This window comes from Chiloscyllium plagiosum, unplaced genomic scaffold (genome assembly GCF_037043375.1).
Source record: "Chiloscyllium plagiosum isolate Xiang-an unplaced genomic scaffold, Cpla_swu_hap1 HiC_scaffold_23, whole genome shotgun sequence".
In the NCBI taxonomy this organism is placed as follows: Eukaryota; Metazoa; Chordata; class Chondrichthyes; order Orectolobiformes; family Hemiscylliidae; genus Chiloscyllium; species Chiloscyllium plagiosum.
The window spans coordinates 49,005,508-49,077,596 of NW_028270161.1; the positions used below are offsets into that span (position 1 = coordinate 49,005,508).

Here is a 72,089-nt window from a genome sequence, read left to right on the forward strand (position 1 = left end):
ATGCAGAAGGAACTCTGCAAGCTGAAGAGCAAATTCTATTTGTGTCTTGAGCTGAAGGAGGAACAGTGATATGTCAGTGTTTATTGACATGAAGACTTTCTGAACAGATGTTAAGTGTTGCGTTAGATACATATTAGATGTACCTATTAGTAATTGAAAGGGACCTTGTCCTGATTTAGTTCATGGTTTGTTATGCTGTAAATTAATTACGCAGTTTTGGCTTCTTCTGATATAGTTAGCAATGAACACGCATTTCTAGTCAAGTGCCATTTCTTAGAATGCCTAACACAAAACAATTGCAGAAGATACTCCCAAGTCACAACTCCATCATTATTACTGAATAAAAGAATATGACTGTATGACCATTGTTGATAACATACTGAAAGACTATTATTTTAAAGAATCTTGAAGGACTCACTGCAAACAGGTCCCTCCCATAAGAAACACACGCCATCAAAAGTCTTCTGCATAGCCATGTTTTTACATTTCAGGGGGAAGGCAGGTGACTAATGATCACAATGCCTAGACATAAACAGAAACTGACTGTAATGGTAATTGATCTGACTGTTCACCCAGAACTGTAATTAGCACTGAGCGTTAAATGGAGTGTGTCTTTTGTGTTCAGAGTATTCTATCTTAGCTCCAGTCATTTTAAAAGAACTAATAACAATACACATGAATGTCACAATTAATAAAGACTTGACCTTTGAAACTGAGTAAGTTCAACAACACCAGACCGCTCCTGTAAATTCCACATGCCAACAATACATCAGTATTAGTTTTGAAGTAGATTGCATTTATTGTTAATTTTCTCCATCATTTCCAAATGTGTAAGCAATTTCTAAATTAAACATTTCAACATTAAGGAATATACCACTTAACAATAGGTAAATGTCAGTTGCAAATGAAATATTTTTGTATTAAACTACATAAATCTACACGATACAAAAATATTCTTTTATTTACCTAAATATTTCATTTGTGAAATTCAAAGACAAATTTGCATTAGTATGTCAATTCTCTGGGTCAAAATAAATAGGAAACAACAATAGCACATTTTCATCTAAAATGATGCCAGTTTCTTCTGGGGAGAAGTGGTACTTCAAAACAAAGTTAGAAGTTACAAGTGATAACAAAGTCTTGACAAGCATAGTTTTAGAGAAAAATAATAAATCAGACATCTGTTCCCTAACACATTTTATTGCCTCACAAATTGGTAATGCCAGCACCATCCCCTTTCAATTTGTTTTCATAGTACTATCTCCTTGGGATAGGAGATGGTGGGCCAATCCAGAACACTGTCATAGAATTTCAGAGATTTTTCATGTTCCATTAGCTTTTCCAGAAGAACTCCTTTAACACATTGGTCGTCTTCCTGTTGAAGGTCTTTGTATCTGCACAACAAGCCAGAAGATGTCACTTATAGGCTTTAATAACGTGTTCTTGTGCCACTTAGCGTTATAGAAGAATCATGCTTTAGAAACAGCGTTGAAAGTGTTGGCGCTGTAACTGAGTTATAGCCAATGCATGTTTTAAAAGGTTGTGCTTTAGAAACAGCGTCTGTAATTCGACATTCGCGTTACAGCGAACTTGTGTTGACGAAATGCGTATTATAACAGAACAACCTTTTCTGTGATAACCCAAATGGGAACATAGATTTTACTCTCAATATAAAATACCTGTGAGAGATTCGCCATAATCCCAGAATATTCAGAAGCATGAACGCAGCCAGAAGGAAAAAGAATGTGTCCAAATTCCCAACGTTCAGATTATTTGGAAACCAATTGCCTGTTGAGGATACACAAAAGGGAAACAGCAAAAGTAATGAACTGACTTAATGGATCTAGCCCCAATCCGAATGATTCACACTTATACCTATGTATCACACATTCCAGGAATATCATCATTAAAGCTCTGCTTGATAAAACCTGCCTGACTCTAGTTATTTTTCTGCATAATTTTGAATCAGAAGACATCTCCAGCCAAGAACAGTTGAAACAATTAACGAAAAAAATGTACGATCTGGTAGAAACCTTTTAATAATGAAAATACCATTGGCAAAACAGTTCCTTTATCCAATTATTCATATTAAGCAAATGCTGCGTAGAATGTGGGGAATGAATCAATGTCTAAACAAATGTTCTTTTTAATGAATGTTCCCATTAACAAGATGCTCATTAACTCAATGCATGGTACTTAAACTGACATTGCCTCCGAAAAATGGAATTGCCCATTTAAAAAATAGAATTTTTAAAAAAGTATATATGCATATTCATCTTTTAACTCAGTATTTTGGCTGATTTGAATTGCTTTTTTGTTGAAACTGTTGCATTAATAACGATATTTCTTTAAACGCAGCTGTTGGGGTGAGGAACGAGGTAAGATTTGAATGAATGCTTTTATTGCCAGACTGGTTAGCACTGTTAGATCACACGGAATAGAGGGAGAACTAGCTATATGGATACAGAACTGGCTTGACAGTAGAAGACAAGGTGATGGTGGAGGGTTGCTTTTCAGGTTGGAGGCCTGTGACCACAAGCCACAGGAATCAGTGCTGGGACTGACTTTCATCACTTACATATATGATTAGGTGTGAACATAGGAGATATGGTTAAATAGAAACAGAGAAGATAGGAGTTGGAGGAGGCCATTTGGCTCTTCAAGCCTGCTCCGTCATTCATCATGATCATAGCTGTTCATTCACCTCCCTCCCCTTCCTGGACCTCTCCATCTCCATTAATGACGACTGGCTTGACACTGACATTTTTTACAAACCCACCGACTCCCACAGCTACCTGGATTACACCTCTTCCCACCCTACCTCCTGCAAAAATGCCATCGCGTATTCCCAATTCCTCTGTCTCCGCCGTATCTGCTCCCAGAAGGACCAGTTCCACCATAGAACACACCAGATGGCCTCCTTCTTTAGAGATCACAATTTCCCTTTTCACGTGGTTGAAGATGCCCTCCAACGCATCTCATCCACATCCCGCACCTCCGCCCTCAACCCCCACCCCTCCAACTGTAACAAGCACAGAACCCCCCCCCCCCCGGTGCTCACCTTCCACCCTACCAACCTTCGCATAAACCATATCATCCGCCAACATTTCCGCCACCTCAAAAAGACCCCACCACCAGGGATATATTTCCCTCCCCACCCCTTTCCGCCTTCCGCAAAGACAGTTCCCTCCGTGACTACCTGGTCAGGCCCACGCCCCCCCTACAACCCACCCTCCCATCCTGGCACCTTCCCCTGCCACCGCAGGAACTGCAAAACCTGCGCCAACACCTCCTCCCTCACCTCCATCCAAGGCCGTAAAGGAGCCTTCCACATCCATCAAAGTTTTACCTGCACATCCACCAATATCATTTATTGTATCCGTTGCTCCCGATGCGGTCTCCTTTACATTGGGGAGACTGGAAGCTTCCTAGCAGAGCGCTTTAGGGAACATCACCAGTACACCCGCACCAATCATCCCACCACCCCATGGCCCAACATTTCAACTCCCCCTCCCACTCTGCCGAGGACATGCAGGTCCTGGGCCTCCTCCATCACTGCTCCCTCACCACCCGACCGCCTGGAGGAAGAACGCCTCATCTTCCGCCTCAGAATACTTTAACCCCAGGGCATCAATGTGGACTTCACCAGTTTCCTCATTTCCCCTCCCCCCACCTTACCTCAGTTCCAACCTTCCAGCTCAGCACTGATCTCATGACTTGTCCTACCTGCCAATCTCCCTTCCCACCTATCTGCTTCCTGCTTCCATTCCTGATGAAGGGCTTTTGCCCAAAGCGTTGATTTTCCTGCTCCTCGAATGCTGCCTGACCTGCTGTGCTTTTCCAGCACCACTCTGATCTAAACCCCCATTCAACTCAATAGCCTAATCCAGTTTTCTCCCCATAACCTTTGATCTCATTCGCCTCAAGTGCTATAACTAGCCACCTCTTGAATACATTCAATGTTTTGGCATCATCTACTTCCAGTGGTAATGAATTTCTGAGGCTCACCATTCTTTGGTTGAAGAAATATCTCCTCAGCTCTAACCTAAATGGTCCACCTTGAATCCTCAGACCGTGACCCCTGGTTCTGGTCATACAGGCCATTGGGAACATCCTCCCTGCGTCTACACTATCTAGTCCTGTTAAAATTTTATAAGTTTTTATGAGATTCCCCTCATTCGTCTGAACTCCAGTAAAAACAATCCTAACCCAGTCAATCTCTCCTCATACGTCAGTCCCACCATCCCCTGGTGGGAGTCAACCTGGTAAACCTTTGCTGCATTCCTTCGAGAGCAAGAGCATCCTTCCTCACAAAAAGAGACCAAAACTGCACATAATATACCAGGTGTGGCCTCACCAAGGCCTTGTATAACTGCAACAACTCATCCCTGCACCTTTACTCGAAAGTGAAGGGATGAAGATCAACAGACCATTAGTAAATTTGCAGATGATACCAAAATTGGAGTTGCAGTGGACAGCAAAGAAAGTTACCTCAGAGTACAATGGAATCTTGATCAGGTGGGCAAATGGGCTGAGAAGTGGCAGATGGAGTTTAATTCAGATAACTGTGAGGTGCTGCATTTTGGGAAAGCAAATCCTAGCAGGACTTATACACTTAATGGTAAGGTCTTAGGGAGAGTTGCTGAACAAAGAGACGTAGGAGTGCAGGTTCATAGCTCCTTGAAAGTGGAGTCACAGGTAGATAGGATAGTGAAGAAAGCATTTGGTATGCTTTCCTTTATTGGTTAGAGTATTGAGTACTTGAGTTGGGAAGTTATGTTACTGCTGTACAGGGCATTGGTTAGGCTACTTTTGGAATTCTGAGTGCAATTCTGGCCTCCCTGCTATAGGAAGGATGTAGTGAAAGTTGAAATGGTTCAGAAAAGATTTACAAGGATGTTGCCTGGCTGGAGATTTGAGCTATAGGGAGAGGCGGAATAGGCTGGGATTGATTTCCCTAGAGCATCAGAAGCTGAGGGGTGACCTGAAAGAGGTTTATAAAATCATGAGGGACATGGATAGGATAAATAGACAAGATATTTCCCTGGGGTGAGGGAGTTCAAACCTAGAGTGCATAGGTTTAAGTTGAGAGGGGAAAAATTTAAAAGGGACCTAAAGGGCAACTTTTTCACACTGAGGGTGGTTCATGTATGGAATGAGCTGCCAGAGGAAGTAGTGGAGGCTGGTACAATCACAACATTTAAAAGGCATCTGAATGGGTATATGAATAGGAAGGGTTTGGAGGGTATGGGCCAAATGCTGGCAAATGGTACGAGAGTAGGTTAGAACATCTGGTCGGCAAGAATAAGTCAAATCGAAGGGTCTGTTTCCGTGCTGTACATCTCTATGACTCGATGACTCCAACAATTTCCTCACCACAGATGAACTAGGCTCACTCTCCAACCACCCCCACACTGAGCTCACTCTCCAACCGCCCCCCACCCCGCACTGGGCTCACTCTCCATCCCCCCCTGCACTGGGCTCACTCTCCATCCCCCCCTGCACTGGGCTCATTCTCCATTGCCCCTGCACTGGGCTCACTCTCCGTCCCCCCCTGCACTGGGCTCACTCTCCATCCCCCCCCCCCCCCCCCCGCACTGCGCTCACTCTCCATCCCCCCCTTGCACTGCGCTCACTCTCCATCCCGCCCCCCCCACCCCCGCACTGGGCTCATTCCCCCTGCACTAGGCTTACTCCCCTTCCCCACTATACTGGGCTTACTCTCCATCCCCCTTGCACTGGGTTCATTCTCCATCGCCCCTGCATTGGGCTCACTCTCCACCCCCCCTATACTGGGCTCACTCTCCATCCCCCTTGCACTGGACTCACTCTCCAACCCCCTCCCCTACACTGGGCTCACTCTCCATCCCGTCTCTGCACTGAGCTCACTCTCCATCGCCCCCCCTGCACTGAGCTCACTCTCCATCCCCCCCCCTCCCTGCACTGAGCTCACTCTCCGTCCCCCCCTGCACTGAGCTCACTCTCCGTCCCCCCCTGCACTGGGCTCACTCTCCATCCACCCCGCCCCCCCCCCCCCCCGACTGGGCTCACTCTCTATTCCCCCTGCACTAGGCTCACTCTCCATTTTCCCTGCACTGGGCTCACTCTCCATTCCCCCCCCCTGCACTGAGCTCACTCTCCATCCCCCCCCCTGCACTGGGCTCACTCACCATCCCCCCTTCACTGGGCTCACTCTCCATCCACCCCGCCCCCCCCCCCCCCGACTGGGCTCACTCTCTATTCCCCCTGCACTAGGCTCACTCTCCATTTTCCCTGCACTGGGCTCACTCTCCATTCCCCCCCCCCCCCCCCCCCCCCCTGCACTGGGCTCACTCTCCATCCCCCCTTCACTGGGCTCAGTCTCCATCCCCCCTTCACTGGGCTCAGTCTCCATCCCCCCTTCACTGGGCTCACTCTCCATCCCCCCTGCACTGGGCTCACTCTCCATTCCCCCTGCACTGGGCTCACTCTCCATCCCCCCTCAGTACTGGGCTCACTCTCCATCCCCCCCGAGATTATTCCTGCCGCCTCTATTAAGACCAGAAAACTTATAAATGATCCTGAATAAAGTATTCATTATCAATATCTAAATTTATAGAGTATGTCAAATAGTGTAGAAAAGAAACAGATAGAATGAGCTGCATTCTTACTGCAGTGTTAGCTTGTCTCTGTGGCACCAAACTGTCTCTGAGTCTGGAGGCTGTGCTTTTAACTTGAATTTAGGATTTGACAATATCATTCGTATTGATGGTTCAGTGCTATAGTAACAAACTGCTGTCTGTTGCTGTTAATTTGATCTGACTGTCGTGAAAGCTCAAATCACATTTTCTTTCTGAAAAGCAGGGAATGCTCCTGGTCCCCTAGGCAATGTTCATCTGCTAACCACTGAAACCTCTTTATTTCTCACTGTCTGTGAAACCTTAGCAGTCAGGTCAAAACATTTGCTACATAACTGCTACTACACTTTCGTAAAACTTATTCACGGGCCATGAGGCTCATTGAGTTGACCTGAGTATGTGAAAAGTGCTGAATTAATGCAAGTTGTTTCTTACTCTTTTGTCATTGTTTTTTCACATTTAAGTTTTGCAAGTAAAATGTGAAAGTTGATAGCTCTGCATTTCCACAGTGGTTATCTTAAACTGGTTAATTTAGAAATAGAGGGATCTATGATTAAAGGTACTTTGCCAGCCATCTATTCAATAACCATGTGAGAAGCAATTCTCAGTTTATTTTTCACAGGAAAACAGCACTTTTTCTAATGGTGGTTTCTCATAATATATATTCCTGGGATACGTGGTCAGTGAAGCCTGTTTGTGCAGTTGCATCATCTATGTGAAAGAGAGTAAAATATTTTGAGCAATTCTGGTGGAGCATGTGGAGGCTTTGGAGAAGGTGAAAAAATGATCTTCTGGGATGTTACCTGGATTGGAGTGTATTAGCTATAAGGAAAGGTTGGACCAACTTGGACTGTTTGTGCTGGGGCATGGGAGGCTGAGGGGCAACCTAACATATATATATTATAAAATATATATATAAAAATTATGAGGGGCATGGATAGGATGAATAGATTTTTTTCCCCAGGGTGGAAATGTCAAACATGGGAGCATAGGTTTAAGATGAGATGGGGCTGATGGGAGAGATCTTTAAAGATGTGCAAAGCAAGTTTTTTTTACACAGAGAGTGGTAGATACCTGGAATGCACTGCTAGGGGAGTTGGTAGAAGCAGATACGGTAGTAACATTTAAGGAGCATTTAGAGACACAAACAGGCAGGGAAGAGATGGCTACGCACTATATGCAGGCAGATGGGATTAGTTTGGAAAAGCATCATGGTCGACACAACATAGTGGGTCGAAGGGCCTATTCCTGTGCTATACTGTTCTGTGTTCATGTCCGACAGAAGTCTCTACTGAGAATAGAAAGTATTTATTAAGAACTATTGACAACGAACAGAAACCTTTTACTTCAGAGAAAGGCCTCTGAAGTTCATCGATATGACCTCTACAGCTGACCAAATGTCTCTTGATATGTTCGTAATAAAATCATATTCCCGCTCATGTTCAGTCATTTGTTATGTGATAAGCAAAACCTACTTGTGCTGGATTATGTTTTATTTAACAGCAATCAGTAATTTTCTGTTTAAACACAGCCTTTAAGCAAATGGCTCTCACCTCCAGATACTTGGTAGACAGTTTGAATAATCATTGCTCCCACAAAGCAGCCTGAACCATTGAAGAGAGTCATGAACTGCATTGCGATGCCTTGAACGCTCTTTGGAGACAGTCTGAATGTAATCAGCATGCCTGCAAACAAAGGTAGGCGTAAAACTCAACTACCTAAAGTAACTGACTAACTTTCAAAGAGCTTTCAGTGCTTGGTATACTGATTCATTTGCACTGCAGCTTGCTTGAATTAAGCATTCATTTTATATTTCAAACAATTCATTTCTACATCTATTTAAGCAATAACCAAACTAAAACAAAAGATATCTCTATACACATTAAAATTATGAATGGGATTTGCACACAGTATACTTTTTAAGACAGTTTCCTGAAGATGAATTTTAGTGAATTCTACTTTATAAGTTGTTTAGCTGTCACATTACAATTTCCTGGTGGGGCAGACAGCTTAAGAAATTGCTTTAAGTACACCCATTGAGATCTGTAGCAAATATATTATGAAGAGGATAGCATAGCTGGAATGTAAATTAATATACTGTATATTTCCATTTATAAACACCGTATGTTTGAAATACATATCATTCTTCCTGGTGAGCACATTAACAGCAAACACTGCCTTTAGATAATATTTTAATGGCACCCTCTCCTGTTGCAAAACCTCCACATTTACTATTGCAGTCCAGCATCTGGTTTGATCTTGGTTCATTCAGTATGCAGTAAGGATATACTGGCCCTGGAGCGTGTTCAGAGGAGGTTCACAAAAATGGTCCCAGGAATGAAAAGTTTAACATGTGAGGAACGTTTGAGGACTCTGGGTTTATAGTCGATGGAGTTTAGAAGGCTGAGGGGGGATCTAATTGAAACATACAAAATACTGAATGGCCTGGACAGAGTAGATGTTGGGAAGATGTTTCCATTGGTAAGAGAGACTAGGACCCAAAGGGACAGCCTTAGAGTAAAGGGAAGACCTTTTAGACCAGAGATAAGGAGAAACTTCTTCAGCCAGAGAATAGTGAATCTATGGAATTTATTGCCACAGAAGGCTGTGGAGGCCAGTTCATTGAGTATATTTAAGACTGAGATAGATTCTTGAGTATCAAAGGGATCAAGGGTTACGGGGAGAAAACAGAAAAATGGAATTGACAAACTTATCAAACATAATCGAATGGCGGAGCACACTCAGTGAGCTAAATGGACTAATTTCTGCTCCTATGTCTTATGGTCTTATACATATTTTTATACATATATATATAGCAGTGAGCAGCAGCACAGAACCTTACCAAATCAGGATGAAAAAATTAATTCATGGAAAATTGTGGAGACTAACCCAATGTTCTTTCAATGTGCATCATGGTTCCACTCCAGAAATACACATTTACAAGCTTAGTCCAAATATTTTACAGACACAGTGGAAAGGAAATTGGCCATGTGCACTGTCATCAATGTTGACCACAATTATCTGTGCCTTACAATGTGTTCATTCACCAGGGAAACAAATTTGCACAGGAAGAAAAGCACAAGTATTGGATGTAACTGTCACAAGTATGGTCGGTTTTAACCTGTCCATCCCTGAAAAGGTGGTAATGTACCTTGTTCTTTGGCCTTGATTTGCTGGTGGTATAATGTAGCTAATTCTAGGATTTAACCTAAAATGAATGGATTTAACTTATGTTGCTTTTCTCGCTTTTCCCTGATTGGGTACGTTCTACCGAAGTGCTTATTGAGTGCAGTGCACTCCTCTGCAGCAAGGCTCCACACCGAGAGTGGATAACTACAGCTATAACACGAGAGTGAGCATTCTCCTTATTCTAATCTAATATTTGGAATATTGTTAAGCAGACAACATTTGTCATTTGAACTCAGATTTCAGCACAACCTCTTCCTAGAGTGTTAAACCGTAAAATCTATGCTGTGAATCAAAATGAAAAGTAAAGCCTTTTGCTACATAAATCACCAATCACATAAGAGACCTGTACTTACAAGCAGGAGTGACCAATGCCTCAGAGATTCCAAGCAAGAGGTACTGAGGAGCGAGACGAAAGCAAGGCATTGAAGACACAAGGAGCACCTTTCCAGATAGAGTCTGTTCCACCAGCAGGAAGTTTCTCCTGGTCACCTCTGATATCCCAGCGACCACTATGGACAAGACTGCACAGAGGTGACCTATGACTGAAAAAGGTTGGAAGTCATTGTTAGAAGTCATTGCTGGTTAATGATTAGAAGAGAAGCCCATTCCTTACAGGTCATCCTCACTTGTAGGCTCATTCAACATCAATGAATACCCTTCTAATCATGTTGTTGTTGCTCTTGTTGCTTCTGCTGGGTGCAGAAAATATATATCAAGTATAAACAGATGAGGGTATTCATATTGTCCATATTCAAAGTTTTAGGGGAAAAGTAAGTTAGTTCTCTAGCATCCCTCTAGGGTGGTGATCCATGCTGCAGACCCAAGTTGCACTCAAAATTGTAGCTTCTTTTTTTTAACTCAAACTTCTATTCAAACTGATATGCATAACGCTGAACACAGTTTGCCAGACGAATTGACAAATGCTTTTGAGCATTATTTTTAACAAAGATGTTGGTTGCTTCATAATATTCCTATCCTTTAAGGGAGTTGTAACTTGGCACAGTTTTATTGGTACAACTGAAAAATATGGTTATTAGAAACAAAAAATCAAGTATTTTTAACCAGGGTATTTAGTCTGCTATCTGTAGTAAATGACGGAAAGTAACTTTTTAAAAAACTATAAAAGAACAGTATATCTGGCTTATGAATGTACTGTGGCTACTTTCTCAGTAAACTAAAACAAAATTCGAAAACATTCAAAATATATGCTCTCACTAAAATCTTGAAGGCCTCAAGCTGATGCAATTAATGGAAACCCACATGATAGTAAATCTGATCTCAGCGTTGAAATATTATGTGAGCAAGGCTCGCTTCCGGTGCAGTGTTTCTTAAACTGGCACAATAGATCGCAGAAATTCGATGCATCAGACATAATCAGCTTGTGAATTTTGTTTTATATTACTCCTGTGAAGCACCATGGGAGATCTCATTCCATTAAAGGCACTAAATAAATACAAGTTGTTGTTGAACTATAACGATCTTTTGCATCAATTTGGCCGGTTTTGGGGGAAAAAGTGCAGCCAAGAAAAAAACAGTGCAAGCCAGCAGAAACTCCAGAGCCATGTTACTCTACCTTATAATTTGTCTTTTGAGGCCTTTTGAATGAGCCTGAGATTTTTGCCTCCTTCACATTGCCTAATATTCAAACTAACTGTTGTTCACTTTTCCACTTTACTGATGTGACTCAATGCACATTGTTGGATCTTGCTGTGAACAAATTTGCTACTGTGTTTGTCAAAATTACAACAGTCACAGCACTTCAAAACCATTTCATTCACTGTGAAATGGCTGAGACAGCCTGAAATCTGCAAGATACTACCTAAAGACATACAAGACTCTTGAGAAGTGGACATCCAGTTTTCTTTACCATTGCTCTATGGTGATGTATCAGTTGTCAAATTGTCCTGAGGGCCAACTAATGGTTACTTAAAGGCTTCATTCCATCTGGGCAGTATTTTATTCATGGTGTGGAGAAGGAGTCCCACATCATACTGAAAGCCTGACAGGTTTAGCTGTGTGAGTTGGTACCAGGCAAGGTACCAAGGGAGACAGTGGGACTGGCATTGGTGTGGGTGCGAAGTATGTTTACTGGTTCCGTGGTCCTATCAGGGACAAAACCATTGCCCTTAAGGTTATTGCTCCCTCTTAACCCCTCACTTCAGATTCTTGAACCCTCCCCTCCCCATTCCCTTTATCCACCCTCTCAGAAATCCATGACCGGGAGCTTTATCATTCCAGCTACCCTCAGCCTTTGAGACTGCCTACAATATTAGCAGTGGCCACTGCTCCCGGCTGACACTTCTGATGGAGAGTTAGTGGCCAAAGCAGAGTCATACTGGACTTAGAACATTAACTCTGCCAGACCTGCTGAGTTTTTCTAGCACTTTCTAATTTTATTTCAGTTCTGCAAAATGGTATCACCTCCCGAGAAAGGGAGGATGTCTTTCCAGTATGTGATTAATACCACTGCCAATATTATATTGTTATGTACCGACCACTGGGGACCATAGGTGGACTGTCAGCCGACATTTTAGCCAGGACAGTAAGACTGCAGTTCCCTGTAGAGTCCAGCCCTATTAATCTAGGTTGGAAACAATGCAAGGCTCTGGCCTATGACAGTTCACACACATTACAGTGTCTCCTTCCTCAACCAAGCATACCCACTGTGGTTCCTCTAGGTGGCACAAGTTTATGGTAATGCAACCATTACTGCATTAGGGACTCTTAAAGCGATGCACAAGTGCAACAATCTTAAAGGGACAACGGAGAGCAGTATATGGGCTATGCAAAAGGCACATTAGAGAGAACACTCCCATGACTTATTTCTTTCTCTGCCAGCCCTTCATTCACCTTGACATTTTATCTTGAATTTCCATTGGTCTCAGTAATTGCTTTAAGGATGTGTTTAGGGAAGGAAATGTTTGGGGAGGTGATGACAGTGGTGTTATTGCTGGGCCGTTAATCCATAGACCCAGGGGACCCAAGTTTGAATTCTGCCATGGCAGATGGTGGAATTTGAGTTCAATAAAAGTCTGGAATTAAGAATCTAATGATGATCTTGGGCTGTTGGTGATTGTTGGAAAAACCCCAACTGGTTCAATAACGTCCTTCAAAAATGGAAATCTGCCATCGTTACCTAGTCTGGTTTACAAGTGACCCCAGACTCTCAGCAATGTGGTTGACACTTAACTTCCCCTTGGATATTTAGGGATGAGCAATAAATGCAGGCCTGGCCAGCGATGCCCACATCCTGTGAATGAAATGAAAAAGATTTCTGGGAAAAGGGGCGATATAACCTTTCACTAAGCACATGGACAGTCACTTGCTCAAACAATTCCTCCAAATCAGATAAGTTATTTTTCTGATTAGATACAGTTTGTTATTCCAGTCATCCTTTTCCAAATATACCAGCCTGGGGAGAGAAAGTTATTTGCAGGAATTGGTAATACATAAAGCAAACAAGATGAATAAATCATTGCTAACAGCCAAGCTTTGGAAAAAATAAGTTATTCAAGGGCAGATGTGACAGCTTAATGTTGGTGCTCATCACCCATGAGGTATGTAGATATTAATCTTCAGTACTATAAAAACATAATATGATGTGTACATCATCTATTGCAGAACTATCACATCTACTATAGTCACTGTGATCTGAAAGAATCAAAAGATGTTTACAAGATCAGACTGTGGAGACTAAAAAAAACCCAGCATTTATATATCATGATATAAAAATATCAACAGGAAACTTTGATAACTTTTGTGTAGGTTTTCCAAATATGTATTAGTGGTCTTAGGAATAAAGTACTTCCTTTCTTCCCTCCCTCTCTCCCATTTCCTTGCCTTGATCTGTTAACCCTTACTTGGATGCAGCTCCACGCTTGCACCCCAGATCTTCCACACCTCATGCAATTACCCATGTGAAGTTTGAATGTGGAACTCATCGCAACTGCATCCTATCCTGACTTCACCCCAATATCGCACATTCCAATGGCACAGGAGTCACAGAGTGGGGATCTTTGTTGAACTATTTTCTCTCCCCAGCCATTTAACTATAGGATCACATTTTGCTAGACAGACCAAGTTAACTAGCCCTCCACAAATCAGAAGTGAACCCGAAATCTTCTGCCATATGTGGGTTCAGAACTGTCAGAACAGGAAAGGAAAGGTTTATCTAGTTTCACTTCAATCCTCCCAGTAGTTGCATGATAAAACAATAGCAAACATATTTGTTGAGTGTTGTTGGATAAGGACATAAGCATGTGAGTAAGGGCGATTGTCTCTACAACAAGGTCCATCATATTAATGTAACATGTACCAAGTTTTCTTATTCATTCATAGGATGAGGCTATTCCAGCATTTACGGACCATCCCAGAGGGCAGTGAAGAGTCAAACACATTGCTGTGGGTCTGGAGTCACGTGTAGGCCAGACAAGGTAAGGATGCCAGTTCCCTTCCCTACAGACCATTAGTGAACCTGACTTGGTCATCATTAGACTCTCTTAATTCCAGATTGTTATTGAATTCAAATTCCACCTTACGCTATGGCGGGTCATTGTCTACCACATCATATTAATCTGGCCCTTACAAAGATGACATCAGCAGTAACCTATGGTGGGAGTTTGAGCCTCCAAAGGCACTAGTTCTCAGATACTTTGCGAGAGCGTTGTATTTGGGTGTCATTTCCTTCACTTTGGATCTTATGCTTATCTCATCTCCCCCGTGGACAAAGGCATGTACCCAACGAGAAGCTAGATTATGTTCTTGCTGCTGGAGCTAATGGCAGCGGTGAGCCTGTACTGTAGAGCCTCTAGCTGACGTGGAAGGTGGACCTGAATAGGCTGATTACTGGGTGACAACTGAAGCCAGCTAAAGTACTGGGCTTGTGAAATGTCCTGCATGCAGTTATCAATCATCTGTAATACCGCAATGGTACTCTCTGAGAGCAACAATCTCTCATCCGGCTATGGACAAAGCTCTTCAATTTCATCACTAAAAACCTCCCAGCTTGTCATTCACTGAGGACATCCCTCCTGTTGTGCAGTCCATTTCTACAGTCAACTAGGGTGCAGGCACAGCATGGAATTCCTGCACAGATGGGAAAGTGGGAATCCATGCACAAATTTGCATGGAAAAGTCTTTAGCTTTTCTATTGACTTCCCTTGCTTTCTTGGAGTTTCCATGCAGCATTCACAACCTGCCCTAGAAAGGGGGCTGGATCGCATTGAGATCTCAACCCAGCGTCATTTACAACAATTTCCCTGCTTCACTTGACATCAAAGGCTTGTTCATTGGCCTGGGAAAATTCCATAATTAAAACTGGAAGTGCCAGCAATATTCAAAGGGTCTGGCAGTATCTGTGCACTGAGAAACAGTGTGCGTGTTTCAGGACTGTGACCTGCTTGATCAAATTGGATTCCTTGGAACGCTCTGATATAAATGCCATTTTACTGCAAATTCTTTCCCAATTGTAGAAAGCCAGCGGCCCAGGTGGGACCATGGGCTGAAAGGCCCATTCCTTGCTGTACAGTTCTGTGTTCTATAAGAAAGACAATCTGTAATGGAAAATGTGAACAAAGAGGCAACATTAGTAACCTGTCGCCTACCCATCTGTGCCAATGGTGATGGTGATAATGGGTCTCTACGAACAGACTGTAAGCAAGCTCCAAGATATTCCAGGAAAGGTGCAAGCAGCAATACAGGAAGGAGTCCAATCACATTCAGTGCTGCTATTGGAAGGAGAAATCCCCTCAGGTTCAGATTCGAGTGCATTGTTTGTATAAAATATGCTGAAGGGATCTGTAGATATAAATGATAATGTTAGCAATGATTTTGACAAACCTTTATACCATGGAATATAATCGATGCAAGTAAATATCTCTAAATAGAATTCTATACATGAAATTCATTCAAATATTTACAATAATTAAGTTACATGGCATAATATGAAATTTGCAGACTAGGATAGGATAAATAGACAAAATCTTTCCCCTGGGTTGGGGGAGTCCAGAACTAGAGGACATAGGTTTAGGGTGAGAGGGGAAAAGTGTAAAAGAGACCTAAGGGGCAACTTTTTCATGCAGAGGGTGAAACGTGTATGGAATGAACTGCCAAAGGAAGTAGTGGAGGCTGGTACAATTGCAACATTTAAAAGGCATTTGGATGGATACATGAATAGAAAGGTTTGGAGGGATATGGGCCGGGTGCTGGCATTGGGACTAGATTGGGTTGGGATATTTGGGCGGTATGGACAAGTTAGACTGAAGGGTCTGTTTCCATGCTGTACATCTCTACGACTCTCTGCCTCTAGTGTAAGATATACACATCTTTAGCTACCAGTAAAAAAATTGCTGCAATGTATCTTGTAATTGTACTCACTGCTTTCACAGTACAATTGTGGCACAGTGAATGAGTGTCTCAGGTGGGGGCCAGTGAAGCAAGTTGATTTGTTCTTGTTGGTGTCCAGCTTCTTGCTTACTACCATTCATCCCAGACAACCTGACCTTGATGTAAACCTACCCCTTACCTTTTAAATACTTATGGATCTGAATCCATAACCTTTCTGCTCCTCTATTTCTTTTTAATGTTTTTTTTCACTTAGTGTTTATTTGCAATCATTATTTATCTAAAAATGCATCAGCTCACAGCAATGTAAAGTTCATTGAACTAACTTTCCTAAAACCTTCTAGAATTGGGCAGTTTGCTTCTTCGAGGAGAAAGTGAGGTCTGCAGATGCTGGAGATCAGAGCTGAAAATGTGTTGCTGGAAAAGCGCAGCAGGTCAGGCAGCATCCAGGGAACAGGAGAAGGGTTTATGCCCGAAACGTCGATTATCCTGTTCCCTGGATGCTGCCTGACCTGCTGCGCTTTTCCAGCAACACATTTTCAGCTCAGTTTGCTTCTTCGCTAAACATGCCATTTTTGTCTTGTCTAAAAACATTGATATATTCAAGACCAGATTATCTGTATAATATATAGACAGAGAACATTAACAGACCGAAGTTTGCCTCTGAATTACATTTTCCAATGTAACAAAACATCCTTTACCTAATATTTTTTCCACATTCACTTTAATACCCTGCCAACTTATTGGAAAACTTTTGAGTTTTTTTACACACTGCTTCAATTATTGGTCTTGATTATTTCCAAAGGTCCTCTATTATGTTTCTCAGAAACAATTTATCTTTTACAAATTAGTCCTTAATTAACCCATATCTCTCCAGGTTTGTATTTTGTTTTGTACTACGAAATGTGACCATTACTGATGTTAGGCTATCTGGTCAATAGTTACTTTGGTTATGATTGTATCCTCTATCTTGAATCATTACACTGGTCTGTTATGTGAAAAAGCTTCAGTATCAAATGATCTTTCAAAGATGATCTGCCATATGTTTTGCTGTGACTCTCTGACTTCCCTTAGCTTTGAGGGTTGCATGGTCATGGGGCTGTTGTCTTTCGCAATTCGAACCACACTGATTGTTTAATTCCTTACCTATATTTCTCTTCTTGTACCTGTTCATTCCACCATCATTCTATGAAAACATGACAGAATGCATCCATTCACTATCTCCACAACTCCTTCAATCTGTGCAATGAGATTTCCCATTTCACCTTTAATTATTCCTATGCATTCTTTAACTATAGCATTATTCATTCTTAAAATGATTTCCCTTTCCCCTTTATGTTCCCTTGCCACCTTTCTTTACATTTTCTAATGTTCTGGCTTGCTCTTTGCATTTTTGACATGTTGCTGGTTTTATTTTGTGTTATCTGCAGCATTATTGTTTTTCCCTTTTGCCTCTTTTCCTTCGCTTTGCTTTGAATTTCCCTGAATGACAAAAGAATGGGGTTAAGGGGGATGTGAGCTCATTAAAGAAAGGTAATCAGAGGTGATGGAATGCTGGATCATTAGACGGTTGATGAGTACATTGAAAGCATTTTCAAGAGATGAAAAAGATTCACCAGAGGTGCACGGAATCATTTCTGAGTTAAAGACAGGATCATTCAACAGGTCACTTACATCCCTGGGAATGTCTAGTGTTCAACCACAACTGTCTGAGTTATTTCTTTGAATGATTCACTCAGTTTATTTGAATACACAAACTGTTGCAATGAGCTGAAGCTGCTTACCTGAAGTATGCAAACTCTGTACAGAATCTGAAAGGCAAACAGTGGAATTAATCTGAAAAGGCATTTGACATTGTTCACATGGGCTTCACTGTACCAGCCACCATAGTTCTCCTTGGCTCGGTCCAGCCAATTACTCACATCCCCACTGATGTGACGGTATCTCACACAGCACATCTTTATAGCATTCACTAAAACACCAAAAAATGTCATCAAGGAGCCACCTGCAAATAAAGATTTAAAGTAAATATACGTTAACGATCACTTTGACATGTTTGCAGATAGATTTGATACTAAGTTTGCAGACAGTCTGGTTCAGCCTCAATAATGTACAAGGAGTAGTGAGCCGGTAGGAAGTGGAGTTTGTAACAGGGACTGACAACAATGGTTTTGATTTTCCCAGTCAGAGGAACAAACCTCCTCACATGCCCATGTGTCTGTCCTCGGCATGCTGCAATGTTCCAGTGAATCACAGCACAAACTGGGGGAACAACATCTCATCGTCAGACTAACCATTTCCCATCCTTCTGGATTTAAAATAGAGTTCAACACCTTTAAATTGTAAACCCACTCCCACTCCTTTCCTTTTTTTTAGTTTTACTTGTTGCATTCTCTGTCACTATGTCCTCTCCCCCCTCCCACCACTCCAATGGGACAGTCTGTTCTTCCCAGTCTGACAGCTAGAGCCACCATCATTCTGCCATTCTCACATTCCGATCACTTAATCTGAACTATCAACACCCTTTCTCCCCCAGCACTCTATCCTCCCTAACAATTGCATAAACGCTGCCGCCCCCACACTTCACATCAGCTCTGATGAAGTGTCTCCTCTCTCTCTACAGATGCTGCCTGACCTACTGTGATTTCTAGCATTTTTTTATGTTTATTTGGAGGAAGTTTATGCACGTCCAGTACTAGATGTGGGATAAGCAGCCAGACCTTAACAGACACTGGAAAAGTTGAGACAAGTATAGTGGAGCTGGATTTATCAGCGGGACAATGTGTGGCCTTAACACCGGCTTTTCAGGTGATGTTGCAGAGGGGCAGCATGTAGTTACAAAGTAGGATAGATCCTGTGAGGTAGATCAGTGAGAATGTGAAGTAGGGCCACTGCAAGTGATTCTCTGGTTGTGACTCAATGAATGAAAATGGAACCAGGCAAGTGCAGTCCTGTCCAAGAGTGGAGAGGTATTGGAGAGGAATGATATGACTTAGTCCCAGCTTCCATCGAAAATCTAAGCAACCTTCAACTGTTTGAGGATGGTGTAGTGATTGGGACAAGGTTAGCCAGGTGGGCCTCATAAGTATGAGTTCCCTGATTGGGGCTGTTAGCCTGGTCCAATCAGGGAGACCTGGCTGACAGACATAAACAGGAATGTCAAGGGTTCTGCTCATTCTAGGAGCTGGCTTTGAGGGAGCTGAATCTATGTCACATACAATGTAAAATTAAGGGTGATTGGTTACGTAATACTGGCCTTCATGAAGTTTCTTTTCAGATGGGTTCTGGGAAAATGTGGCCATTTGTTCCATAAGTGGAGTATGCAATTGTGACTGTTTCCATCCATGTTAGACCCTTGTCTACATATTGAATTCCTCTTCCTAAGAAATCCAGTCTTGGTGGCATCAGAGCCACAAAGCTTGTCATCACTCTATAAATAGTCCCCCAACCCCCATGTGACTAAAAAAAGGTTTCAAAAACTATTGGTAGGTCAAGACTTTGAAGAAAGTCACTTTGATATGGTGCTAGGGAATAATCCTGTCTGGAAAGATTCATACATGAAATTCTGGGAGAGATGGGCTTGGGTTTGAGAGGCAGCTACATGGACAACAGATCAAGGACGTGGGACAAAACTGAGGCCAGAAATGGGGCAACTGTTTCCAAAGATGGCAGGGCCAAGTGTTGTTTTTTAAGGAGAGAAGGGATAATGATAATTTGAAAAAGAAGGCAACATTATCCCAAGAGAGTTCCAGATTGATATCTGCTGACATGGGAGCCCAGAAGGGAAATTGTACGGTCAGCAGTTTAAAGTAGTTGAAGCCTGACAACGCCATGGGGAAGGGGGTTCCAGGACTTCAACAGAGCAACAATGAAAGAACCACAGATATGCTTCCAAATCGAGATGGGCATTGGACATTTGTGACTTGGAAAGGATCTTGTTGGTGATTGCATTTCTGTGTCCACCCATTAGTTTTGCTCTCTGACATCTGTGTTGGTGCAATGTCGGGTAGGTAGGCTATATGTCCCAACAATTATCTGATCAAATCAAGCAACATCTTCCTTCCATTTTTCATAACAGGCAAAGTACAGGTCATTTTCAACCCACTCATACTTGCAAAACCTGAAACAGAATGTCTATCATTCGATGTGATTCTATGATTGGGCAGTGCTTGCTGAACAATCCTAAGTAACAACATGAAAAGCCAATGTAAGATAATCATTGTCTGCAAATAAAAAGAATATGTTTTAGCCCTACCATTCTTTCTTAATTATCAAGACACTTGGGTTTCCTCCATGGCAGCACCTTGTCCAGTCAGAGTTGACTTGCCCATAAATCAGCCCCAGTTTTCTCCTGTAATGTCACTGTTTGAAATTTGGCATTCTTGCATTGGTCCTGATGAGTGCAAGATGAAAACCTCCAGCAACATGCCTCTCTTTTCAGCAATGTTTCATATCTCTGACATCACTTCCTCACCCTGTGCCATCGCTTTAGTTTTCCTAAATAAATCTGCACAGTAACCTGGATCATATTGAAAACAATGTGGGCTGGAAGACAGAGAGAGAGAGAGAGAGAGAGAGGGAGAGGAGGAGGAGGGTTGTAGGACAGAGCCTTTGCCCTGGCCTATCACTTTAACTGATGATGATGTTAAAGTTAACCTGTTGGTGCTGGGGAATTATTAGTTTTAATTCATTGTGATAGTACCATATATCAGAATCACCGCACATTGCAACACTGCTAAAAAGGAACCACTGAAACAAACCAAGCACATAATTAATTTAAGGATGTCAGCATTACCATTTGGCAGAGGTTTTCCAGCTCACTGCTCCTAAAATGTCAAGCACAATTTCCTTGTGCCAGGGTAATTCAGTTTCTACGCACCAATTTGCAATGATACTCATAGGTGCCACTATAAGTGAAACAATTTGAAATCAGATCCATTATCGAAACTGCAAATAGCACTGACTCCACAAGAATCACTATCAACATACCATCTAACTGCTCCCTGAGCTGCCTTTAGTGACAGCATTGAATGAACCTGAATTAGTTATGGAACAATGTTAATGACCAGCTTCAATCTTCAAAGGGGCCTGTTTGACAACTTTCACAGACTGCTCAGAGCTGTGATAACTAAACTATGGACATTGTATCGCTGAATATCTTTGGACCTAAAATAGTGACTTTCAGAACTCACTTTAATTGCCACTATGTTAACACACTTCGTTTCAGATGCCTTGAGCATGTTTTACCGTACTGTCTCAGCAATTGCATTTACATGGCTCCTTTAATCATCCTGAGGCGCAGTGCAGAGGAATAAGAAATTAGATGGCCCTTGGATCAAACAATGTGATGTTGGGAGGAGTGATGAGAAGCTTAGTTATGTGGATGAGTTTTAAGGAGAGTCTAAAAAGAATTAAGGAGAGATGAAAGGCAGAGTGCTTAGGAAGAGAGAGCAAGTGTGCGGCCAACTAAAGACATTGCCACCAGCCAAGATGGGTGGGGGGAGGGGTGATGGGGGTGGGGGGAGTGGCATAGGGAGGAAGAATGATCCCCAAGAAGATGGAGTCAGCACCAGTTTGCAGAGATGGAGGAGATTACAGAGATGTGGGGTGGGGGTCAAGGTCACGAAGATAATGGAATATAAAGATGAGAAATTTAATTCTCAGGAACTGGCAAGTGGGGGCCAACAATGATCCAGGAAGCGGGATACATTTTTTTCTGAACTCTGAGGCTGAAAGAGACAGAAATGTTTGATGGGGCTTCAAGTCTTTTCCTGACTTGCATTGATTCTGAGCAGCTCCCTACCATTACACTCTGTCTGTATGCACTGCTTGTGTTCTTGGGTCCCGTGTTAGACCCCAGTGTTAATGACCTTGGACAAGCGAGAGGGTTTCAGCAGAAAGTAAGGAGAAATTGCTTCCACTGGGAGGAAGAGTCAGGAACTAAAGGCCAATGGTTTCAGATAAAAACAGTGCAGATTTAATGCACTACCTGAAAGAATGATAAAGCAGAATTGATAATAAAATCCAACAGGGAATGATGTAATGATTTTAAAAGGGAACATTTTTAGGGTGATGAAGAGTGGAACTGAATGAATAGCTGTTTCAGTCAGCCAGCACAGGAAGAATTAGCCAAATGCCCTCCATTTCAAATAGTGTAGAAAGGCTGTTGCCCAAAACATCAATTCTCCTGCTCCTCAAATGCTGCCTGACCTGCTGTGCTTTCCTAGCACCACACTCTTGACAGTGTGGAAACAGGCCATTTGGCCCAACAAGTCCACACTGACCCTCCCAAGCATAACCCATCCAGACCCATTCCCCTACCCTAACCCCTGACTAATCCACCTAACCAACAATTTAGCATGGCCAATTCACCTAACCTGCACATCTTTGGACTGTGGGAGGAAACCAGAGCACCCGGAGGAAACCCACACAGACATGGAGAGAATGTGCAAACTCCACACAGATAGTTGCCAGAGACTGGAATTGAACCCAGGTCCCTGGTGCTGTGAGGCAGCAGTGCTAACCACTGAGCCATTATGCTATCCATATTCGTGCTGTATGATTGTAGCGTCCATGCACGAGCCCTCAGAGCAAGCTGTGGACCAAGAAATGACTCTGTATGCACATGTAATTGGCTGCCTTGCCGCTTTCTCTTTCCATGCAGTGAGTTTAGAGACTATGACAACCATTAGTTTCTGTAGGACTGGAGTTGGTTGCTATAGTTGAATGAACCTTGGGTTGGAAATGGGGATGGTTTGCGGATGCCTCCAAATATGTGGAAGCCTGTCCCACTGAAGATGTCTACCTAGTATGTCATTTAGATGTGTTTGTAACAGGCTGGGAAAGATTGCAGCATAATCTGGCATCAGGCAGTCTGTAATGTGGGAATTCAGAGCTAGTTATAGTGCCAACCTGTGGATAAAGTACAAACAGCAAGTGCTGCCATATTGCAGCAAAATATAGAATCCATCTTGTGTTTGATGCTGCATTACTGGCATCAGGAATACATTTAATTAAAATTAAATATTCCCAGAATGATTTCAGTCTGCAAACAATCACGGAAAATTTTCATGGCAACACAAGTCTTGCCAAAGTGGCTAGTTATTGAATTACTGGTTCCCCTTACCTGACTTTGGTCGGTATATTAGTCTGTTCTGCACCATGTGAATAGTCAGAAGGGTCATAAGTATGGATGCAAAAGGAATAAGGAAGCCTAGGTTTTTCGCTATGGATTGTTGAATATAGGCAATGCCCACAAAGACAACTGCAGAGTTCAAGCTCACAAACCAGTGAAACCTGTGCAAAGATAGATCAGAAGTTCCAGGTGAATATAAAATGGTATATTTTGGCTGATTTGCATGGTCATCTTATATTTTTAATAATATTAGTTGACTATGAAGCACTGAAGCTTCAGGCCCTGTTCGTCTCTGTGCTGTCATTCACAACGAATCGCAATGTCATCACTGTCCACCAACCTTTTGCTTTCTCTTGATCACAGGACTCCCATTCTGCTCCACCAGTCACCACTTGCCCAGTCAACATCTTTCTTGTGTTGCAGCACCTGTCTGGTGATCTCCCCCTCCCCCACCTTGTCGAATGCAAGAGAAAATAGAAAGCAATCTAATACTGGAACCTCTGGTATTCCACCCAGAAAACCTTCAAATCAGAATGATAAAAGTCTTATGTGTCTCTGGGAGTTTCTTTTAACCATTCATGAGATATGGGCATCATTGACCAAACCAGTATTTATTGTCCATTCCCAAATGACCAAGAGAGTTAATGGTGAGGTGCCTTCTTAAATCACTGTGGACATTGGGGTGTAGGGACACGCACAGTGCTGTTAGCAAGGGAATTCCAGCACTTTCACCCAGTGACAGCAAAAGAACATTGATATTGTTCCAAGTCAGGATGGTCCGTGGCTTAGGAGGGGACTTGCTGTCCTTATCCTTCTGAGACAGTAGAGGCTGCTGGTTTGGAAGGTGCTGTTAGAGGAGTTAAGACAGGAGTTAAAACTCTGTGCCATATAATACTACATCCAAACAAACCATACAGGTAAAAATCTCCAGATCCTATACAGCCATGAGGAGAGAAAATGGACAGGGACAGTGAGTGTGAATGCAAACATTACAGAGTGGAAAGAAGCAAAGAAATGTTTATAGAAAGAAAAATGTAATTACTTTGTCAGTGAGCAACAATAGACATGAACTATATTAAATTATGAGTTCCATTCACGCTGATCTGTACATCAACACATTTATACAAATGCACTCACGCAAGTTAACAAATGTTGTGATTATTAAGGAACACATCCTGCAGCAGAAACCAAATATGATTTTTTCCTGAGAAACAATCTTCTCTGTGTTGCAAATCATTCAATTTTTCACACATAGTAATGAATTTTATGAGACCCTTATCGATAGAAATAATCTGTACAAGATAGAACTTTAGTCAATAAAGCAAAAAAAAATCAAAGAACTGCAGATGCTGGAAATCAGAAACAAAAACAGAAATTGTTGGAAAAGCTCAGCAGCTCTAGCAGTATCTGTGGAGAGAAGTTAAAAATCACACACCACCAGGTTATAGTCCAACAGGTTTATTTGGAAGCACTAGCTTTCGGAGTGATGCTCCTTCATGTGATAAAGGAGCAGTGCTCTGAAAGCTAGTGCTTCCAATTAAATCTGTTGGACTATAACCTGGTGTTGTGTGATCTTTAACTTTGTACACCCCAGTCCAACACCGGCATCTCCAAATCATGACTAATGTAGAGAGAAGTCAGAGTTAATGATTTGGGTCGATCAGAGTTAATGATTTGGGTCTGGTGATCCTTCCTCAGAACTGGACCACAGTCTTTGCTTTGGGAAGAGTTGCTTCCTCGAAGTGAAAGACTATGTTCTATGTTGTACAGAGCGATAGGTGCATGCTTAACACACCCACACTAAGAACATAAGCTCCTCTTTGATCAGTGAGCTTCACTCCAGTGAGAGAAGAGGGACATTTCAGTGAAGACCAGCCTGTTTTGAAGAGCAACATGTATATGGCAGAAGGGAGTTCCTTCGGACCAATATCCACATTTGTATAGGCTGCATAAAATGTAATTTCTTTTTCCATTAAATATACTATATCTGCTTTTCCAGCCACAGAGGCTTGGCTTGTTAGTGCTGCACTCAATTTTTCTTCAATCTATTTCTTATCAGGAACCAATCCTTTTTCCTTACCAGCCTACTATAACTAAGTGTAAATTTATTGCAATCTGATGCAACTCTCATTTATTGCACATGCTATTGTGTGATATCATTGGAAAAGGATTGCTAAACACTGAGGTGGTACTGAGACAGTATTTCAAATGCTGCATGAGGCTCCTTGTGAGATTGCATGCTAATACAGGCAGGTTTGTTGGAACAGAGCTCAGAACAATGCCCAGGGATTCAACATGAACATTTAGCAAAACTTCATTGTGCTTAGAGATCTGTCGTTGTTGTTTATGGTCTAAAGTTGTCAGTCTTTTGTCTATTTATTATGTCTATTATTCCAAACTGCTTCAGCCCCACACTTGATAGTTTGAGAAATGTTTATCTATCTTCTATGTGAAATTTGTTACATTAAGGATAGTGGTAGCTCACTAATTAATTAAAAAGTTGTGGCTTCAACTGTACTTACTTGCCCTGAGTTCCAAACTGAGGCTAACTGTCTGGCATGGTACTGAGGGGGTGTTACACTGTTGGAGATGCCATCATTCTGCTCAAACTCTAAAGTGAAGCCAATCTGCCCTCTCATGTAATTGTAAAATATCCCACAACCACTACATGAAGAAGAAAAGAGAAGGGAAGGCTCCTCCTAATATCTTGGCTAATATCTTTCCCTCAACTAACATCACTGAAACATATCAACAAGTAATTCATGGAATCCCTACAGTAGAGAAGCAGGCTATTCAGCCCATTGAGTCCACACTGATCCTCTAAAGAGCATCCCACCCAAACCCACCCCTCCACCCTACACTATTTCCCAGGGCAGAAATGATTAACACGAGGGGTCATAGTTTTAAGCTGGTTGGAGGAAAGTATAGAGGGGATGTCAGAGGCATGTTGTTTACACAGAGAGTTGTGAGAGCATGGAATGCATTGCGAGCAGCAGTTGTGGAGGCAAGGTCATTGGGGACATTTTAGAGACTCCTGGACATGCGTATGGTCACAGAAATTTGAGGGTGCATACATAAGGATCAGTGGTCGGCACAACGTCGTGGGCTGAAGGGCCTGTTCTGTGCTGTACTGTTCTATGTTCTATGTTCTAACCCTGCAACCCTGCATTTCCCAGGCTAACTTATCTAGCTTGCACATCCCTGGAGATGCTAGGCAATTTAACATGGCCAATTCATCTAACTTGCACATCTTTGGACTGTGGGAGGAACTGGAGCACCCAGAGGAAACTCACACAGACACTGGAAGAATGTGCAAACTCCACACAGACAGTTGCATGAGGCTGGAGTCAAACCTGGGTCCAAAGTGCTGTGAGACAATAGTGTTAACCACTGAGCTGCCCTTGATGGTAATTATTCCATTGCCATTTGTGGGAACTTGTGATGAGCAAATTGATAGTGGCATTGTCTGTATTTTAACAGTGCCTACACTTCAGAAGTACTTTCTTGACTGTATTGACTGTGCTGCTTTGGGACATCTCGAGATCATGAAAATTGTTATATATATGCACGCCTTTCTTTACCATCAACCACTTTTTTGCCGTGACTCCACAATTTGAAGAAAGTGAAAAAAGAACATTATATGAAAACAGAAAGTACAGGCAAAACTCAGCAGGTCTGACAGTGTCTGTAGAAAGAGAGAAACAGAGTTAACGTTTCAAGTTGATTATGATTCTCCTTTAGATCTGAAGGAGTAAATAGTAGAACTTCTTCAACATCAGTTTTCCTGGAAGTGAAATGGCAGAGAATTAAACGCAAAAATAAAAACATAATATTGCTTAAAATCTGAAATAAAACATACTGGAAATATTCAGGTTAGGTGGCATCTGTGTGGACAGACGAACATGGTTCACGTTTCAATGTCAGTAGGATTACCCTTCAGGGACTGAAGGAAGGAAGGAATCATATCATTGTTTTCACAAACGACAGCAAATTAAGGAGGCGTCCAACATCAACATACCTAAGTGGTATTCCTTTATGTGAAAGAAAAAGCAGACAAACAAAAGCCCAGGAAGTGCACTAACCAGTTGAAGAATGTTCGAAGTTGGCTTTGATCGTATTCCTGTAGTAAGTAAGCACTGAATGGACAAACAACAGCCCGGATTCCTCCAGAACCCAAAGATGCTGACAGGAGGCCAATGTAAAACAGCACAGTCTGCTCTCCCTTGTCAAGAGCATCAATGTTCTGGTGAGTATCAATATAGAAATCCTCAAAGGGGAATGCAACAGCAGGCAGCAAGATCGTACCTTCAGTGAACAAACAGAAAGCTATTAGCAAGTTAATCACCCATTGTTTAATTTATAGAGCAGCTTAACACAATTTAAGACATTCCAAAACGTTTTGGAAATAATGTCTACTCTCAGAAAACGCAGCCACCAATTTGACAAGCAAAGGGCAAAATTTGTCAAGCAACTTTTAAACAGCAAATGATTTGGAGGATCAACTGATGTTTTTCCCTGTTGTTAGTTGAAGGAAGAATGTTTGTCAGGGCACCACAGGATTATCTGATTTTCCTCAATGTTATAAGGGAGGATGTATGACGTCAGTCCTGAACATACATGCAAGGATCACTTTAACATCACAACCCTAGTGACATGGCCATACTTTCTTATTTTGAGGAAGCCGTGTTACATTAGCAGAGTTGAAAATCACACAACACCACGTTATAGTCCAACAGGTTTAATCGGAAGCACAAGCACCTGATGAAAGAGCAGCACCCCGAAAGCTAGTGCTTCCAATTAAACCTGTTGGACTATAACCTGGTGTTGTGTGATCTTTAACTTTGTACACCCCAGTCTAACACCGGCATCTCCAAATCATTACATTAGCAGAGTCATCTTTCAGACAAGATATCAAACTTAGGTTCTGTCTGACTTTTCAAGTTGATGTAAAGGGTCACTTGCGTAAAAACAATGACTGCAGATGCTGGAAACCAGAGTCTAGACTAGAGTGGTGCTGGAAAAGCACAGCAGTTCAGGCAGCATCCGAGGAGCAGTAAAATGCAACAATTTGAAGGTGAGCAGGAAGAATTTTCCTTGTATTCTGTTTACCATGTATTACCCAACATCACTAATACATTTTGTGGAGAACTTTCATAACATTGTACTTATTTTGTATATTGATGAGCAATCTCACAATGCAACAGCCCACACATATGCATGCATTTGCATAGCCACCAAACGAGTCACATTGTATTTTTAGTGACTACTATAAGTCACCTCGACTGTGTGACAGATTCTTTGTACATAAATAAGGCCTATGATGCCTGTTCAGGAACTTCTTGGAGAGACTTGTGAGCAAAGTAGATATTGATTGGACTTTCAGTAGTCTACTGAGGCTAAGCAGTGTATGCCAATTAGAAGACTTGTTTAAAAAGAAGCACTTTAAAATGAAGTCTGGAAGAGTAGAAATTTCAGAAGAGTTATGATTCAGAGCAGCTGAGTGGGTTGCCTCAGTTTGCAATCACCACCCTCACATTTTCATTTCCCACCACTTCTGTCCCTCACATCAGGAATTACTCGAGGGTGGTACAAGTTTGAAGGAGGCCCAATTTTGAGATGGTTGCATGATCAGGCCACCCTCAGTGGTGCAAATGTGTGCCAGCAGCTGGCAATCAGCCCTGAGGTCCAGTTTCTGGCAGGTACCACGCCTGCTGGTTTATGCTGGAAGGAGCTGATCAATTATCTAATTACTGTTTGTGGGAATGTGGTGTGTGTATTCTGGCAAATACATTCCTCCAAATTACAACAGTGACTGCACTGCAAGCATAATTTATTGACTGGAAAATACTCTGCAATATCCTGAGGATATGAAATACACTAAACTGATAAAAGTTCTTTCTTTATTGCAAAACTGTGTACTTCAATTATTAGTTAACTTTACATCTTTTCTGCCTAAATATATATGAAATGGGGAGGCATTTGCATCATGGTATTGTCACTGGACTAGTAATCTTAATAGACCTAAGGCTATACAGAGGGTGCAAATTTTGAACTCAATTATTAAATCTGGAATTCTAAGCTAGCCTAATGGTGACAGGAAACTGTTGTCATAAATATGTACCTGGTTCACAAATTTCCTGACCTGTTCAGGCCTATGGGTACCTCCAGATCTCCGGTAAAGTGGTTGACTTTTAACAACCCTCTGAATGACCAAGCAAGATACCCAGTTTAGGGGCAATTAAGGATGGGCTTCAAATTCTTGCCTTGCTTGTGATCGCATGAAAATTTAAATAATTACAGGAAAAATAAACTGCATACGATTAAGAATTACATGATCATAAAAAGATAGCACTCGTACTAGGTTTTCAGTCAGTAAATCCCACAATATACCTCTAATTGCAGTACTCAATAACATCATGGTGTTAAATGGAATAGTAATATTGTGACAATTTGCAGCCACTTGTGTTGACTAAATAGTATGTTAGCAGCGAAGGATACCAAACAGGAGAAAATCAAACATCGGTCTATATACATTTCCAGCAAAGAAGCTCCAAAAAAGTGTTTATGCAATAAATTAATGCAAAATATAGTCTTGATTCTATCATATTGTGACTAGATACAGAGCCAGAAGACCATAGTCAAACTCAGTTTATTCCACTTAGTCTTCATTGCCTTTTTAAAAAAATGTTTTACAGAATTACAATGTTATAGCAAAAAATTCCAATAGTTAACAAATATGTTTTTAATTGATGAGTTACTAATGTTTATCCTTTTTTGTTTTATGTTCGACACAAGCAACAGACTTTTGCTGTGTACTATAGTCATCGGTCACATCTAATGTAACATGTTGTCCAGTCAGGGTTGTGGAATCTGAGGCATTTGTGGTTTAGTCTTGCAAATATTTCTGGTTTGGTCTTCTGTATCCATATAATGCCAAGCCCCAGGAGCTGCAGGTCAGTGCAATCATGCTCCACAACCACCTTCGACGTTGCCTTCTGGCCATTTGGCCTCTATCTGTCTTTGTGACCAGCTGTGCTCCTCAGTTTCCTATCAACACTGACAGTTACGGCCAGATCTGCTCAGCTTGTAATCTGGGTATAATTTCTTACTCTGTGGGCTGGCTGTGTTGATGTTAAGTATCACTGCATTTTTAAACGATTTCTATATTGCAGTGATGCTACCAATTTTTATGATTTCAGACTCTCATTGAATGGGAAACTAAGTAGGATCTCTCAACAACTGCAAATTTGTGAATATACATTTCCACTGTTAATACTTTTTCTAATTTGTGTACAGGAGCAATTTCTTAGTCACTTAAAGAAATGAAGAACAAAATAATAAAGTAATAGTATTTTTAAAAAATACTTATTTCATGACTAATAGTATCTGCACATTTGAAAGATGATAGCGCTTTAGAAAGAAGTCAAGTTTAAGCTCCCATGTTTGTTGGAAGAACATAGACTGAGTATATTTTCCAATCCACACTCCCAGCAGGGAGCTGATGGGAAGGAAGCACAGTTTGAAGGTTCAGTTGCAATACAATCGGACTAATTTTCACCCTAATCTACCTTCAGGAGCAGTTCCCAGGGGGGAGGGCAAGGACAGTGCATTTACCCTCTGGCTTGCTGGTAAAAGAGAACAATTCATATCATTCTCTTCAAGAACACGAACAGTGTCTCTTTTTTCTACAACACTGTTATGTGCAGCTTGACACTCAACCTCTGGATGCAAGTTATAATGCCAACTGTGCCTGTCATTGGAACTCAGTAGTAATGGACCTCTGCATGTTGGTGCTTGGATTGATATTTTTATCATTGTAAAAATGAGACCCTTTACTCGATCTTAAAGTTGAAAGTCTGTTGGAAGTCCATGAACTAACTTGCCTAAAAATGGCTCTTGCTGGACTGGAATAATGACTGTCACCCATTTAATGGCAAACCTCCATCATCCACCTCCAAGTCACATATTGCTCTGACTTGGAACTATAATGGTCAAAGCTCCTGAACTCTATTTTTAACAAGACAGTGGTTGTATCTATAGCAGCTCTCCAGCATCTTCTCAAAGCCAATTACAGAGAGTTGTCACTGTCAACACCTCCAAAATAGACAAAAACAAACTCATGTCATTAATATGACCTTCCCTTTTCTCTTATTTACTTCCCCTTACCTTCATGCTGCCCATGACATTGGAAGAGTGCAGTGTACAAATGATAACAAACGTTAAGTGCCACACTAACAGACTCATACCTATGAAGTGAAGCAGTGCACAGATGTAAACCACTTTGGTTCTCCCCATGCATGAGTCTGCAAACCATCCCACCAGCACGGGAGACAAGGTGCAGGCTCCAACAAAACACAGGTTGACAATGGCAGCCTGGTAGTTCCTGTAGCCCAGTTTCAGAGTGCAAAACAGAATCATGTTACACACTATCCCAAAGTAAGTAAAGCGCTCGCACAGCTCCACCGAAAGCAGGCAAATCACAATCTGCAGCTTCTTTCTCGAATAGCGTGCCCCTGCATACTGCTCCTGATTAAAGCTTCTCACTTGCCCACTATTTCGCTTACTCGGGTTCAGCCCACTGGCTTCTTGCAGATTTTCCAAAACCGGCATTGCCGTTGCTGACAGCCTCAGCGACAGCCTTACTGAGGACTTTTGGAGGAGCGGGGATAGATCTAATTACCTAGTTATCACACTGGTCCCACTTACTGCAGAATTCCACATGCAAATACGACTTTTCCATCGCCTCGAATCGCGCCTTGATGTTACAGCATTGTTAACCATTCGGTAGTCTCAATATTTGTGCTATAATAGCATTGCAGCGTTTCGAATCGTGAGCTAATTCAGTTCGAGTAGCGATATTGGGACTGGAACTGAAATATTTACCTGACCTGCTTCTTCAGAGCAGCTATCAATATCCCCAGCTTCCTGCCTTGACCTCGGATCGACCATTTACAGCTTTGTTTATCGTTTCAGGCAGTTTGCCTGCAGCATCTTGTTTACTGAAGCCAAGTGGAATAAAAAAAAAACAAACTACTGGAGATGCTAGAAATCTGGAAGCAAAACAGATATTGCTGGAGAAACTCAACAGGTCTGGCAGCATCTGTGGCGAGAAATCAGAGTTGTTTCGAGTTTTTGAGGGTCATACATACCGGATTTGAAACGTTAACTCTGTTTACCATCCACAGATAATGCCTGACCTTTCTCCAGCACTTTCTGTGCTTGTTTCCAATGTTTTATTACCTCGTTGTAAAGACCAATCGTTTTATTTTATTAATTTTATTTTACTGTATAACACGTCTCTTTCTCACACGCTTTTTTTTCAATAAATAATTCTAACGTCGATATTACAAATGCCTGAACTAGAAATTATTTGGAGGTGCCGGTGTTGGACGGGGATGGACACATTTAAAAATTACACGACACCATGTTATAGTCCAATTTGGAAATTTGTGCTTCCAAATAAACTTGTTGGGCTATAACCTGGGGTCGTGTGATTTTTAACTTTAATTGGAAATGTGCAAGTTCTTGCGTGATATCAAAGGCAATTGGGGGAAAAAAAATAACGTTTCCTTTAGATAAAAAAAATCAGAATTCTTTCAAATCCAGGATATAGGTTGATGAGATCATCTTCACAGTATTGCTTCGGGCCAGAGCCGAAACGGGATTAATTTTATTGAGGAATGCGTCGGATATTTGGAATTTATCGTTATCATATAGAAATAATACACGGGAGCATTCACCTGTGTCAGGAGGTGGACTGTACTCTGCTCTGGACATGGTTTGTCTGTGTATTTAAGGATTCTGTACCTTCGCCTGGACATTTTATTTTAGTTGTTCACGTCCAGACGGGCAACTGCCAAATTCCGGGCCAGGAGTTTGAGACCTCTGATTATTTGTGGCCAGTCCCACTGTTTCGCTGTTAAACCCCCGGATTGTCTGTCAAGTCAAAACTTTAAGTCTCCCTCGTCTTCAAATGTAATGCCACCGATTCCTGGTGACGCCGGTTTTGTGGGGATTTTGGAGCTCGAGTTTAAATAAGTCCATGCGAATCATAAACACACAAACGAGGCATCTCACAGCCTCCGATTTCTTGCGTGTGTCATGGGAAGCAAGCTTTTCGTTCAGGTTGTGGCTTTGGGAAGGGGATGCTACTTAGTTGGAGTTGAAAGTGTCAGCCTGCGTTGCTGGTGTTGAGAGTGCTGCTTAGTACAGTCGATGCCATCCCTGTCTGGGTGACACTTCTGGTATCCATGATTTGGAGAAGCCGGTGTTGGACTGGGGTGTACAAACTTAAAAATCACACAACACCAGGTTGTAGTCCAAAAGGTTTAATTGGAAGCACACTAGCTTTCGGAGCGATGCTCCTTCATCAGGTGATAGAAGGAGCGTCGCTCCGAAAGCTAGTGCTTCCAATTAAACCTGTTGGACTATAACCTGGTGTTGTGTGATTTTTAACTTTTGGAATCAACGCACACACAGACATCCAGACCTCTATCACAAACCCAGAGCCGTAAAATGGACAAAGTGGACTTTGTCTTAAATTCTCTTTTTAAAAAATATTTGTTTTTTCTTCTTTGTTATTCCGAACGTTTTATTTCTTTGCTTTTCTAATTTATCACTATGATTTTGTATTTTTAAATTTCTGTCATGCTGGACTTTTATTTCTATTTTTCCCCTAAGAATTGGTATTCGAGAATTTGTACCTGATGGCGCCATAAGTGGCGACTTGAAATCTTTTCATTGCATTCATGTGGGTACATGTGACAATAAAGTTAGCTCCATTCAATCCCTCTCCTGTACTGTTTTATGGAGGAAATTTTACAAGTGGGAATCTGGCATCAACTTCTCTGCCTTTACCTCTTCTTTGGCTGCCTCTACCCTTGTGTGAGCCATTCTAAGTAGAAAAGTATTAACTGGACAGACAGCTGGCAGTGAACTCACAGAGCCAAATACAATCCTCCCAAACAGCTGCTGTCATCTTCAAATACAGCCCACCTTGTTAAACGGCTGCATTCGAATATCCAGGCAGACCATCGCAACAATCCTTGTTTATAAGAAAGAGAGCGATCAGGAAAGAGAGATAAGGGGACAACCTGGAGAGGGAGAACTGGGAACAGCTAGGTGAGGGGCTTGACCTGGAGATAGGGGATAGTGATGATCAGGAGAAGAATCAATTGTGAGAAGGTGATGATAAGAGGTGGGACAAATTACCATCAGAAGGTCATGGGAGGTGTGATAGGGGGCACCAGTCCATGGATTTAAGGTAGAACAATGTGCACATGTGTATGTATATGCCTGTGCACATGTGAGTGTGTGTATACCCATGTATGTGCATTTACATGTGAGCATGTGTTTGTTTGTATATGTGAACCTCTGTGGATGTGCATGTATTTGTGAATGTGCATGTCTCTATGTACAAGCACACATGTATATGTCTGTGTATGCATGTATGTGAACCTGCGCATGTATGTGTGTGTGTATGTGTATATATATGTGTGTGTGTGAGTGTGTGGAATTTGATGCCAAGCAATGAGCATTTCCAATAAGAGATGATCTAACCACCGCCCCTTGTTACCATTACTGAATCCTCCACTATCAACATCCTGGGGGTTATCATTGACCAGAAACTCAACTGGACTCGCCACATACACACTGTAGCTATAACAGCAGGTCAGAGGCTGGGAATACTACAACAAGTAACTCACCCCTGATTCCCCAAAGCCTGTTTACTATCTGCAGAACACAGGTCAGGAGTTTGACTGGCCTGGATGGGTGCAGTTCCAACAACACCCGAGAAGCTTGACAGCATCCAGGACAAAGGAGTCCAGGCTTTGGATCATTGCTGGATCCCAGGCCCAGGTGAGTGAAGATAGGAGGGGGGAGGGGCTTGTAGGGAAGTGGGAGTGGAGGGTGACATGTGACCGTGGAAGGGGCAATAAGGGCTGCTGCCCAGCCTCACTATGCCCTCCCCCCCCTCCACTTTCTGAAACTGATCCCTCAATGAGGCTGTAAATGTCTTTGGATGAGGGAAACCCCACCTCCAGGGGGAGCCCACGAGCAAACTGTCAGGATTTATTTAAGGTGTAGCTTCCAGCCTGGCATTGGGTCACTATTAGTGGCAACAAGTCGAAGAACTTAAGTGGGTATTAATTGGCCACTGAAAGACCTTACTTGGTGGAATGTGCTTGGGAGGTTTAAACATTTGGTGGGCAATTACCCGGCATCTCGAGCTCCCAAAATAGGTCACCAACTTTGAGTTACAATGGGAAACTTTGGGGACATTGACTTAATAGTTACCTGAGAAAAGCTAAAGGGATTAAAACCTGTTCTAACTCCTGGGTCATGATACAATTGATACTACCACCTTGCTTCCTGAACACCCAACTTTAACAGCTCCCTCACTGCTGCATTGGAAATGTGACCGTTCCTCCCAGATGTCCAACTGACCACCCCACACCCTGATACCTGATACCGTCCTCATCTCAGAAACCTGACCATCCAATGCTCTAGCGCCACCCTTATCAATGTACTCATTAGCCACCCCCTGTCCCTAACCCATATAACCGTTACCATAACTCCTCACCCATCCACATGGCACTGCACCCTTTTACCCACCTACAAAACTATTCCTACCTCCACCCATCTGACACCCTACCACCCTGCCCACCTACCACTCTACCACTTCACCCCCCCCCACATAGCACCCTAAGCTGGCATGCTACACCTTCACCCCCCCGTCACTGTGATCCATAACTCCTCCACCTGGAGCCCCAACCCTACACCCACCTGTCACCTTCATTCACAGGACGCCTCGGGCCCTTCACCCATCTTCCACTCTACCCCCTCACTCACCAATCTTCCACCCTATCTCCTAGTGTGCCACCTCCTCACCTACCTGCTGCCATCACTCATTTGGCACCCTACCTCCTCAACCACCCATTACCCTCACCCAAATGCCTCCCTACTCCCTCACCCACTTGATTTATAAACCTTGCCTTGTCTCAGTAGCTGTCAAAGTGGTTTTGGTCCTTTTAGACTGCACTCACCTCCTGGAATATGGCAACTATTGACGTAAAATAGAAGCCCAGGTTCTGTGAGGATCCACTCTGAAGCTGCATGTGTGATTTACTGGACTGTGTGTGTTGTGAAGAATCCTGCATCCAGTCAGAAGATTCTGGAAAAGAGAAAATGTAGCATTTTCTTTTCTGATCTGGGTTGGAAAAGAATGTAAGGAATCATGGAATGTTTCAGCACAGACAGAGACGATTTGACCCATCCTGCCTGCACTGGCTCCTCGAACCAACCATTAAGTTATTCCCAATTCCCAGCTCTTTCTCTTTCATTTGCAACAGTTTTCAATCATAAAGTCACAGAGTCATTCAACATGGAAACAAATCCTTTGGTTCAACGAGTCCACGCTGACCATCATCCCAGACTGAAGTAGCCCCGCCTGCCTGCACTTGGCCCATACCCCTTCAAACATTTCTTATTCATGTACTTAGATGCCTTTTAAATGTTGTAACTGTACCTGCATCCACCACTTCCTCTGGAAGTTTGTTCCACACACTAACCACTATCTGTGTAAAAACATTGTCCTTCGTGTCCTTTTTAAATCCTTTTCCTCTCACAACCATTTATCTAATTCTCTTTTGAATTTGTTTCCATCTGTCATCACATTCCAGATCGCAATTCACGTGTGTGAAAAAACCCTCAAATCATCTGTCACCTTCCTGCCAATCATTTAAATTCATATTCTTTGGTTGTTGATCCATCTACCATGGTGAACAGTTTCTTCTAATTTACTCTATCTAAACCATTCATGATTTCAAAGATCTTATCAAATCCCACACTAACCTGCTCTGCTGTAAGAGCAACATTCCCAGCTTCTCTAGCATCTCTAGAACTGAATTCTTTGGGCCCTGGGGATTTCTCAGTCTGTAATTCCATCAATTTCCCCAACACCAATTCCGTACAACCAATGATATCCTTCAGTTTCTCACTCTCACTAGACCTGGGGATTCCCAATATTTTTGGGACATTTTCTGTGTCCTCCTTTGTGAAGACAGTGCTGAAGAGTTATTTAATTGGTTTGCCATCTTTGTTTGCTATTACAACTTCCCCTGTTTTTGACTGCCACCATTTTACTCATCTTTAATGAAAACGGTTCAGCTCAATATCTTTAGTGTGGGACATTATGGAGCAAACCATTAACCTCACTTGAAAAGCTCTGAATAACATGCATTTAAAGGTGCAATGTTCAGGAAGAATGAAAGGAAGCTTGCAATCAAGTAATAATCAGATCTCACAAGAATAAAATTCACACGTAGTAATTATAATGACCGTGCACTGATCCACTTGAGTGAGTCACATTCAACTTTAGTGTCACACATTGCTGATAAAATGCTGTAAAGCACAAAATGATACAAAATATTTGTCTGCTTTCTTCCCCAAATCGTCTCCACTTTGCATAACAATTCAGCAGCAATGTTAAAGAGAGCTTTGCACCGAGTGAATAATGCTTTGTGTGGATACTGTTAAAATGTTGTGCTGCAGAACCAGATATTCTGTTGTACTTGCCTCAGATCTGTATCAAACGAAAGCATGAAAAAGCCTGTTTTGTTTAACTGTCCTCACATTTGCCGAAGGCATCAAATCCTCTCTCGCTATCCTCGGGCCCTGACTCTGAGTATTAACAGGTATCTTGAGTGTGAGGAGTGGGAAGATTCTTAAAACTGTGTCAGTTTGTGAACCATCTCCTGGATCCCTTCGTGCGAATGTTTCTTTTGACAAAGATTATTAAGGTGAAGTTTGATCATTCTCTGTTGTAATGCTGGCTGCCAGAACTGAATGCTGACTCAGCAACGACGGAACTTTAAAGTTCTCAAATGTGTTCAAATTCCTTCAAAGTCTCACCCAGCCCACGACCTTGTAATATCTCTGCGCTCCTTTACTTCTGGCCTTTTGTGCTGTTAGCCATGCTGCCAGCAAAACTGTCCCCTCATAGCGTCAGGGTCTCAGGTTCGATTTCAGCCTCGGGCAACTGTTTGTGTGGAGTTTGCACTTTCTTCCTGTGTCTGCGTGGGCTTCCTCTGGGGTCTCCAGTTTCTTCCCACAGTCCAAAATTGTGCAGGTTACATGGATTGGCCATGCTGAATTGCCCCATAATGTCCATGAATGTGTAGGTTGGTGGGTCAGCCAGGGGAAAGGTGGGGTTACAGGGAATGGTTAGAGGGTGGATTCTGGATGAGATCCTCTTGGAGGGATGGTATGTACTCAATGGGCTGAATGGCCTGCTTCCACACAGTGGGGATTCTATGATTCTATGACTCTCAACCCTGAGTACTGGAATTCTTTCCATAAACCCTTCTGTCTGTCAACCTGTTGCTGGAAAAGCAACACATTTTTAAGCAGTCTACAACCTACCAACCTATCCTGACTGGGGCAGCTTGTAAAACTATCAATGCAACATTCAGCAGAACACATATTTGTTTCAAGGATTCAGTAACAAACTAACCAGATTGTAGAAAAAAAAACAAAGCAATCTGTTTGTTTCCACAGTTTGTAAATTAGTACTTATTAAGGCTTCACACATGGCCCAGAATTTGCCGTGGTACTGTTAGGGTACTGATCAGTGTGCAGCATCATTCATCGGGGTGGCATGGTGGCTCAGTGGCTAGCACTGCTGCCTCACAGTGCTAGGTTCAATTCCAGCCTTGGGCGACTGTCTGTGTGGAGTTTGCCCATTCTCCCTGTGTCTGCGTGGGTTTCCTCTGGGTGCTCTGGTTTCCTCCCACAGTCCAAAGATGTGCAGGCCAGGTGAATTGCCCGTGCTAAATTTACAATAGTATTCGGTGCATTAGTCAGAGGGAAATAGGTCTGGGTGGGTTACTCTTCAGAGGGTCGGTGTGGACTTGTTGGGCCAAAGGACCTGCTTCCAAATTGTAGGGAATCTAATCATTCCGCTGAGTTCAAACTCCACATCTGCAGGACAGTGAGCTGAATAATGCAGAAGTCCAGGAGTTTATGCCGTGACTCTATTCATCAATAGGATGTGTTGTAGATGTTTCTGTTGTCTGAGATCAGCATTGTAATCATGAAATGATGAAAACTTCAACTGCATTATTGTAAGACTTTGAAACATAGAAAATAGAAAATAGGAACAGGAGGAGGCCATTCAACCCTTTCAGCTGATTGTGTCAATGGATACGATCAAGGCTGATCACCCAACTCGGTAACCTATTTCCAAATTCTCCCCATACCCTTTGACCCCTTTAACCCTACAAACTATGTTTAGCTCTTTCTGGAAAACATTCAATGTTTTGGCCTCACCTCCACTTTCTATGTTGATGTTGAAAATCCGAGAAAAACCTATTCCTTGCTGAGTGAGATGTATCAGCATCTTAATGACATACTAACTTTAGAATTATAACTAAACAGCAGTCCTGAAAAAGCTAATTTTATATTTGTGGATTGTCAAATTATTTCACTATGCTTTTGAAAAATCCACACTTTGCATCTTTTATAAAGAAGTTTATCTTTATTTACCTTAACCCATTTTCTGAAATTTTAAAATAAGAATAAAAGATATGAAAAGCTTTTCCATTTCTGGTTTACCCTCTGTGAAGGGGCAAATATAGCGGCTCAGTCGTTAGCACTGTTGCTTCACAGCGCTAGGGACCTGGGTTCGATTCCAGCCTCGGGTGACTGTGTGGAGTTTGCACATTCTCCCCGTGTCTGTGTAGTTTTTCTCCCACAATCCAAATAAGTGCAGGTTCGGTGAATTGACCATGCTAAATTGCACATAGTGTTCAGGGATGTGTAAGTTGGGTGCATTAATCGGGTAAATATAAGATAATAGGGTAGGGGAATGTCTTGTGTGGGTTACTCTTCAGACGGTTGGTGTTGAGCCAAAGGGCTTGTTTCCACACTGTAAGAATTCTATTCTATAATATTTCAATGTGATTTGATTCTTAGCTGCTTGGTGATATCACTGGAACTGCACATCAGGAAATCCCCTTTGTCTTAAAGCCAAGTTTAAACCGAGGGAATGCAAATCATCAGATCTTTGTGAGCAACTTTATTCGAGGTGACCAGATATCATCTTTGCTTTGCCACTAACGACAACATCCAGGCCAATAAGACTTGGCCCCACAATGGTTCATTGAAACAATGTTTGATTACCGCACCTCTTCCCTTCTCAGTGATTGCAGTGCTCACTGTTTGAGAGTTGCTGATTTGCTGAACTTACTTTTCATCATGGCAGAATACCATCACACAGAAGCTAGAGGTAGTGGTGGAGGTGAGTACAATTTTGTCATTTAAGAGACAGCTCCATGGTTGGGATAGATATGAAGGGATATGGACCAAATAGGACTAGATTAATTGTGAAAATTGGGCAGCATGGACAAGCTGGGCTGAAGGGCCTGTTTCCATGTTGTAAACCTTTATGACTCTGTGAGAAGCAGCAAATGTAATGGGAGCTGAAAAATCAAGTTGCAATGACTGCACCTCTCTATTTTGAAGCCTGATGCAAGGATCTTACAGAAGTCTCACAACTCTCTAAGGTCCTTACCACCCATGTTCTAGGTATCAATGGCACAAAACAAAGCTTGGATGCCATTTTCACTTCATGTGGAAACCCTTTATAAACCGATAAACCATAGTGTTTGTTTTTGCAAACATTTACTTCATTCATAGAATATCAATATAAATATTATAAAATCATTCAATCATACATTACAGAAAGTACAATAAAATATCACATTTCTCACTTGGTAATCTTCGGTGCCTTAATTCAAATGGAAAATTGTAACTCCAAGTAAATATAACAAGAATAATATACATTCCAATATATGCCATAGTGTGTTCTACACATTACCAGCCTTTGGTACTTTACAGCAGAAAGTCCTTAAATGGTGGTGGCCTTTCCCCACTATGTCATTACGGTGGCTGCTCCAAGCTCAGTGCATCCATCAGCACATAGTTCTGGAGCTTGGAATGTGCCAGTCTGCAACACTTGGTCAAGGACAACGTTTTGCACTGGAAGACCAACAGGTTTTGGGCAGACCTAAAAGAGTCTTTCACTGAATTGGTGGTTCTCTAGTTGTATTTTGTTTGCCTCAATGTGTATCCCAGATAGCACAGAGTCCCTTGTCATCAACAAAAACTATTACTTCTCTCTCCCGACCTTCCTTGAAAAGTCACGTTCCAGGAGGACTGCTTCTCTAGTCTCTCCACCACTGGACCTCTCTCGAGGGCAGTGTACAGTGGTTCAGAGAGTGTGTGAACAATCTAATGGGGAATGCCCTTTTAATCACCAGTACCATGATTGGGGCGGTACGGTGGCTCAGTGGTTAGCACTGCTGTCTCACAGCACCAGGGACCTGGGCTCAATTCCAACCTCAGGTGACTGTGTGGAGTTTGCACATTCTCCCAGTGTTTGCATGGGTTTCCTCCGGGTACTTCAGTTCCCTCCCACAATCCATAGGTGGATTGGCCATGCTATATTGCCCATAGCGTTAGGTGCATTAGTCAGAGGGAGTTGGGTCTGGGTGGGTTCCTCTTCAGAGGGTCGGTGTGGACTTGTTGGGCTGAAGGGCCTGTTTCCACACTGTCGGGAATCTAATCTAATCAAAGTTATACCTGGTGCTAATTGGAAAGTTCTGGTGATGAGACATTCTGCCAAATAATTTTGAAGGTCTACTCGGGGAACCACCTGACAGGATCAACTCTCTCCTTTCCTTGTAGAGTCTTGAGACGTCATGTTCGGACCACTACCTGATAGACTTGTGGCTGAAGGTATTTTCTGTACAAATCTTTCCATGAGGAACAGGTGGTAATGTAGAGTTCAAAAACATGGAATGTCCTGTGGTCATGTAAGGAGAGTTATCCTTCACAGTACCAGGGACTGTAGAATGTCAGTACATAGAGACACTTGCTGTTTGCTACTTTGTTGGGTACTTCCCCCCCACCGCCATTCCAAAATTTTTACATTGTCTCTTTGAGGACATGGAGGAGAAAGTGAGGTCTGCAGATGCTGGAGATCAAAGTTGAAACTTTATTGCTGGAACAGCACAGCAGGTCAGGCAGCATCCAGGGAACAGGAGATTCAACGTTTCGGGCACAGGCCCTTCTTCAGGAAGGGCCTGAAGAAGGGCCTGTGCCCGAAACGTCGAATCTCCTGTTCCCTGGATGCTGCCTGACCTGCTGTGCTGTTCCAGCAATAAAGTTTCATCTTTGAGGACATGATCCATCTTTGACCTCCGGATGAAGTGGAAGATAGCTTGGGTGCCCGCTGTGGTGCAGGTTTGGGGAATGGGCCAGACCTGTGCCATTGGTAGCAACACTGATAGGATCTCATACCTAATGACTAGGATTATACCCACAATGGAGAGACAGCAGCACCTCCACATGCCCAGCTTCTGTCTACTCTTGGCAATACTCCCCTCCTAAGTTTTAGCGTGTGCCCTGACCCCTTTGAACTTATGCCCAGCACCTCCAGGTAACCTGACCTGACGGTGGAAGGAATATGGGATCTGTCAGCCCAGTTTCCAATGAACATGGCCTCATTTTTGCTTTGATTGACTTTGGCTCTAGAGGTCAGTTTGAACTGGTCACAAATGCTCATGTGTCTGTGCACTTAACAGCGGATCCAAGTGGGAAACAGTAATGTTACTTATGTCCAGGGTGGCCTTGATACGCAGGTCTCCGATGCCTGGGATCATCACCCATCTCAACTCACATCCTTCCTGATGGACCCAGCAGAAGGCTCTATGCATCACACAAGCATGGCAAGAGACAGAAAGAGAGAGGGCAGCCCTAGCTAACTCCAGATCTGATCAGGAAGCATTCTGATCGAGACTGAACTCCTAATGTTTGTGTTGAGTGGCTAGATCCAATTATGGATTCCCTCCTCAACACCCATTTTGGAGAGTAAGTTTTCACATAGATTTGAGGAAGTTTCCAACCAATCCCATATACCTTTGCTTATAATTCCTTAACCCTCCACTGAGATCTTGCTGCCTGAGACAAGATTACACTTGATTTCAGGAAATTACAAATGCCCTGCATGGGTAGAGTAGCTTATATTTGCCATTTCTACTATATACAGTGGATACAGTAAAAACGAGACAGCGTTCCTCCAGGATCGAGGGTGCTACATGGATAACACAAACTACACAATCATACACGGCATAAAGTGCATAAGAATTGAAAAACATGCAGGTTACAGTGTAATAGAAGAATGACAAATAAAAGATATTTTTCTAGCGGCGATATTAAAGAATTTCAGATGGGGAAGAGTCTGATTATACTGTGTTAAGAAGCCTGAAGGCTTGGGGAAGAAACTGTTGCACAGTCTGGCTGTGAGAGACCGTATGCTCTGGTATCTTCTGCCAGATGGCAGGGGGGAGAAGAGTTTGAGTGAGGGGTGTGTGGTGTCTTCCATAATGCTCTTAACCTTTCGGATGCAGCATGTGGTGTAAGTGTCTGTAATGGAGGGGAGAAAGACCCAAATGATCTTCTCAGCTGATTTCACTATCTGTTGTAGGATCTTAAGATCTGAGACAGTACAATTCCTGAACCAAGCAGTGATGCAGCAACTCAGGGTCCTCTCAATGAACCCTCTGTAAAATATGGTGAGGAGAGGGGGTAGGAGGTGGGCTTTCTTCAGCCTGTGCAGAAAGTAGAGACATTGCTGGGCTTTCTGACACAGTATGTAGACAGGCCTACAAGGGGCGAAGCCACTTTAGATTTAGTACTGGGTAACGAGCCTGGCCAAGTGTTAGATTTGGAAGTAGGTGAGCACTTTGGAGACAGTGATCACAATTCGGTCAGGTTTACTTTAGTGATGGAAAGGGATAGGTGTACTCCAACGAGCAAGAGTTACAGCTGGGGGAAGGGAATTACGATGCAATTAGGAAAGATTTAGGAAGCGTAGAATGGGGAAGGAAACTGCAGGGGATGACCACATTAAAAATGTGGAGCTTATTCAAGGAAAAGCTCCTGTGTGTCCTAGATAAGTATGTACCTGTCAAGCAGGGAGGAAGATATAGAACGCGTGAGCCGTGGTTTACTAAGGAAGTGGAATCCCTGGTCAAGAAGAAGAAGGCTTATGTTAGGACAAAATGTGAAAACTCAGTTAGGGCGCTTGAGGGTTACAAGGAAGTCAGGAAAGACCTAAAGAGAGAGCTCAGAAGAGCCAGGAGGAGACATGAGAAGTTGTTGGCAGATAGGATCAGGGTTAACTCTAAGGCTTTCCATAGGTATGTCAGGAATAAAAGAATGACGAGAGTTAAATTAGGGCCAATCAAGGATAATAGTGGGAAGTTGTGTGTGGAGTCAGAGGAGATAGGGGAAGCACTAAAATAAATATTTTTTGACAATAGAAAATGAAAATGTTAGCGAGGAAGATACAGAGATACTTGCATCTAGACTAGAAGAGATTGAGGTTCACAAGGAAGAGGTATTAGAAATACTGCAGAGTGTGGACCGGATGGGATCTATCCTAGGATCCTCTGGGAAGCAAGGGAAGAGATTGCTGAGCCTTTGGCATTGATCTTCAAATCATCAGTGTCTACAGGAATAGTGCCTGAGAACTGGAGGATAGCAAATGTGGTTCGCTTGTTCAAAAAGGGTATTAGAGACAACCCTGGTAATTACAGACCAGTGAGTCTCACTTTAGTTGTTGGTAAAGTGTTGGAAAGGTTATAAGAGATAGGATTTATAACCATCTAGAAAAGAATAATCTGATCAGGGACAGTCATCACGGTTTTGTGAAGGGTAGGTCATACCTAATGAATCTTATTGACTTTTTTGACAAAGTGACCAAACAGGTAGATGAGAGTAAACCGGTTGATGTGGTGTATATGGATTTCAGCAAGGCGTTCGATAAGGTTCCCCACGGTAGGCTATTATACAAAATGTGGAGGAATGGGATTATGGGAGACATAGCAGTTTGGATCAGTAATTGGCTTGCTGAAAGAAAACAGAGGGTTGTAGTTGATGGAACATGTTCATCTTGGTGTCCAGTTACTAGCGGCGTACTGCAAGGGTCGGTGTTGGGTCCACTGCTGTTCATCATTTTTATAAATGACCTGGATGAGGGCTTAGAAGGGTGGATTAGTAAATTTGCGGACTAAGGTCGGTGGAGTTGTGGATAGTGACAAAGGATGTAGCAGGTTGCAGAGAGACACAGATAGGATGCAGAGCTGGGCTGAGAGGTGGCAAATGGAGTTTAATGTGGACAAGTGTGAGGTGATACACTTTGGACGAGTAATCGGAATGCAAAGTACTGGGCTAATGGTAAGATTCTTGGGAGTGCAGATGAGCAGAGAGATCTCGGTGTCCATGTACACAGATCCCTGAAAGTTGCCACCCAGATTGACAGGGTTGTTAAGAAGGCATACAGTGTTTTTGGCCTTTATTAATAGAGGGATTGAGTTCCGGAACCAGGAGGTTATGCTGCAGCTGTACAAAGCTCTGGTACGGCCACACTTGGAGTATTGTGTACAGTTCTGGTCACCGCGTTATAAGAAGGATGTGGAAGCTTTGGAAAGGGTGCAGAGGAGATTTGCTAGGATGTTGCCTGGTATGGAAGGAATGTATTACGAGGAAAGGCTGAGGGCCTTGAGGCTGTTCTCGTTAAAGAGAAGAAGGTTGAGAGGTGATCTAATAGAGACATACAAGATAATCAGAGGGTTAGATAGGGTGGACAGGGAGAGCCTTTTTCCAAGTATGGGAACGGCAAACATGAAGGGACACAACTTTAAAGTGAGAGGAGATAGGTATAAGACAGATGTCAGAGTAGTAAGGGTATGGAATGCTTTGCCTGCAACGGTAGTAGATTCGCCAAGTTTAAGTGCATTTAAGTCGTCATTGGACAGGCAAATGGACGTACATGGAATAGTGTAGGTGGGATGGACTTCAGATTAGTATGACAGGGCGGCGCAACATCGAGGGCCGAAGGGCCTGTACTGCGGTGTAATGTTCTATGTTCTATGTTCTTGTCTATGGAGCTGGTGTTGAGGGTCCAGGTGAGATTCTCCACCAGGTGTGCGCCAAGAAATTTAGTGCTCTTCACAACCTCCACGAGGGAGCTGTCAATGTCCAGCGGAGAGTGGTCGCGCCATGCCCTCCTGAAGTCAACAACCATCTCTTTCATCTTGTCCACGTTCAGAGACAGGTTGTTGGCTCTGCACCAGTCCGTTAGCCGCTGCACCTCTCTCTGTAAGCTGACTTATCATTCCTGCTGATGAGACCCACTACCGTCATGTCAACAGCGAACCTAATGATGTGATTTGACCTGTGCACTGCTACCCGAAATTAATCCATGTCCATTGTGTATGCACCAGCTTTCAGAGCTGGTTGCGCACCTAGACATAAGAACATTAGAACGTAGGAGCAGGAGTAGGCCTTCTGACCCTTGGAGTCTGCTCCGCCATTCAATAAGATCATAGCTGATCTTTTCATGGCCTCCGTTTCACTTATTTGCCCTCTCACCATGACACTTAATTCCTTTACTGTTCCAAAAAATTATCTATCTTAGTTTAAAATCATTCAATGCGGAAACCTCAATTAGGTTCACTGGACATGGAATTCCACAGATTCACCACCCCCTCAGTGAAGAACTTCCTTCTCAGTTGAGTCCTAAACCTGCTCCCCTTAATCTTGAGACTATGCCCTCTTGTCCTAGTTTCGCCTGCCAATGGAAACATCCTCTCTACTTCTACCTTACCTATTCCCTTCATAATTTAAATATTTCTCCAAGATCACCACTCATTCTTCTAAATTTCAAATTCCAGACACTCTGGAGCAACCCTGAATGGTTCCTGACATTTGCTCCAGACATGGCAGACTGGGGAAAATCGATGCCCTGCTGGATGGGTTGGTGCGGATGTGGGACTTCTATCCCCCCCAGAAGCAGCAGTGGAGGCTACAGCACCAGACCACCACCAGCCTAGTTCTATGTTGCCACCCAGGTCAGTGCAGCGCCAGAATGTTGAGGGATGGCCATCAGTGTGGGAAGATGATCAATGTACTTCTCCACTTGGCCAGCAAATGTGCCACGATCTTCTCTTCTCTTCACTGCCTCGCACTTATTGTATTTCCACCACCTTGCACCAAGGCTCATGTTCTATCACTCTCACGATTGCCTGCAACATCTTCCCTCACTCACTCCCATCAACACACCCAAGAAGCTGACTGTCCATGCCCCTTAGTCTGCTATCACAGGCTGCCCTTGACTTACTCAGGACCATCTGAGCAAAGGCTGATGGCCTAGGTTTGACTGAGGTCAAGTCTGACAAGGCTTTTGGCCATTCTGCCCAAACTGAATGGACACATTCATAACAAACATATCTGACAATTCAAAAACTTACAATAATATAATGTCCAATATCTTTAGAATATCATTCAGTAGTCGGCAAGTTGTGTAGTTAGATTTGACTGCTTTTAAAAGGGGATAATACAAAAAGCCCTCAGATAGACTAGGGCTACAGGTTTCTTGAAATAAATAGCAAGACAAGACAGCTGTGGTTTGAGCCTGGTATCTCCACCTGAGGGGACCAAATGATAAAAGGCAATGCAATGCAATGTAAGGCTGGGATTCTGTGAGCATCCTGTAGGCTACGCCTGAGTAGAAAGCTATGACAGTGAGCAAAGAGCCCAGGGATGCACCCTTGGGTACATGGGTCCTTGAGCTGGGTACATGAGTCTACACTGTTCTTGCAGCAGCATTACAATGAGAGTTACCATTGCATCCCAAGGCACTGAAGTGCAAAAGTGTCCCTAAGTGGATTGCAGATGTGGCATGTAGGATCTTGGAGACCAGCACATGACAGATGCCAATGTTTGCAGGATGAGGGGTTTATTTGACAGATGCCGATGGAGCTTGCCCTGAGATACTGGTGTCTGGTGTCCAACATGGAGGTCCTGTGGAGTTTTGTTGTGAGCTGAAGTCACCAAATATCTGCTCTGACTTCTACAGTGAGAATTCCCAGCATCTAGCTTGTTCAGAGCTTTTGGTAAGTTATGAGGCTCAATGTTAATGAGCCAAGTTGGGTCATGAATAAGGCATTTAACAAGCTATAAGCCCCCTTTATTGGCAAACCCTTGTTGTCTAGCAAGAAACTTGCCATGTCACTTGTGAAAAGCATAAAAGACATATAGAGATGCAAGATGGTTCTTGCTAGACTTCTCATCTAAATCTGCCACAAATCTCACTCCAGCCCATGTCAGTCAGACCCTGATAAGATTCCATCCATTGTGTTTGCAGCTATCTGCAGAAACAAAAGCATAAAGAGATCCAATCTGCACGTGACTGAATGGATAAATTCATAAACATAAGACAATTAAAAAAATGTAAAACTTTGTAACACCCGATATCTTTAAAAGTATCAGTCAGCAGTCTGCAAATTGAGAGATAGATTTGGCTGCTTTCAAAAAAGGATGATACAAAAGCCCTCAGATAGATTAGTGATATGACCCCCTCCCTTTCTTATTGAAAAGCTGAACAAAGCCAACCAGCTGTTTGTGGCTATGGTTTGCTTCCTTTTCAAACAAAATACCAGAATCTCTCCTGGTCCTCTCTTTGTTTCAAACTATTTTGATAGATTTCCTTATCCCTCAACTCACTTTGGTTCCAGAACAGGAGTGCTAACGTCACTGCTTCAATTGTTTCAAAATTCCAAACTTTCCTTTTAAAAAAAATCAAGAAACAAATGAATACAGACAAATTGGAATGATCTGTTTTTTCCTGAACAAAGAAAGACCTCTTTAACTGTTTCTTCTAAATTTGTGTTACCAATTATTTCAGAGCACCCAGTCTAATGGTTACCTCAAAGATGTTGAACTTTTGTGTCGGGTTTCCAACCAAAAGGAGAACTAGACACAAGATTAACCACTTAAAGCAACCCAAAATTCCAATTTGCATGATCTAACTTTTAAACTATGCATTTCATACAGAGGAAGTGGTGGAGGCTGGTACAATTACAACATATAAAAGGCATGGGGATATGTATAGGAAGGGATTAGAGGGATATGTGCCAAATGCTATCAAGTGAAACTAGATTAATTTAGGATATCTGGTCAGCATGCACAAATTGGACCAAAGGGTCTGTTTTTGTGCTTTACAGCCCTATTACTCTATGACTATGTACAGGTTAGAATTCCCACATTTTTTATGAAACTTACCTGTCTCATCCTGATTATGCAAAACTACCTGCATGCAATAATGTCTTGCTGTCTGCAGGGATTATCTTCAAGCACATGCCAGCATTGGGTGTGATTGCTATATCTTGGTAAAACAGAAGGCAAGTTATTCATACGTAACAGAACTACCATTGTCTAGGTCAGTTGATATAAATAGGGTGTTTAGTGATGAACTACCATCCCAATAACATGGGCGGCATGGTGGCTCAGAGGTTAGCAGTGCTGCCTCACAGCACCAGGGTCCCAGGTCCCAGGACAGCCTTGGGTGACTGTCTGTGTGGAGTTTGCATATTCTCCCTGTGTCTGCGTGGGTTTGCTCCGGTTTGCTCCTGCAGTCCAAAGATGTGCAGGCCAGGTGAATTATCCATGCTAAAGTGCCTATAGTGTTAGGTGCATTAGTCAGAGGGAAATGGGTCTGGGTGGGTTACTCTTCGGAGGGTTGGTGTAGACTGGTTTAGCCAAAGTGCCTGTATCTACACTGTAGGGAATCTAATCTAATCATCATGTGTATGTGTGTCTTTGTCTGTGTTTGTGTGTTGTGGCCCTGATCAGCTAAAAGTATAGTTCAATATTGGTTCTGATGATGCTTTCAGTCCGGTTTAATCTCCTTTCAACTCAATGATCCCCACACTCTGTGTTCTGAGCACCCTGTGTTGAGTCTTCCAACCTCTCGCGCCAGGCAGAAGATACAGAAGTTTGAACCACACACGTCAACAGGTTCAAGAACAGCTGCTTCCCTGCCATAATTAGACTGCTGAATGGACCTCTCCAACTTCAAATAATGTTGACTGTGCATGTCTCGCTCTGTTTTGGCACCCAATGATCGACATGTCCTTGCTAATTCTTTGGAGACATGGCTTCAAATCCGTGCTGGAATTTAAATTCAGCAAATAAATCCAACATTGAAAGCTCACTCATGATCGTCAGAACTATCATCAGTTGCCATTAAAACCCATCTGACTCACTAATGTCCTTTAGAGAGGAAAGTCTGCCTTCTTTATGTACATGTGACACCAGACCCATACTCATGTATTTGACACTTAACTGCCCAGTGAGCCACTCAGCTCAAGGGTAAATAAGGATTGGCAACAATATGCTGGTATTGCCAGAGACACCTTTATCCCATGAAAGAGCAAAAAATTCAAGTTTCTGACTCTATTGGAAAACTTATCATAATTTACAGCAAATCCCCAGTGAACATTTACTAACTCAATCCCAACTAATTCGTTTTCGTTGATCAAATTATGGAACTAACAAGTGCTGGAAATGGCATCCAATGTTTCTGCATTTTGTCAAGAGATCTTTCTTACTTTCAAAAGGAGGCTTCCAGACAGAAATAGAAAGATCCAGTATGATTGACCACCTTGAACAGCCATCATTTCAATTCTCCACTCTCCCCAGCATTCCTCACCCCCCCCATCCCTCGATTTTACTGATTGTTAATTGTGCTCTGCTTACCAGCCTCCCACAATGCACCTTACATGAATTTCAACTTATTCTGAACCCCGCTGCCCAAGAACATGCAGTACACAGTCCAGCCACCCATCACTCCAATACTTGACAGCCTCCACAGGATGTGAATTTCAAACTTTGCATCATTATTATCAAATACCCACAAGATCCCACTTTATCCCCACGTTATCTATTAAGCCCAAATTTATACCTATTTGGTTTATGATTGTGGCCAGCAGCCAACCTCTGCTTTAACACAACAGCCTGGGAAAGGTTACAATTTTAGAATTGCAACAGAATATTCTTCAAATGAAACTAAGGTAGAGACCAGACATGTTAGTTTTTCTGGGCTATTGAAAGGTAACCGATAGTTCAATGACTGGTCATTGTAAAGCAGAGGAAGTTTACCGTTTTAATTATTTAAATTGCTGGAACTATTATATTCAGCGACAAGCACCTATTAAAATTTCAAACAATGACTGACCTTTGAATTGAATTTGGGATTTACAGTCCCTGGGATCTGGCACTTCTATCAGACTTGCAAAAGGTTTTGAAATATATTTCTGAACTTGAGAATCATTTGGCAGATGGTTAGTTAGCAAGTCATTGGCAATCTTAAGTGAGCAGAGGATGCATTGAAGAGTTCTCCTTCATAAGAACAAGCTGACCTTGTCCTTGATTCCATGGTCAATATCACCACACAAGAGGTGAACATCTATTTGTGTACGTCCGTGAGAGAAAGCTGAGGGAACAGCGCCTTTAACACTTTGGCATGGATGCAGAGAAATAACATAATTGCTAACAGAGTTCACCACTTTGGAGCAAAGCAATCATCTCACAGGTGGAAGGCTGCTGCAGGGAGATTATAAAATATGGTCTCTTATGCTGTATTCCACTCAAAGAAGCCTCCGAGTTTAAGGAGAATTAGGAATAGGCAACAAATGCACTATGCCCTCATTCTATGAAAGAATAAAATCAAACTTTATTGAAATGGATTAGCAGTTGGTTTTGACAGTTTGACAGAATGGATTCAATCTGACCACCTAGTCAGAGAATGATTTGGAGACGCCAGTGTTAGAGAATAAAAATGACCTCCATCCAATGACACCCACACCACTGTGACCACCTATATGCTTTGGATTAAAGCTTTAGATACATGTCCTTTGCTTTTTGTTTGTCTTATTGTTTGATTAAAATAAGTTATAATATCTCTATTTTAAATTTATTATGAAATCCTTACTTGTAAAATAGAGCTTTTGAATAGTTTTCTTTGGTTTGGCAAATTCATATCTGTATACCTTTGATGTAACACTAAAGGTAAAGCCACTGTAGTGCTCCCGGACCATGGACTGGTGTCTCATTAGAGACAAATGCCTGGTGCTGGTTTAACCTGAGGGTTAAAAATGCCTGAGATGAGGGGAGAGACTAAGGAGAGTCCATCACAGTACACCTGCTATGGTTTTGTGTGTGTGTGTCATGAATTTAGAACACTGCTGTGCATATTAAAACCTCTACACCTTTCAGGTATTTTTTTATTCCCAAATGCAGTACAATCCAGTCAGAAACACAACTGCTCTGAGAATCTAGTACTGTGCTGGCTCCTTTATTTAAGAGATGTGTACAGACATGTACTTTGTTACCTTGGGTAAAGTCCACCTGTTTGTTTCTTGCTCAATTTATTTGTACACATTTAAATAACATTTAAATTGAGCCTCTAACATTTTACAAAGTCCCATGGCACTATTCATGAGTGTAATGAGATAAGAATTCATACAGTGCTGACGTAGGAGATATCAAGATATGTGACTAAAAGCTTGATTAAGATGGAACTGTAAAGTGTGTCTTGAAGGGGGAAAAGGAGGTAGGGTGCTGGAAGGAAATTCCAGAGTTCAGGGACTAAATCTGGAGAGCTTTTCTTCAATTATTCTATTTTTCAGGGGAATGAAAATGTTGTGCGATGCAGAGCTAAGCAAAATTATTGATAGAAGTCTGATCTTTTTTTCTTTGCCATATCTACACACATTAACAGGCGACTACATAGCAATTGTTAAGACCAATCACAGGTTTTACATAGCCATAGTCATATGTTTACACAGACACACACTTTTATATACTGTATGTGGTGTGTGTGTGTGTGTGTCACACATATATACAGTATCTTCTAAATTTATGTGTGTGAGTGAGACACAACTATACTGAGTATTCTATATTTGTGTGACACACATTTATACTATATATTCTATATTTGTGTTTGTGTGTGACACACATATATACTGTTTCCTCTATATTTGTGTGTGTGTGTGCATCTTTTATCCTTTCCCCACTTTTATGACTGAATTTAAATTCTCACGTGGGACTTGAATTCTTTTTCAATCTTTAATCCATTTACATAGCCAATATCGTGCAGCTCTTTTTCAATCTTTAATCCATTTACATAGCCAATATCGTGCAGCATTTATGCCTCTTTGAAGTCATGCTGTCAGAAGAGCTTTTTAATTCACAAAATGGACATTTGTTTCTTTGTCTTGATGAGAGCAAAGATTAATTATTACATGAGATACAGAGAAATACACATTGACAGATGAGATTGCGAAATCATCGAGATTATAAAGTAACTTTATGTGGGAAAGTTTATGTCACATGAAGAAGCATTTCAATGCTGCAAATTTCTCAAGATTCACAAGCAACATTGAAACTAGTGCTTTCCAAAAGGCAATTTTTGAACAGGTTCCATCTGGAGTAAGTCCAGCAACATGAAATTCTTGCAGGAGCAGTGCCCTTGTCATTCTGGGCAAGCTGCCGACATCAGTGAATCATCAAAAAATGGAATGAATTGCAAATGTAATAAAACAGATAGATTTGTGTCCTTTTCCTTAAAATGTATCAAATTACAGCAGTAGCACTTACATTTTTCAACTCTTTTACTTAATTAGGATGATTAATAATTAAATAATTTTGCTTTAGCGAGTTTTGAGAAGATTTGTAGCTCAGGTTGTGATTTTGGATGTAGGTTTGCTCGCTGAGCTGAAAGATTCATTTCCAGATGTTTTGTCACCCTACTAGGTAACATCTTCAGTGGGCCTCAGGCGAAGCAATGCTGAAAATTCCTGCTTTCTATTTATATGTTTGGGTTTCTTTGGGTTGGTGATGTCATTTCCTGTGGTGATGTTATTTCCTGTGGTGAAGTCAGTTCCTGTTCCTTTTCTCAGGAGGTGGTAGATCGGGCATTTGCTTTATAACGATCCACCCCAGAGACTCCACGTCCCCATTTGGCTTGCATTACCCTAACAGCCCATTTTCACCCTTCCCCCCACGTCCTGGAGAAGCCAACAGGCCAAACCCAATGAATAGTTTGTTGCTAACCCTAAACAACCCAAGACAAAAGCTCATGCCACATTCCAGAACAAACCTGCTGTCTTTTCAGGGTGAACTTGCAAATTGATTCAGGTACTAGGTGATACTCTGCCTATACTTGTGTCTGATAAAGCAGGGCCAGTAGATAAGATGGGAGAAAGTGAGGACTGTAGATGCTAGTGAGAGAGGGAGGAGGAGAACTTCTTCAAGATCGACATCCTTGGAAGAGGCTTCGCAGTAAGGTTATAATCAATTGGGAGAAAGTGAGGACTGCAGATGCTGGAGTGAAGGGATACGATGCTCAACAAACTGTTCCAGAGCTCTCTCATCATTCTTACTTAACTTGGTCTGCAACATATTGAGGAAAAAGTGAGGACAGCAGATGCTGTAGCTTAGAGTTGAGAGTGTGGTGCTGGAAAGGCACAGCAGTCAGGAAGCATCCGAGGAGCAGGAGAATCGACGTTTCAGGCATAAGCCCTTCATTAGGAATGAAGTTTGTGAGTCGGGGTTGAGAGATAAATGGGAGGTGGGAAAGTAGAAGGGAAAGCAATAGGTGGATGAAGGTGAGGGAGAAGGCGATAGCTCAGGCGGGGTGATGGATGAGTCCAGAGGGCGGTGCTGAGTTGGAGGCTTGGGACTGGGATAATGTGGGGGGGAGGAGAATGAGGAAGCTGTTAAATCCACATTTATCCTGTGTGGTTGCAGGGTCCCAAGACGGAATATGAGGTGTTCCTCCTCCAGGTGTTGGGTGGTAATGGTTTGGTGGTGGAGGAGGCCCAGGACCTACATGTCCTTGACGGAGTGGGAAGGGGAGTTGAAGTGTTCAGCCATGGGGCTGTGGAGTTGGTGGGCGTGGGTGTCCTGGGCCTCCTCCACCACCAAATCGTTACCATCCGATGCCTGGAGAAGGAACGCCTCATATTCCGCCTTGGGACCCTGAAACCACACGGGATAAATGTGAATTTTAACAGATTCTTCATTTCCCCTCCCCCCACATTATCCATGTCCCAAGCCTCCAACTCGGTAACGCCCTCCGGACCCACACATCACTCCCCCACCGACCTATCACCTTCTCCCTCACTTTCATCCACCTGCCGCTTTCCCAGCTACCTCCACCCCACCCCCCACCCCCTCCTATTTATTTCTCAGCCCTGACCCACAAACCTCATTCTGATGAAGGGCTTAAGCCTGAAACATCAACTCTCCTGCTCCTCGGATGCTGCCTGACCTGCTGTGCTTTTCCAGCAGCACACTCTCAATCCTGCAACATACTGAGCAAGGAAGACATTAAACTGAATGACCTTGGGTTTTAGAGCAACAGCTGAAATGCAATTAGTGGTCGGGCTCTGGGTAGTGTTGCTGAACAGAGAAACCCAGGGGTTCTCGTACATAATTGTTTGTAATTTGTGCCACACGTAGACAGGGTGGTTAAGAAGGTGTTTAGCATGTTTGCCATCAGAGCTCAGACCTTTCAACATAGGAGTTGGGTTTGTCATGCTGAGGTTGTGCAGCACATTGGAGTACTGTATGCAGTTCTGGTTACCCTGTTTCAAGAAGGATTTTATTAAACTGGAGAGGGTTGAGAAAAGGTTTGCCAGGACGTTGCTGGGAACGGGAGGTTCGGGTTATAAAGATAGGCTGGGTTGGCTGGGGTTTTTTTCACTGGAGCACACGAGATTGAGGGGTGACCTTATAGGGGTTTATGAAATCATGAGGGGCATAGATAAGGTGAATAGAAAGTGTCTTTTCCCTCAGGTAGGGGAGTTCAAAACAAGGGTGCATTTTTTAGGATGAGAGGAGAAAGATTATAAAACGTCATGGGGGCAACTTTTTTACACAGAAAGTGGTTCGTGTGTGGAGTGAATTGCCAGAGGAAGTGGTGGTTGTAGGTACATTTACAACGTTTAAAGGCATTTGGATAAGTAAGTGATTAGGAAAGATTTGGAGGGACATGGGCCAAGTACTGGCAAGTTTAATTTGGAAACATGGTCAGCATGACTGAAGTGTCTGTTTCCATGCTGTATGATTCTATGATTCTACACTGAAGTTTGTGACCAACTGTCCTTCCTGCTTCCTGACATTACACCTTAATGATGTCCACCCTGGTCCTTTATGCTCCTCCGTGGATGCAATGGGGGATTGTTGCTGCCAATCTAGCCCCTCATGTAGCCTGCCACATCCTCCTGGCTCCCCACATAGTTTTCTTTAGTTTCTCACCCCGGCACCATCCTTGTCCGCATCTCTACTCATTCCTCTGTTTACTCAGCCCCCCTCCTCTCCCCCAATCTTCATAGAATCCCTACAGTGTGGAAGCAGGCTCTTCAGCCCAACAAGTCCACATTGACCCTCTGAAGAGGAAGCCACCCCGACCCATTCCCCTACCTATATTTTACCCCAGACTAATGCACCTAACTTACACATCCCTGAAAACTATGGTCAATTTAGCATGGCCAATCCATCTAACTTGCACATCTTTGGATTGTGGGAGGAAATTGGAGAACCCAGACAGGGGGAGAATGTGCAAACTCCACACAGACAGTTGCCCAAGGCTGAAATCGAACCCGGGTCCCTGGCGCTGTGAGGCAGCAGTGCTGACTACTGAGCCACCGTGCTGCCCTTGACTTGCCCACACCTTTTGGCAGTGATTTCACCCCCATTGCTCCTACAGGCTGAACTATATAATCAATGGACAGACCTCCAGGACTGTATTCACCCTAGACAGCAGTCCTCGTCATGACTGACCTTAGCCGTGACCACTGTGTTTGCTGCTTCCCGGTTGATGGATATATAGTTCCCCAGACTGCTGGTGCTAGCTCCACAGAATTGACCATTGCTCACTTCCCAGACTGTAGTTACATGCATTCCCCTGACAATGACTGGCCTGAGCAGCCATCTGACCATGGGCAAGGCCTTTAACTGTGTGCAGGCTGTGCCCATGACTGATAGTATTGGGACCGCTTGACTGGACCCAGGATTATCCCCCACCCACTTTTGACATGCTATTTGGTTGGGTAAACATGTAGGGTCTTTGCTGCACAGGCAGCTGGCACATGCTGAGGCTGTTAGATTGGTGTCTCGTACTATGGTCCAGCAAACTATTACTTGCCCCAGGGCAGTCACATCCTGACAAGAGCCAGTCTATTCGTGTGTGTGCTCAAAACAGCACATCAATATGGCAGCACTATCGGCAGTCTTTGGCTCTGCCCAAACCACCAACATACTAATTAGCACGGTATCAAATTGAAAAGTGTGGCGTTGGAAAAGCACAGCAGGTCAGGCAGCATCTGAGGAGCAGGAGATTTGACGTTTTGGGTTTCAGCCCTTCGTCAGGAATGGGCTGATGAAGGGCTAATGCCCAGAACATCGACTCTCCTGCTCCTCGGATGCTGCCTGACCTGCTGTGCTTTTCCAGCACCACACTCTTTTGACTCTAAATCTTCAGCATCTGCAGTCCTCACGTTCTCTCAATTAGCACAGTATGTCATGGTAAGGCAAGGCATGGATGTTGGCAGCGTGCAGGTAGGTGTTAAGTGATCAAGTGCCAAGAGAATGAGTGAGCAGCCATGAAATGAACCTCGGTCAAATCTGTGAGCTGGGCGCTCATTTGTGAACGCAAAATGATTCTTCTGCAGCCTTTCAATGCTGGTTGCCCGTGTATTCTGCAATGGAAGTCTGTACTTCCTAAACATCCTGCAAGTGGATAGGAGAGCTGTCATGAAGATCCTGAGACGTTGACAAATGTCACGTGCCAATGTCTGTGGATGAGGGACATGTGCAGCTGGTTCTCACGGAGACTCCTCACAGCCAGCGGCAAATTGAAATCACCAGGCGCTCACTTTGACTTCCACACCGAGAGTTTGCACATCTCGCATATCCCTCACTCTATCATTCATGCACCTAACCTACACATCCCGGAAAACTATGGGCAATTTACCAGATGGACCCTGGATGAATGAAGACTGCAGGAAGGAATGCCAGGCAGACCAACTAGCAAACCTAAGTATGGGGTGTCAAGCTGATGAAACTACACCATAAAGCCACTTGCATGACAAACAGTGAAAGTAGCAAGTGATAAGAGTTAAACAATTCCACAACCAGATCTAAGCTTGACAGTCCAGCCTCAAATATCCCCATTTTCAATGATGGGGCACCCCAGCACATCAGTACAAAAGACCACACTTTAGCATTTGCAACAAGCTTCTGCCATAAGTGCTGAGTGGATGATCCATCTTAGCCTCTTCCTAAAGTCCCCAGCATCACAGATGATATTGAACATAGGGTGAAGATCCTGAATGCTACAAAGATTATAGGCCCTGACAACATTCCAGCAAAAGTATGTAAGACTTTGCTCTCGAACGAGCTGTACTCCTAGCCAAGCTTTTCTAGTACACTTACAACAATGGCAGCTACCATAATGTAGAAAATTATCCGGGGTTGTACTATCAACAAAAGGTAGGCCAAATCCAACTTGACCAAATACTATTCTGTCAGTCTCCTCTTGATCATCAGCAAAGTGTTGTCAGTGGTATTGACAGTGTACCTGGTGGTGGTTACTTAGCAATACTCTGCTCAATGATGATCCCTTTGAGTTTTACCAGGCCTGCTCAGCTCCTGACCTCATTACGGCCCTGTGTCCAAACATGGACACAAGAGATAAAAACAGAAATTGCTGGAGAAACTCAGCAGGTCTGGCAGAAGCTGTGGGGAGAAAGCAGAATTAATGTTTCAAGTCCATTGATTCCTCATCAAACCTGTTAGTCGCCAGGAAAGCTATGGTGGTTATACCGAAGCCAAGCTGGGTGGGCAAGGGGAGCGGGAATGAGGGGACAGGTGAGTGGATTGGTGAAGATGGAGCCCAGAGAGAGAGGGAGTATGTAACGAGTAGGTAAACAATAAGTTAATGGATAGCAGGTGAGCGTAGAGAAGATGAATAAGAGATAATAAGGTCAAAAGTGAGGAAGTGCAATAGCGGTGCTAAATGCAACCGATATTGTGTGATAATGGGCTTGGAGTGTGTGGGAATGGGTGACTGAGCTAATAGCAGTCCATGTCATAACCAGACTGGGTTTGGGGTGGGTAAAAAAACACACAGAAGGATGGAATCAGGCTCTAGAATTATTAACCTCAATGTTGGGTCTTAGAGGTCGCTAAGTGGAAAATGAGATGCTCACCTTCAAGCTTGCACTGAGGTTTGCTGGAGCATTGAAGGCCTGTAACAGAAATGTGGGAATGGGAACACGGTGATGAGTTAAAGTGGCAGGATACTGGGAGTTCCAGGGCATCTTGGCAGACAGAACGTAGGTGTTCTGCAAAGTGGTCACCTAATCTGCCTTTCGTCTCCCTAGTGTAGAGGAGACCATACTGTGAGCAGTGAATACTGTAGACTAGATTGAGATAAGTGCAGATAAAGCACTGGAAGGTGTGCTTGGGCTCTCAGATACTGAGGAGGGAGGAAGTAATCTGACAGGTGTAACACCTTCTGTGATTGCGTGGGAAGGTGCTGGGAGAGGAGTTGTTAGGAGTGGAGGAGGAATGACCAGAGTATCCTGAAGGGAAAAGTCCCTGTGGAAAGCTGACAATGGAAGGGAGGGGAATAGTGTTTGATGGAGGCATTCTGCTGGAGGTGACAGAAATGGCAGTGAATGATCCTTTGGATGTGTTTGCTAGTGGGATGGGTGAGGACAAGGGGGACCCTATTGCTGTTGTGGAAGTGATGGGAAGGGCTGAGGGCAGAAATGCAGGAAGTGGGACAAACATGGCTCAGGGACCTATTGACCACAGTTATGGGGAATCCCTGGTTGGTGAAAGGGGTGTTATTGTCAGAACAGATGTGACGAAGAAACTGGGAGAATGGGATGGACTCCTTACAGGAAGGAGGGTGCAAGGAGGTATAATTGTGGCAGTCAGTGGGTTTGTAGTGTAAGCATAAATACCACATTTTCCTGGCTACTAGCAGGTCTGATGAAGAGTCGCTGAACTTTCAAACATTAACTCTGCTTTCTTGCCACAGATTCTGCCAGACCTGCTGAGTTTCTCCAGCAATTTCTATTTTTCATAAAATCATGGAATCTCTATAGTGTGGAAACAGACCACTTCCTGTGGCAGCTCATTCCATACACGTACCACCATCTGTGTGAAAACGTTGCCCCTTAGATCCCTTTTATATCTTTCCCCTCTCACCCTAAACCTATGCCCTCGAGTTCTAGATTCCCCCACCCCAGGGAAAAGACCTTGTTTATTTATCCCATCCATATCCCTCAATAAGTGTATTTAAGACAGAGTCAGATAGGTTCTTGATTAGTAAGGGGCCCAACAATTCCATACCGACCCTCCGAAGAGTAACCCACCCAGACCCATTCCCGTACTATCGTATATTTACCCTTGACTAATGTACCTAACCTACGCATCCCTGAACACTGCGGGCAAATTTAGCATGGCCAATTCACCCAAAGTGCACATCTTTGGATTGTGGGAGGAAACCGGAGCACCCTGAGGAAATCCATACAGACACGGGGAGAATGTTCAAATTCCACACAGACAGTCACCCGAGATTGGAATCGAACCAGGTCCTTGGCTCTATGAGGCAAGAGTGCTAACCAATAAGCCACCATGCCACTCTAAGTTGTGAAAGGGAGACAAAAAGATAATACATTGGTTCAGTGAGTGGGAACTGGCAACGTTGGAATGATCAACAAGAAGTGTGGAAAGATTGTAGCAACATCCTAATGTTAGAGGGGTGCCTTTGTTCCATTCAGAGCAGTGTACTTGGCTAACATTATCAATTCCACTTCATACATTGCGAGACCTTCCCAGTTTGTGGAAGAGCGTGAGGCCTGCACTCCCATCAGCTGCTGTCTCATCCTGAGAGATGGTACAAAGCCCAATCAGACCAGAGTCTTTGGGAGGGATCTGATTGAAACTTACAGAATACAGGCAGGCCTTGACTGGAATGGACATGGAGAAGATGTTCCCATTAGAATGGACATAGAGAAGATGTTTCCACGAGTTAGAAAGACGAGGATCCGAGGGGACAGCCTCAAAGGGAAGGGACAATTATTTAGAACAGAGGAAGTGGTTAAATTGTGGAACACATTACTGCAGACAGCTGTGGAGGCCAAGTCATAGAGATATACAGCACTGAAACAGACCCTTTGGTCCAACTCATCCATGCTGACCAGGTATCTAAATTAGAGCTGAAAATGTGTTGCTGGAAAAGCGCAGCAGGTCAGGCAGCATCCAGGGAACAGGAGAATCGACGTTTCGGGCATAAGCCCTTCTTCAGGAATGAGGAAAGTTTGTCCAGCAGGCTAAGATAAAAGGTAGGGAGGAGGGACTTGGGGGAGGGGCGTCGGAAATGTGATAGGTGGAAAGAGGTCAAGGTGAGGGTGATAGGTCAGACTGGGGTGGGGGCGGAGAGGTCGGGAAGAAGATTGCAGGTTAGGAAGACGGTGCTGAATTCGATGGATTAGACTGAGACAAGGTGGGGGGAGGGGAAATGAGGAAACTGGTGAAATCCGAGTTCATCCCTTGTGGTTGGAGGGTTCCTAGGTGGAAGATGAGGCGCTTTTCCTCCAACCGTCGTTTTGTTGTGGTCTGGCGATGGAGGAGTCCAAAGACCTGCATATCCTTGGTGGAGTGGGAGGGGGAATTGAAATGTTGAGCCACAGGGTGGTTGGGTTGGTTGGTCCGGGTGTCCCAGAGGTGTTCTCTGAAACGCTCCGCAAGTAGCCGGCCTGTCTCCCCAATATAGAGGAGGCCACATCGGGTGCAGAGGATGCAATAGATGATGTGTGTGGAGGTGCAGGTGAATCTGTGGCGGATATGGAAGTTTCCTTTGGGGCCTTGGAGGGAGGTGAGGGGGGAGGTGTGGGCGCAAGTCTTGCACCTCCTGCGGTTGCAGGGGAAGGTGCCGGGAGTGGAGGTTGGGTTGGTGGGGGGTGTGGACCTGACGAGGGAGTCACGGAGGGAGTGGTCTTTACGTAATGCTGATAGGGGAGGGGAGGGAAATATATCCTTGGTGGTGGGGTCCGTTTGGAGGTGGCGGAAATGACGGCGGATGATGCGCTGAACATGGAGATTGGTGGGGTGGTAGGTGAGGACCAGTGGGGTTCTGTCCTGGTGGCGGTTGGAGGGGCGGGGCTCAAGGGCGGAGGAGCGGGATGTGGAAGAGATGCGGTGGAGGGCATCGTCGACCACGTTGGGGGGGAAATTGCAGTCCTTGAAGAAGGAGGCCATCTGAGTTGTACGTTTTTGGAACTGGTCCTCCTGGGAGCAGATGCGGCGGAGTCGAAGGAATTGGGAGAATGGAATGGCGTTTTTACAGGGGGCAGGATGGGAGGAGGTGTAGTCCAGGTAGCTGTGGGAGTGGTCGGTTTGTAGTAGATGTCCGTGTTGATTCGGTCGCCTGAGATAGAAATAGAAAGGTCGAGGAAGGGGAGGGAGGAATCTGAGACTGTCCAGGTGAATTTGAGGTCGGGGTGGAAGGTGTTGGTGAAGTGGATGAACTGTTCAACCTCCTCGTGGGAGCACGAGGCGGCGCCGATACAGTCATCGATGTAGCGGAGGAAAAGGTGGGGGGTGGGGCCAGTGTAGTTGCGGAAGATGGATTGTTCCACATATCCTACAAAGAGGCAGGCATAGCTGGGGCCCATGCGGGTGCCCATGGCTACTCCTTTCGTTTGTAGGAAGTGGGAGGATTGGAAAGAGAAGTTCTTCTTCTTCTTCTTCAACTTCTCTTTCCAATCCTCCCACTTCCTACAAACGAAAGGAGTAGCCATGGGCACCCGCATGGGCCCCAGCTATGCCTGCCTCTTTGTAGGATATGTGGAACAATCCATCTTCCGCAACTACACTGGCCCCACCCCCCACCTTTTCCTCCGCTACATCGATGACTGTATCGGCGCCGCCTCGTGCTCCCACGAGGAGGTTGAACAGTTCATCCACTTCACCAACACCTTCCACCCCGACCTCAAATTCGCCTGGACAGTCTCAGATTCCTCCCTCCCCTTCCTCGACCTTTCTATTTCTATCTCAGGCGACCGAATCAACACGGACATCTACTACAAACCGACCACTCCCACAGCTACCTGGACTACACCTCCTCCCATCCTGCCCCCTGTAAAAACGCCATTCCATTCTCCCAATTCCTTCGACTCCGCCGCATCTGCTCCCAGGAGGACCAGTTCCAAAAACGTACAACTCAGATGGCCTCCTTCTTCAAGGACTGCAATTTCCCCCCCAACGTGGTCGACGATGCCCTCCACCGCATCTCTTCCACATCCCGCTCCTCCGCCCTTGAGCCCCGCCCCTCCAACCGCCACCAGGACAGAACCCCACTGGTTCTCACCAACCACCCCACCAATCTCCATGTTCAGCGCATCATCCGCCGTCATTTCCGCCACCTCCAAACGGACCCCACCACCAAGGATATATTTCCCTCCCCTCCCCTATCAGCATTACGTAAAGACCACTCCCTCCGTGACTCCCTCGTCAGGTCCACACCCCCCACCAACCCAACCTCCACTCCCGGCACCTTCCCCTGCAACCGCAGGAGGTGCAAGACTTGCGCCCACACCTCCCCCCTCACCTCCCTCCAAGGCCCCAAAGGAAACTTCCATATCCGCCACAGATTCACCTGCACCTCCACACACATCATCTATTGCATCCTCTGCACCCGATGTGGCCTCCTCTATATTGGGGAGACAGGCCGGCTACTTGCGGAGCGTTTCAGAGAACACCTCTGGGACACCCGGACCAACCAACCCAACCACCCTGTGGCTCAACATTTCAATTCCCCCTCCCATTCCACCAAGGATATGCAGGTCTTTGGACTCCTCCATCGCCAGACCACAACAAAACGACGGTTGGAGGAAGAGCGCCTCATCTTCCGCCTAGGAACCCTCCAACCACAAGGGATGAACTCGGATTTCACCAGTTTCCTCATTTCTCCTCCCCCCACCTTGTCTCAGTCTAATCCATCGAATTCAGCACCGTCTTCCTAACCTGCAATCTTCTTCCCGACCTCTCCGTCCCCACCCCAGTCTGACCTATCACCCTCACCTTGACCTCTTTCCACCTATCACATTTCCAACGCCCCTCCTCCAAGTCCCTCCTCCCTACCTTTTATCTTAGCCTGCTGGACAAACTTGCCTCATTCCTGAAGAAGGGCTTATGCCCGAAACGTCGATTCTCCTGTTCCCTGGATGCTGCCTGACCTGCTGCGCTTTTCCAGCAACACATTTTCAGTTCTGATCTCCAGCATCTGCAGACCTCACTTTCTCCTCAAAGATATCTAAATTAATCTAGTCCCATTTGCCAGTACCCAGCCCATATTCCTCCAAACCTTTCCTATTCATATACCCAACTAGATGCCTTTTAAATGTTCTAATTTGTACCAGCCTCTACCACTTCCTTTGGCAGCTCATTCCATACACGTACCACCCTCTGTATGAAAACGTTGCCCCTTAGGTCCCTTTTATATCTTTCCCCTCTCACCCTAAACCTATGCCCTCGAGTTCTGGACTCCCCCACCCCAGGGAAAAGACCTTGTCTATTTATCCCATCCATACCCCTCAATAAGTGTATTTAAGACAGAGACAGATAGGTTCTTGATTAGTAAGGGGATTAAGGGAGAAGGCAGGAGAATGGGGTTGAGAAGCATATCAGCCATGATCAAGTGGCATGGTGGGGACTGACAGGTTAAATGGCTTAATTCTACTCCTATTTCTTATAGTCTTATAGCATGTTCAGTTATATGAACATGTATTTGACCGACAAAGGTAGGTTTGCAGTTGACAGTTGTGGAGAATTCAATAGTGTTTTTTTTCAAACAAGCATTTCTCCATCGAGAAATGGGAGTACAGTATAGACAGCTCCATTTTAAAAGTGAATTTGAGTGCTTGATAAACCATATGAAAGGTGTATAAGGAAATCTGTACAGCCAGCTGCACTTTCAAATATTATGAATGCATCGTCTACGTATCACAAATAAGATTAGAGCTCAATCCACCTAAAACATGTTTCTCATAGCAACCGATGCAAATATTAATGAGTACTGGACCTAGACCCAGCATCTCACCGCTATATCATCTATTTGGTGATGCTGTTTCATTAAATCAACTTACACAGTTGAGTTCACTTACTTGCATAATATCAATGAATAGATTCAAAAGACGACTTTGCATCTATATTGTTGTGACCATGTGACAACATTACTGTCAATGGTTTCATTCAGTGGCACATGTTGATGTTAAGTTGGAAGCGTCTGGGTTTATGCTCAGAGTTTCGAATCAAAATTATAACGTTAATGCCAATTCTGATATCTGATTTACTTTATTCTTGCAATATACTGAGTTTCATTCCAGCATCAGAACAGACAAGCTAAACACTTTTTTAAAGAGAATGTTCCAATATGCCCGAACTGGTACAATAAGCTGATCAAGACAAAAAGTTCCTCGGCACTATGATGCCAAACCATTGTTATAAAATGTAGCTGTGTCTATGGCAAATCTGATTTTTATGACTGTTGAGGCAGGGCAACACTCAGGCCACTCAGGTCACCAGATCTCCAGCATCTGATATCCTTTGTCTTAATCTATGGATAAAAGAGATGAACTCAGGAGGTGAGGTGAGAGTGACTGCCCTTGAGATCAAGGCAGCATTTGACCGAGTTGGGCATCAAGAACCCCTTGCAATACTGGAGTCAATGGGAATTAGGGTGAGAACTCCCTGCTAGCTGGAATCATACTGAACACAAAGGAAGATGGTTCCGGTTATTGGAGACACCATGGGGCAGGGGCTCCTCGGGATACTGCCTGAAGCCCAATAATCTTGAGCTGATTTATCAATTAACTTCCCTCTTCCTAAAACCAAATGCTGGGTGATGATTGCATAACATTCACGATCATTCATGACTCCTGAGATAATCATGTAATCTGTGCCTGCTTGCAGCACAACCTGCACAACGTTCCTGTGGCAAGGAACATTGATATCACATAAGGGCCAGGTAATGACCAAAAAAGAAAATCTAATCATTACCGCTTGACAGTTAGTAGGATTCCCATTGCTGAAATACCCATTATAAACATCCTAAGAGTTACCACTGACCAGAAACTGAACTGAACCAGTCGTGTAAATACTGTGGCCACAAGAGGAGAGCAGACACTGGGCATTCTGAGACAAGTAACTCATCTTCTGACTTATAGAGTCATAGAGATGTACAGCATGGAAACAGACCCTTCGGTCCAACCTGTCCATGCTGACCAGATATCCTGACCCAAACAAGTCCCACCTGCCAGCACCTGGCCCATATCCCTCCAAATCCTTCCTATTCATATACCCATCCAAATGCCTCTTAAATGTTGCAATTGTACCAGCCTCCTCTGGCAGCTCATTCCATACATGTACCACCCTCTGTGTGAAAAAGTTGCCCCTTAGGTCTCTTTCATATCTTTCCCCTCTCACCCTAAACCTATGCCCTCTAATTCTGGACTCTGACCCCAGGGAAAAGACTTTGCCTATTTACCCTATCCAAGCCCCTCATAATTTTGTAAACCTCTATAAGGTCACCCCTCAGCCTCTGATGCTCCATACTTCCCATACTTTTCCTACCACCTACAAGGCACAAGTCAGGAATACGACAAAATGATCTCCACTTGCCTGGACGGGTGCAGCTCCAAAAACACTCAAGAAGCTCAACATTCCCAGAACAAAGCTGCCCGATTGACTGGCACCATATCTATATACATTTACTCCCTCCACCACTGCTGCATGGTAGCAGAAATGTTTACTATCTACTCTAGCTGCACACCAAGGCTTCTGAGACAGCACCTTCAAAATCCCGTACCTCTACCACCTATTCGCAGACACATGGGCACACTACCGAGGAACACATCCTCCTGCTTTGGAGCCATATCATTGTTCCTCTACTGCAACTGGGACAAAACCCTAGAACTCTTTCCTTGGAACACCATCTCAAGCACAATTAATGACAATGGTAGCTTAACCAGTGATGCCACATCCCACGAGCTAAGACAAAAACAAAGACCAGCCCACTCCTCCTGTTTGGCCACAGATTAGGATTGAAGTCTAGCCATTAACAGATGAGGCCATCTTGAGCTTGAGGCAGTGGACTTTGGATGGACTGTTCTCCAATTGCCGGTCTCTATCCAGGAGAAAGAACGGGTGTCTGCCAGTATTGTTGAGGTCATCCACAACTGGTGACCGCTGGGTGAGCTGCAGTGCATCAGTACCCATTGCAATGACACGGCTGTTTCTTTATAATTTTTTGTTACAGTATATCAGTGTCCTTTTATTGGCTATTAACTTTCTTTTGGTTGGATTAAAATGAAACAGAGGAACAATCCCTCCCATTTAAATCTGGGATCCCTTCCAATTGGCACAGGGCAACAGAAGAATCCAAAATTCATCGATTTAATAAGTCACGTTTATTTCCCTTTTCCATTGTCACTTTAAATTCCCTGGCTGTGTACTTTTTGTTAGAGGTCTTCTTTTAAAAAAGGTATTTGATGAACAGCAACAAAACACGTTGTGTTTGATCACTATATGCCTGACAACCAACAGCTGAGATAAATACTCCTCCTGTATTTGATGGGAGGCGTGCCACGGGAGACTCTAGTCTTCCAGTATCCCGTCGACCCAGGAGCTTGGACCTTTCCCTTTCCCCGAGATCACGAGTAAAGTTGCAGAGAGTTCGGTTCCCGGAGCAGCTGGATTGCTGACGAGGTGCGTTAATCTCAATATGCAACGTGAATGGGACAGTTTAATTGAGGCTTTAAGGTATGCCTCGGTGGTGTCTGATTTTTATTTAAAGATCTTAACTCTGTTTAATTGTACATTTTCATTTCCCCCACCCCCAGTTTTCTAGCCGTGTTCACTCCAGGGGTTGGAAATGTCCGAGGTGTTTAGCAGCGAGGTGTTCCTCGCTTACTCTACCTACAGCACCATTGTGCTGCTGAAGATGCTGCTGATGGGACCCCTGACTGCATACTTCAGGTTGACCCGAAAGGTAAGATCTAACAGCCAGACTTACACTAAATCAGTTAAAATGGCAGATAACCCCGCCCCATTGCTGCTTTTGCACTTCCTCAAATCTGCAGGAACTCTTTGCATTTTGCAATATTTTGAGAAAATAAAACTTCTTAGATCATTGCAATGACTTAATCTGCAGATTGAAAGATGTGTGTGGATTATCATGCAGTTTTTTTTTAAATAGCAAAATGTACTTATTTTATTCAATCCTTTATGTACATGCACAGTTACTGAAGCAGTTCTGTGCAGGTTTTACACATGAAGAACAGACTGACGTTAGATACAAAACAAAAATCCCATTTCTTACCTACTCAGGAGACTTTTTACATATGTCTGAGGCACTAGTGGGGTCTGATAACTGAATGGACTCCCATTGTACTTTGTAAGGACTGTAAGTGCAGTGTTTCTGTCCCTGATTCAGTCTCACGGCTTTTCGGTGTGGGTTAGGCTCTCCCATTCCAACCACCCTAATGATCTCATTCTCCTCCCTGACACATTCCGAACTTTGCTTTGTATCTGTTGCTTGAGCTACTGTTTTCTCAATCATTTTACCGTAACCCTTTAATCATTGGTGTGTTATTCAAGTTGCTGCTGAGCTTTCCTCCTGCCCTGATTTTGAGAACATACCCTGCCTTTCCATGTTCAGACACTTGTTCCCCACTCCCAGATGCAAAAATACTACTTATCACCCCGATGACTTCCCTCTCCTGAGGACTCCACAGCCTACATCTGTCCATCTCTCTCTGCTTCCAAAAAGCAGTTGTCACTTCTTTCCAGCCTTTCAAAAATCCTGTTGTGATTCAACTTTTAAACTTTTTTTTTCCTGATAATTACCATTCCCTCTCAGTTGCTACAATCCCATGACCATTGAAATGCACGATTCTAAGAAGCTTTTTTCACCCATTTTTACCACATTAGCATGATACCACACTTCTTTCATTGTATTTTTGTGACATGATACAAATACATCAAATCAAATTAAATCCTCATCCTTGATGCTACATTTAGTAAATCTCATGACCCTAACTACAGTGGTTCTGTGTTCCTGAACAATCTTCTACTCCTACATCTTGTCATATCTGTAGAGACTGGGTCATTAGGTATGTTCAAGGCTGAGATTAACTGACTGGAAAAGAATCAATAATATTGGGGAAAAATACAATAAAGTGGAGATGAATAGAGGGGTAAACTTGATGAGCCAACCTTTGCTCATGGCTCATAGTTACTCCCTAAGCCCTGTTTGTGACATTAATATTTTCAAGGAAGATAATTGCTTGTCCCTTCAACTTACCTCTGTTCTCCATGTCTATCCTTACCTGTTCAATAGTGCTAAACATAGCCTACCTTTGTAATCATATTCTTTACTCTTTTGGGGGAAAAAAAGTGGCATTATGTGTAATAAAATCTGTATTATTGATATCACTTACATTTTTCATTGATTTGTGCCATACATTTGTCAAATAGTGACCATCTTCGACAGGAGACAATCTAACTATATGGTGCTTTGACATGCAATTGTATTACCATCACCATAAATATGTGCCTCACCTATCAACATCCTGAGGGTTACCATTGACCAGAGACAGAACCAATCAATTAAATATGTGCCTCTGAGATCAGGTTAGAGGCTTGGAATTCCGTGGCAAGTAACTCATCATCTGCATCCCCACCTGTCTGAATGGGTGCAGTTCCAACAACGCTCAAGAAGCTTAACCATTCAGGACAACGCAGCCGACTTGAATGACACTGCATTCATGAACTTAATTATTCACTCCCTTCACTGTTGATGTACAGTGGCAGAAGTGTTAACCACCTACGAGATGCACTCTAGCAACTCTCAAAAAAAATTTCAATAACACTTTCCAAACCTGTGAATGGTGCCATCAAGAATGATAAGGGCAGCAAGTAGATGTGAACGGCAAGTTGACCACCAAGCCGTACACTATCTTGACTTAGAACCTGATAGGTATTCCTTCAGTGTTATTAGACATACCTTCTGGAACACCCTTCTAACAGCACTATACCTCTGTATCATAGACTGTGGCAACTTTAGATGGTGGGTTACCTTAGCTTCTGGAGGGCAATGGAGGATGGGAAACAAGTCCAGTGGCAAAAACATCTTGTGGAAAAATTTAAAAAAAAACAGCATTGATTCAATATATCTCCAAAGTAGGTGTACATAAATGTGATTAATTTGGTTGTTCTGTATAATTAAAGCTTTCCCTTTTTGACTAAAGGTGTATAACTAATTTCTTACAGCATTAGCTTTTTAACAGCATTTTACTTTATATGGAGTGTTTCAGCTAAAGCTTCTACAGTAACTAATCTGACAGAGGAGTTACCATTTCCCTCTTAGTGGATTTGCAAATTGTTATTCACAGTAGGTCAGAATGTATTATGAAGAACAATTTCACACAGGGGTAAGGTCAGTATTAAAGTCTTTGTAAATCCAATTCCAATAGTGCTGAAGGGATGTTTTTTTGGTAGAGCTGTGTTTAACAGGGTGTGTCACTTTACTGCAATTGTTATCCAGTCCTCGTAGGGAAATGAATGATCTGGACACACCAACGTCAGGTTGCAAATGCTCTTAAGAGTTCATATCTCGATTTGTAACTGTTCTTAAATATTCAGCTGTACTTCTTTGCGTTTATATTGTTAATTTATTAAGCTCACCAATAAACTTGCTTTGAATGGTGACTTACTTAGTGAATGGTATTTGAGATACTAAGGTGCTAGTGTGATTTGTGTGCATTAAGTCCGAGCTATGTGTGCACAGAATCTAATTTTTAAGATTGTGACTTTGATAGTAAGCTACTTATTCAGAACTAAAACACTGGATCTATGAACTGAACACTCTGTAGTTTCCAGGAGATACCAGAACCTAGATATGCATGTCAGAAGAAACCGTTTATAGTCTGAAACCAATCTACTTGTGGAATCATGGATATATGATGGAGTGTGGTCCATTGACAAATAACAATTTATAACTAATTTTCTAAAACAGGTCTTTGCCAATCCTGAAGATGCCAGGGCACACGGTGGCAAGGATGAAGAAACCAGCAAAAAGTTTCTGAGGATTGATCCCGATGTGGAGCGGGTGAGAAGGTGGGGATTGTTATGGCATAGATTTAAATGGATATCAATTTTACACAATTTAACAGCTGTTTACCATTCCATTCAATAGACAATTAATCTTGAAAATAAATGTTAAGCTAAAATGAAATGTGCAGTTCACTTTGAGTTACAAAATTGAAGGATTGACAGTTACTGCATCCTGTACTCTCATTGTGTTTTTCATATATGACTGAATTTTGGTTGACAATTACATATAGGAGACTCATATTCATTTTGAGTACATTCATTATACATTCCTGTTTAAATTACACTTCGGTAATTCATTCCATATTTCTTCAACATAAGGATGGGATTGTTAACGTATGTTTGCTCAACTCAACTCCTATTATTTGTTGCCTGTTTATGCTCCCTGCAGATGTCATCAGAATGACCTGGAGAACATTGTTCCATTCGTAGGCATTGGTCTGCTGTATGCCCTCTCTGGCCCCGACCTGAGTACAGCTGTAATGCACTTCAGAATCTTTGCTGCTTCCAGAATCTTCCACAGCATTGCTTATCTGGTTCCTCTTCCCCAGCCATCACGTGGTTTAAGCTGGATGGTTGGGTTGGGAGTGACCTTTTCAATGGCTTATAGAGTGCTGAAGGCAGGAGTGCACCTTTGAAAGCAT

At 43.3% G+C, this 72,089-nt stretch overlaps 2 protein-coding genes across 3 annotated transcripts in view; one reads left to right on the forward strand and one right to left on the reverse strand.

Moving 5' to 3' along the window:
* Positions 1–781: 781 nt before the first annotated feature.
* On the reverse strand, positions 782–31,893 carry slc15a5 (solute carrier family 15 member 5). The gene is made up of 9 exons (XM_043713522.2): positions 31,530–31,893; positions 27,366–27,588; positions 23,275–23,444; positions 17,933–18,153; positions 15,410–15,602; positions 10,160–10,348; positions 8,171–8,302; positions 1,680–1,788; positions 782–1,394 (listed from the first exon to the last, which is right to left on the reverse strand). Exons 1-9 carry the CDS (start codon positions 31,891–31,893, stop codon positions 1,250–1,252), a joined length of 1,746 nt encoding a protein of 581 aa, XP_043569457.2. The 3' UTR covers positions 782–1,249.
* A 35,995-nt stretch (positions 31,894–67,888) lies between these two features.
* Positions 67,889–72,089, forward strand: part of LOC122561616 (microsomal glutathione S-transferase 1-like) — a 4,365-nt gene continuing 164 nt past the window's right edge. Inside the window, exons 1-4 of one of the 2 annotated variants that reach the window (XM_043713521.2) lie at positions 67,889–68,040; positions 68,175–68,323; positions 71,351–71,451; positions 71,837–72,089. The exon at positions 71,837–72,089 is cut by the window's right edge and continues 164 nt beyond it. In XM_043713521.2, the coding sequence (XP_043569456.2) occupies positions 68,207–68,323; positions 71,351–71,451; positions 71,837–72,083 (465 nt within the window). In that variant the 5' untranslated portion in view covers positions 67,889–68,040; positions 68,175–68,206 and the 3' untranslated portion in view covers positions 72,084–72,089. Of the gene's footprint in view, positions 68,041–68,070; positions 68,095–68,174; positions 68,324–71,350; positions 71,452–71,836 lie in introns of those variants that run through there. The other variant, XM_087999655.1, reaches the window with a different exon arrangement.

Excerpts from the sequence above, each read along its gene's own strand:
- slc15a5 (XM_043713522.2), bottom strand. The coding sequence starts at position 31,893 with ATGCCGGTTTTGGAAAATCTGCAAGAAGCCAGTGGGCTGAACCCGAGT. Across the intron at positions 23,445-27,365 it reads CTTCGAACATTCTTCAACTG|GTTTCACTGGTTTGTGAGCT; the intron begins GTTAGTGCACTT and ends ATCTTTGCACAG. Across the intron at positions 15,603-17,932 it reads ACAGAGTTTGCATACTTCAG|ATCCCTTCAGCATATTTTAT; the intron begins GTAAGCAGCTTC and ends TTATATCTACAG.